Source organism: Chionomys nivalis, chromosome 6 (assembly GCF_950005125.1).
Source record: "Chionomys nivalis chromosome 6, mChiNiv1.1, whole genome shotgun sequence".
NCBI lineage: Eukaryota > Metazoa > Chordata > Mammalia > Rodentia > Cricetidae > Chionomys > Chionomys nivalis.
The window spans coordinates 76,528,194-76,600,282 of NC_080091.1; the positions used below are offsets into that span (position 1 = coordinate 76,528,194).

The window sequence follows — 72,089 nt, forward strand, 5'->3', positions numbered from 1 at the left end:
GCAACGTGTCTAGAATTTGAGCAATCACACAAATAACGTTTAAGAGGACATTGTCACCACCAAGTTCACCCATCTGGTGCTATAAAGTACTTTTTATAAAAGAAGTAAGTTGGAATTAAATATTAGGAGACATATTGTCTCCATATCTCCTTATATTTAAACTTCAGTAACAAAACCCAGTGACGCTGCCGAGGTTGATGCTTTGAGGTGCGAAGATGCTCAAGGTTCCACACCACAGAGAAGAATCTCCGCCATCACTCAGCATCTTCTAAGGGTATTTACTTGATGTTTCTGGCAGTTTACTGCAACCTTTGCGTTATCAGTAGTTCTGGTGTGAACGCTTTCTCCTAACTCCATGCCCTTATCGCTGAGTTAGGCTCCTCCTGGATTGGTAATTATGTGTCTACCACGTCAGCTCCAGAACCTCAGGATGACTTGGTTGGGAAAGAGCTCTCGCTGCTCCTCCCGGATTCTACCACTTTCAAAAACAAAGTAAACAATTTTATTTCACCTTGTTAATTTCTTTACCATGTTGTTCCTTTACATGGAAGAGATTTATTTAAAAGTGCAATTTTAGTGTGTGTGTGTATGTATGTGTTTGTGTGTGAATGTGTGTATGTGTGTGTATTTGTGTGTGTATGTGTGAATGTGTATGCATTTGTGTGTGGGGTGTGTGTGTGTGTGTTTGTGTGTGAATGCGTGTATATGTCTGTATGTGTGTGTGTTTGTGTGTGTGTGTGTTTCTGTGTCTGTGTGTAGGTATAGGCATATGCCATGTGTGTTCAAGTGTCCTCAGAGGCCAGAAGCCATCACAGCTCTATCTGGGAGCTGAAGTTATCAGCCATGGATGCTGTGTCCTCAGACGTTGAGTCATTTGGGAGACCAGCAGTCCTCTCAGCCACTAGGTAGGTGTCCCTCCCTTCTCAAAGCATGATTTTATAAAAGCAGACTCTAAGCCCTTTTGAGCTGTGCTCGCTGCCCATCCAAGAATGCAGACATGCCCGTTACTCCTGAGTGTGGACAGCTATGTAGGGGAAGTGTCTTGTTTCCCCAAAGATTTTCTAGCTTTGCCAGCATTTCACCACCAGAGGATACGTGTCTGACTTGGAGGCAGAAAGGGATATGTTAAGAGATGGGAGAGCTGGGTTAAGTTAGGTGCTTAGAGGTCGTCAGCTATGGCTCTGACCTTTCTCTTTCCATTACAGAGGATAAAATAGTGCGTGTTGATGGGGAAGCCCAGACAGGGACCAGAAACGAACCTCCCACTCTCTCTCTTCTCCTGTGATGCTGTGGAGTAGACTTGCAGCTGCAGGAGGAATACGGGCAAGAAGGGGGCTGGTGGGCAGAGGAACGGAAGGTGAGCACACAGAGGACATGGTGAGGACATGAAGGAAGGAGGGCAGAAGCCCCTGGGGGTACCGGCATAGTCTCATTTCAACATACCAAATGTCTCCAATTAAAGTCTGGAACCTAAGACCATGCGAGAAACACTCTCAAACATGACAGCGATTTCTTTAATAGCAGGACAGGAAAGGAGAAAGAGAGCAGCTAAGACAGAAAATGCGGAAGACAGCGAGGAGGTGGAGGCCACAGCTCGCCTGCCTCTAATCATCCTGCACAGGGCAGGAAAAGCGCTGTCCACAGAGTGTGGACTTCCAGTGGAATCCAAACTCCTGACATCAGACACGGTGCCAGGAGCCACCTGTGTGAAATAAAACCTTTCCCCTCAATAGGGAAGAAAACTCTGTTTTTCTCTGCGGTCTCTCAGCTCTGGCTTGTCTAGGCTCTCTTTCAGTTCCTTTACTGGAAGAGGCTACATTATGGGGAGGGAGAGGAACTCCCCACAGGGCCCTGGTGCACCGATCCCAGCCCATGCCCCTGGTTGGCAGGAGCACACACATGCACAGCCACTTCCTTCATCCGAAAGCTGGGGAGAAGATGGTCGAGGCTGAAGAGCCATGCAATCACAACATTCCTCCAGCTTCAGGAGGTGAGGGTTATACTTCATGAAGCACACTGCTATGTTTGACAATCTGCTTGTAAAATAACCTCAAGCTTAGACCTCGTTTCATTCCAGGTATGAGAAGAAACCTCTGGTAAATGAAAATGTAATCAATGAGGAGAAAATAAAAACATGAATTTTGGTGTGGCTTTAGATTTGAGGAAGAGTGCTTAAGATAAAACAAACAAAAAAAACCCCAAAAGCCATCTTTAAAAAAAAAAAAGATAGAGCCGGGCGGTGGTGGCGCACGCCTTTAATCCCAGCACTCGGGAGGCAGAGGCAGGCGGATCTCTGTGAGTTCGAGACCAGCCTGGTCTACAAGAGCTAGCTCCAGGACAGGCTCCAAAACCACAGAGAAACCCTGTCTCGAAAAAACCAAAAAAAAAAAAAATAAAAAAAAAAAAAAAAATAAAAAAAAAAAAAAGATAGCCATGTTTGATTAGATAAATATTTCAAAACCTTCTGTTTACAAAAACACGTAGCTAAAATCTAGATATGGTGGTGCGTGCCTGGAATCCCAGCTCTGTGGAGGTGGAGGGGCTAGAATCATAAGTTTTAAACCATTCTTGGCTGCATAGTTAGCTGGAGGCTAGCCTGGGCTACCGACCCTGTCACCACAAAACGCAAGCAAACAACAGCATTCAGCGTTACTGAAGGTAACTCTTGGGCCGGGGATTTGCTTTGCTCTCTGAATTCAGGCAAAAGCAGTCATTCGATAATGTCAGCCACGGATCTTACACTCTTACCTTACAGCCAGCCAAGCATCTGCTCCCTGCCTCCAGCTCAGTCTCGGAATCTCTCACCCCTGAGTTCTGAGGTTCACCCCGACAGTCCATGTTTTAACAATGTCACCAGTGCCCAGGGTGTAGCAAGGATGCATTTCTGTATGGATTATGATTGTAATGAAGATGAAGAGAGGAGAGGCCACGGAATAGCTGTGATAATAGGATGCCCCTGGATCGCTTTACTCTGAATACATTTATTGGTTTATAAAGCATTATAAACATTTGATGAAAATAGTCATTTTTATAAGAATAGAGAACCAGGACAAGTGGAACACACTCACATTATATCTGCTGCCCCCTCCTCTGTTCGAGGTAAGAGAAATGGCAGGCATAGCCGCACATCCCCTGGGAAAGGATTCCTTCGAGCCTCTCGATGTTTTTAATAAAACGACATTAGCTAATGAAAGCCTCATAACCTTTGTCATGCTACATAATCCTGATACAAAATGTGAATAGTACAAAGTTCATTATATATAATATAAAGTTTTAATATATTACATTTGTTCTACATAACAGACTATAAATATGTGTCCATAGCATGTTCTACAGCCATTGTTCCCAGCTTTTCACACTATGGTACAGATGGAAAGGACAGCTTCTTTTCTGAAAAACGCCAAGCACAAGGGCAAAAGCCAGTAGACATAGCTTTCTATGTTAAAACTCTAAGTCATACAGTAGATGTTGCTATAACCTTGGCTGTAAGGTAATCTTGAAATCTGGCTAGTGCTTATTTATCCGGAGAGTGAACAAGCCAGTTCAGCGTTTCTGCCAGAAAGAGGCCACAAAGCTAAAATCCTGGGGTGTGAGAGTGGAGTGGGGTGGGAAGGAGAACAAGTGGCTACATCCTGCCTGAGCCTTTACCACCACAACTTGACATAGAACCCTCGGCCCTTGGCCCCAGACACTGCCACCAGGGCAGACATGTGGGTGTCCATCCAGCAGAACCCTGAGTCTCAAACCTCTCCCGAACGTCCTCTCTTTTGGTGTTCCGAATCAAGGCACAGCCTGGGAGATGAGGAGCAAGCTGCATCATTTCCTTCCTGGGGCCAGGCCAGGAGACACGTAAGAGTCCGGAAGGAACTCTCATTAGGAGGAGGAAACAGCACAGGGAACTCACTTGTAGCCCAACTGCAGAGAGCACGCAACCTTCTAAAACCAGAAACCTTGCCGGTCGCCTTTGCGTTTCCTGACAGCCCACATGTCTGCCTCCGCCAGAGCCAGCACAATGCATCTGCAGGCTCCAGCCGCTCTCCAGGCAAGCTTGCGCCTTCCTTCCTACCAGTCCACAGCCCACACTTAACACTTGGCTCGGAGCCCACATCCTCAACGAAGCCGTTTAGGTAGACTCAGTCTTTAGGCGTCTCACCCATCTTCAACACACGAAGCCCTACCATTGCCCATTCCACACAATTTCACAGAGGTGTCCGTTGCCCCGGTATGGCTACTTCTTGGAGCATAGAGCCACTGTTTGAATGTCTTTGTTTCAGCTGATTGTGAGACCCACAGCAGGGCACATTATACACAATTTAAAATGAATGGGAAAGAAAGTACAGTCAACACATTCTTGGGTCATGGGCCATCTTCTCCGGAGATGCCCCGAGGAACTAGCTCCTTGCAGTCTGAGGTCCTTCTTCTGAAACGGAAATCAAATGCGGCTACTTCCGGGTGGTAGAAAGAACAGCACTTGAAAATCTAAGCAGCACCTCTCACGTGATTCCCGGGAGTTGGGGAGCAGGGTGAGAGCGCCTCCTTTTAAACGGGAGGTGAGCACAACGTGGTCCCAGAGTCGGCATGGTCTGCGGCCTCCATCAGCTTTAAAAGTTCCGCCTCCTCGCTGGAGTACACAGCAGTGTCGGCGTCATCTGAGTGGTACCCAGACTGGTAGCCACTGGTCTGGTTGGAGCCTTCCGAGGCCACAGACTCCCTGCTTTTGCTGGGCATCATCCCTCTGTGGAAGAAATGGCAACCAGATGGGTTGAGAAGGAGATGGCCCCTTGGCTCTTCACCCTCACCCCGTCCCCAGCTCCAAGGAGGTGGGATCTCCTCCAGAGACACCAGCCCCTATCTCTCCTTGCCCTAATCAGGCTCACTCAGACAAGGCCTACACTCAGGTACTAGCCTGAGTTAGTAGTGGCAGATAAGTCCTCTCCTTCAGGTCCAAGTCTTTCAAGCCCAAGAGGAGATAAAAGGCAGTTCTGCAGAAATATGCAGAGCCCCCAACCAGTGGAACATTTTACAGCCTTGATGATTGACAAGTTTGTGTACAATGATTGGAGCCAAGGGGTCTCTTTCATGATAATGAAGAAAATTAGGATGGTCTAAAAGTTCATTTGTGGTTTTCCTGTTCGGTCATTTAGGGGACTACATGGCTTATGAAAGATGTTAATAAATTTGTAGAGGGAAAAAAAACCTGGAAGACTGTGTGCAGGCAAGCCAGACATGTCAAAAACTGCTTTTTACTCATCAAAACCACATTCTTTGGACAAATTGGGGATTCAGTCACTCAGCAGCGACTGGAGAATGTTTTCAATGACACAGTAATCATGTCAAAACTAACAAATGTAGGCTGTGTGGACTGAAAAGCTCAGGGTTTGCCCTTTCGGGGGCCGTAGTCCCATTATTCATAATAAAAACCACAGAGAAAAGAGTTTATTTATTCTGTGTTAAGATATGGTTTAAAGTAGGTTCTCAAAGAGCTAGAAATACATTTTCCCCGCTTTCAATCCACTCCTCCCTTTCCAGACCAAAACCCATTCGTGTTTCAAACAATGGCATGATGTTGGCCACTTAATAGTTCTGGATAAATATAGTTTGAGTCAAAGAAAGAAGCATACAATTGGCGCTCACGGTTGCTCACTGGACTTTACAGGAAACAGCAAAATTTACTGTCATCATTGTTAGTGTTGACAAGCATAACTCAAAAACACCTGGGGGTTCCCATCTCTCACAGCCGTTCCATCATAAGTGGAGCACATCTTTTGTATTCCTACCTAGCATGAACCTCCCGGCAAATAAATAACTATTATCCCATTATTCTTTTAACTACAGAATTTCATAAATTTTTATGTTGAAATCAGGAATACTTATTCAAAGCAACTACACGCTGCTGCTGAGCCATGAGAGATGAATGACTCAAGATCACATTTAATACTTTCCCACAATTGAGAAGGATTCAAACGATAATATTTAAATACACTAAATCAGTAACTTTGTATTTATTTACATATCTTCTTTCTTAATTACAGATCAAGTTAATTAGGAACATGTTTGACAGTTCTTCAGACTGCAAACTTGTAACTCTTCATGATCATGGCGTCTGCTGATGTCATTGCTGTTTGGCCAGGGCCACATACACCACCGATCACAGTCGATATGCTGACCTATATCACACGCTCAGGCGCTCCAGAGCCTTCAAAAGTTGGGTCATTAGAAACTGACCAAACCCTCTAACTCACTTCAGATTCTTTTCTCAGACCTATCAATTTCATTGTTGGGTTTATTTCAGTTCTTTATCAAATTGCTTATTTGGGATATTAATGTCATCAACCTTCAAAGGCACCGAAAAGTGAAACTTTGTCTACACTGAATGTCTTTATTAGGACCTTTCAAAAATTCCTGTTGAAAAGATCTTTCTTATTTGGCTGAGTCTTACCCAAAAGATGGAGATAATTTATTCCTGTCTTCCAGAGTTTTCAGCTCTTCTGATGCCAGGACCATGCCACTGTCTGTCTGACTGTCCTTTTTAGGAGACAATGAGAGGACAGTGAGTACGCACAGGGCCAGCTCCCTTAAACCCATTTCCAATCCACCTAGCAGATAATACAATTCAGTGTCCCGCCAAGGAGGGTAAGGGCATGGCAGCCAGAGACTGTGAAAGTCACAAGGGAAGCAAATGCTCCCAGGAAGTAGATTTAAGCCAGGGAGACACAACCGAGGACACTGGGGTCTCCTGCTCTCTGCACAGCACTGTGGGCTCTTGAGTGAAACCGGGCACACAGTTAGACTATCTTGACCCTTGGTCCAGGTGCCTTTCCTAGGGCGGAACCAAAGACCCATCTCTGTAATGACCCCATGGCACATACCCTCAAGGAGAACCTTCATGAGGTTCCAAGACTCAAGCGCTTGGGCTAATATTTATCTAGCTAGCATTTCACCCTGAGAATTTATTTCTACAACTGTTTATAGAAGATGGACTTACATCTGGGATTACTTTTACTTCTGGTTCTTCCAGCGGGATATCTTCAAATGTTTTCACACTCACTGGCCGACTCTTTCGCTTGCTGTTCTGCAGATACTGACTGCAAGAGAACAAACATTTATCTGCGTTGGAGTGGTCGGTATATTTGGCCGCGGATGCCTCAAGTGATACCTACGTCCATTATCTTTCAACCACAAGTTTAATAGCAACCTTCAAAACAGCCTTTGGGGGAGGGGGGGAAAGAAAAAGAAAAACAAAGTCTTCCTTTGCTAGCACACACAGAAGGTTTAATTTCCTGTGGAAGTCCATTTAAAAGTAAAATATAACTGAAAAGGGTAAGGGAGACCCTGTGCCTTTGACTCATGCTTCTGAGGCCCGGGGCTGAACTCAGGTCAATGGAAGCTGACTCAATAGCAGCTGCCTTCTGAAGGACCCTGCCTGCTTGGACGGGATTCCTCCAGTGAGCTCCGGATAGAGAGCTATGGGCTTTCTATTTTTCTAGCCCATAGAGAAGGTGTCCCCCACAGTATTGACAGTCTGGGCAGAGGAAACACCTTTGGTTTCTCTAAAGGATACTGTGCTAGGCAGTGATCTCAAGTCAACTTCTTCCTTCACCGTGAAATACGGATCTAGGGCAGAGAGGGAGGTGGGCTGTGTCTTACTCAGCCATGCTTCAGAGTCTTAAGACACTGCCTAATTTTGAGTCTAACACTGACTGTAGAAATGGGAGCGTGGCTCTGTTGCTCCATCTTAAACAGGCATAGGTAATAGCTATTCTTTCTAGCTTGCAAGGTCGTCGGGAAGGTGAACGGCAAAGCAAATGTCAAGTTTGGTGTTCTGAGGACGCACAAACTCTATCTTTGATTTTCCTCTTTTGGATTCCAAAGACCTTCAAAGAGTGAGACTTGACAGACAGCGCATCACTTGTCCCTGGACGTTGCTCTTCCTTGCCACTTGCCACTGGGGGAGTCCAAAATATCCTATCCAAACCTCTTAGAGCCCAAAGGGACATAAGAGAAGGCCCATGGAGACAATAAGGATATTCTTCACTCCTGTTCCACGTCAAGTGGGCGCTGGCACAGGGCATTGTCAGGTCAGAGTTGAAGACTAGAAGCTGAGTGCCTCTTCTCTTCTCCAAGAGGTTGTTTCCTCCCCACACAGAGGACAGAATGAGGTTCCCAGTGACACCCTCCCTCAGGAGACTTCACAGGAAAGAGGACATGCAATTCAGGGGACGAGCAAAGCCCATTTCCTGCTGACTCTGATCCTTCCTTGAAAGTCGTGACTGTCAGTGAAGGCTGGGATCATGACTCTCCGCTCAGTCAGGAAGACCTTTGGGGTTCTACCGCAGGTCAGGAATTGAGCTGAATGCTCTTCAGACATCGCCTCACGGCGTCTTCATGGTAACCTCTCTCAAATCCACTGGTCCAAAATCACACAACTAGAATCTCAGACTACAGTTGTGAGGGCTACTGAAAATTTTAAACATGGGATTGGCATGACCAGATAGGCTTTTTAGAGAGTTGGCTGTGATTAAGGAGGAGAAGGCCAGAGACAGTAATACAGCCAGTGAGGAGACTTCACACTTATCTAGCGGGAAGGCAGGGAATCTGATTAAAGAAGGGGAATGCGCAGGAGGTTTGAAGCAGTGCCTGCATTCCACACAACCCAGCAGAGTGAGGAGGCGTGGATAGCACATAGCCACCTCCAGAGACTCAGATCCTTGACTTCTGATTTCAAAATGGTATGGCCCTTCGCAAATGACAAAGCATTTTCCAAGGTCTCCTTGCATCTGCTCCCCACCGTCTCCCAAACAGATCTCTCGTTATTTCCCATTGGAGATGGAGAAGACAAGGCTCAATGAGAAAATGACGGAGGAAGGGTAGAACCAGGACTCCCACTCGCCTTTGCAGGCTCCAAAGCCCACATGGGGTTGTTTCTTCTCATCCCATGGGTAGCAGGATGGAGAAGAAGGAAGAGAGCCACAGACATCTTCCTCGGGTCTTTATTAAGCACCTACTATGGTCACAGCCTTGCTCTGGCTCCCACGTGTGCACGGATCCTGTGACGAGTGGGTGGGTTGAGTCAGTAAGGAGCGTTACATAGATGGAAGGTAGAGAAAGAAGAGCCCCGTTTCCAGCAGTGATGACCAAACCAAGATGAAGCTAGGCAGCTAGCAGCCTCTCTCAGGGATCAACTCACGTTGGATGTTTAATTTACCACTCGCAATTAATCAGAGTGAGAAGAAGAGTGTGGACCGAAGCCTTGCTCTGGGGGAGAGGACTGCAAAGACATCTCTGCTAAACTGTTGGGAATGGGAGGCAGAACTCCCAGGGAAAATGACAAAGCAGCCACAGATGGTCCACACGCTGCCCTCCAGGAGAGACGAGACCGGCAAATATGGGTTTTCTTAGGGGAAGCCTACGCACTCGGGGCCACAGAGGATCCATGGGGAAAACTGGAGACAAAGCTAAGTCTAGACATAAGTGGCCCTCCCTGCCCCCACCCCTCTGCCTCTTCTCCACAGAACTGTTGAGAAAATATTTTAAAAATAGTTTAAAGGGGCAACAGATCAAGAGATCAGTGATGCTCGTGCCCAGCTCTATTTATAACGCAATGGAGTTGAAACGTATAAGGAGAAAGCAAAGCTAGAAAGACTCAGAGTTTCTGCTTGCCTGGAAGCAGGAGAATAGATAGAACATGCCTGGGGAGGTGCCTTAGCCTCAGCACATTGTCCCAGAGAAGCTGAACCAGGCAAGACTCCTGCACTATTGAGGGCAGTGTGCTCCCACCTCTAATCCACATTGCCTTCATTCACATCACTGTAAGGTGACAGAGGGCTTTGGTGTTTATAAAAAGAAAAATACGAAAAACCCTGTCTCGAAAAACCAAAAAAAAAAAAAAAAAAAAGAAAAAAAAAGAAAAATAGTGGAGTTGAGAGAGGATGTAAACAAAAAGCTTCCAATTTCTGTTTTATTTTTCAGTTTGTGGATAGCTAAAAGAGAACCTAGTCTGGGAAGCCTCCTTCAAAACTCAGAGACAGAATATCTGAGCCAAGCCTTGCTGGGCTAAAAAGCATGGTGTCGCATTCGTCCCCACTCCTGGGGATAAATGTTAGCGAGTCCTCTTTTAGCCCCAGCTTTATGTTGGCACGCTTATCTCCCAAATACAGCTCCATCTCCTGCTTAGCACCACATTCCAGGAACCCAGCAAGCCAAATGGCCCAGCTCTGAACTCTCCTCTGTCTTGTCACAGGACATGACAGGACAGTGAGCCATCAGATGGCTCTTGGACTGAGGAGAAGGCAAGACAGTGTGGCAGGAACAATGGTCAAGGCAGAATGGACTAGGACTTTGCATCCATGCGAGTTTCTCTTCATGACTCTTCTCTCTGAGAACCTCTCCTTGGAAGGAGGGAAAATGGCCCTCCAGCTGGAATCAGAAGAGATAGATTCATCTCTGGGGCAGGTTGGCAAGCCGCTCTCTTAACAGCTGTCCTTTATGAAGTCCGTCCCTTCAAGTGCCAGGCACGTAGAAATACCTTATCGCCATGACAGTGTGCCATTCACTCCAAGTGGCCATTCGCAAACAACAGTGGCCCTGCCTTCCTTCACACAGAGACTGGGCTGGGGGAGGGGCGCACGATATGGGGCTTCTTACAGGGCTACTAAAAGGCAGACCCAGGCATCGCGCCTGGTTCTACCAAGTTCTCATGTCTACATCTTTAATCATGATATTTTTGCACTGCTTCATGTAGTAGAGCTAAGACCTGTACCTAGACGATACTTGCTGTCTGGTCTAAATCTAGAGTTCTCGCATAGACAGAAATCTGATAATATGCAGGAAAAAAATTCTTCAGGGAATACTGATTGCTCTTGTTATAAAAGCAATGGTAGCATGTTGGTTGATATCTAACTCCCCCTCCTCCCTTCTCCCACTCAGGATTCCTCAGGGCCAAACATCATCCCTAGGCCTCCTTAATCTCTTTGCAGCATGGCCACTGGACCAGTGCCTCCCACGGGAGACAGCTGCCCAATTCCTTCTACAGCTCGGACTCACTCAGGAAGACAAGCAACACCCATGTTTTCAGGGGGTCTGCTCGTAAAAGCACAATAATACCCAAAGCAAAGTCAAGTTTGTCTTGGGCTTAGGGAAGGCGATGCTAAGGTCGTATTGTGGGAAGCCTCACCAGCATTTCCCTCATGCACAGGTATTACCTGAGACCACCAAAAGCTGCCTGCAGAACCCTGCACAGACCAAGACTGGACTGCATGGCATTTGTTTTGAATAAACTTAGGCACCCCAGTAGGTAAATAGAATGCTGAAACTCAGACTGGGGACAAACTTCTCTAGAGTGCAGCCCTTCTCTAGGACACAGCCTGTGGTGTGCCGTCTCCTCACCAGAGAGCCCTCGGTATGTTTCAGATTTGCACAGAATCCTTCCTTCCTGAGTCTTTTCTAAGCCATTTAATTCACCTTAATAAAAGTGTACACGGGGACAATTTTAATACAGATGTCTCCTTACCGTGGCTCTCTCTCTCTCTCTCTCTCTCTTTTTTCCTGGAGATTAACAAACTGTGGTATTTTAGCTATTTGCTCCCACAAGGCTTAGAATTCTTAACGGTAGAGTTGTGCCAGCAATATGGGCCGCAGATGGGAGGCCGTTCAACTCTCCAGACCTCCTTTGGAGAGCACGGCCCTTGTGAATGTCAGAACTCCAGTTAGCTAGAAGTAGTGAGTGACAGACTTCCGCCCCCACCTCCTGAGCTGCCCTCGAAGCCCCCCTGAGGGGGTGCTGGCCATATACCTGATTCCTGCTGTGTTGTCATAATGGAATTTGGGGTCGCACACTTCCTCTTCCTCCATACAGGAAACAGGTGAGGTGGGCAGGGAGAGTCCAGAGTCCTCTTCCATGCTCAGTGTCTCTGACATTGGAAGAACAATGTAGTCTTTGCCATCCTGAAACAATAAACACAGCATGCTATTGTTATGGCTGCTATCCTTCAAGGGCCTTTTCATGGGAAACAAAGGGCAGGGGGGCGTCTTGGCTGTGTATGCTGCTTTCATATCTGAACCCAAGACTTCAAGACTGTATTGGAAAAGGGTTGACAGAAACAAAAGGCCACTTGAAAGGGGTGTGTGGAAGAAGGTTACTAAAGGGACTAAGGAAAAACCGGATTAGTGAAGGGACGAGAGGCCATGGCTGCCATGAAGACAAAGCCAGCAATGGCTGTGGAGGAGACGGGCGAGCAAGGAGCCTAGGAATCAATTCTCCACAAAGACCTCCGCAGGAGTCGGACCTTCAAAGTGAACAGCCTCAAGTCGAGCCTCTACATCCCGAGGCAATGGAAAATTCAAAGGCAGGAAAGAGAAAGGCCTAGGACAGCAGGGGCAGAGGAATTCCCGGCAGTGCAATCTGCTGTTATTTCTCAAGAGGCAGAAAAGACAAGGTGATCCAATACATTGAAAGGTTTGAAAGGTTTCTTTGGTGGAAATAGATGTGGCCCTCAAGTGTTCAGAAGGAAAAAGGAAGCAACTGGCTCCCACTGGAATAGGGGACACCAAGCAGCAACAAACTCTTTAACAACAACAAAAAAAGGGGCGCAATCCCATTGTGGAACTTCCGCGACAGCCTGACATTTCACCAAGAGGGGCCAGAGTCGTGGCTTGGCATAATTTGCATGATTGTTTTGTTTGGGCCTCGCCTGCAGAATTTACTAAAAATGACTTGAAATTCCTTCCATTTCTGATAATCAGTAAGTCAATTGGATTCTGGTTTTGTTTGTTTGTTTGTTTTATTTTTGAGGGAGTCTTGCTATGCTGTCCAAGCAGGCCTCAAACGTGTGATTCTCTTGTTCCAGCCTTACGAATTCTGGGATTACAGACATGCACTATCACACTCAGCAGACTTTTTTTTTAGAAGAACATTTGAAAACATAACACAAAAATAAGTAGGTGGGGACCAGCAAGATGACTCAAAGGGTAATGGCATCTTCAGCCAAGCCTTAGGACTGGAGTTCAAACTCCTCGACCCACATGATAGAGGAAGAGAATAGTTCCTGCAACTTATGAATAGCCTAGAGTTGCCTATTCTCAAGCTATGAATTAGGGTCCTATCACTCTAAAGAGCAATTATTACTTTAAGGAAGCATTACTGCTCAAAACTGGAAGGCAGAGGCTCCTTTTTCAGTGACCCAGTGCCTCGTGAATGTTCAGGCAGTAGACTGTTAGAACACAGACCCTCGACCTGAAGGCTCTTTGTAGAAGCTTCTGGAGCAGAGGGTTACAAACCTGCTGAGCATTCGCTTGCAGGAGATTTCCCAAATGTTCCACCAACTCTGAAAACGAGGGTCTCTGATTGGGGTCCTCATGCCAGCAGTCCAACATGGTCTGGTACCTAGACAGACAAGACACTGGTTTCATTAAAGCATGTCATTTTTCCAAGAACTAAATGTCAAAATAATAATCAAATGGGAAGCGTTTGTAAAGAGCCTATCAAGAGCTGAGATACTAACTAGAGATATGAAACTATAGGAGACACAGATGTCAGCACTCACATGTCCAACTGTCTATAAAAGGGTCTTCTTTAACACACATCTCTATCAACCTTCAATAAAAGTTCTCTGGTATAGATAATACAGTAACGTGATGACGGTGCTTGACGTAACCAAGGAAGGCATCAGAGAAAGGGCCGAACACAAACTAGGCCATGACGTCGATGCTCACAATGGAAGGCCTTCTAGCCTTCTTAGCAGGAAGAATTGGTGTGAAAAGAAAGAAGGGTGCTTTCCAGAGTCTTACATTTCTGGGGTGGTGTAGTCAGGAGCTCGCATTCTAGTTCCCTCTTTCAGTCTCCTACAGAAGTCTTCATCAATCTTGACCCCAGGATATGGGGAAGCACCTAGAATAAGACAGGAAAGGAGCACTGTGAGCTCTGCATTCGTCGTATAAAGCCTTAAGCCTGATTCTTGCACGTTCTTATGGCCTAGAGAGATTTTTTGTGTGTTTGTTTGTTTTATTCTTGATTTTACCATCTAAATCTTCTAAGAAATTCTATTTGACAAAAGGTAAAATACAGAGGAGAAAAGGACTTATTGGGCTCGTCCGTTATTATCACCTCCTCTGCTCCTGAACCCCTACCCAGAAGATGGTCAAAGAGAAGTGACTCACCTAAGGAAAATATTTCCCAGAGCAAAACACCGAAAGACCACACATCACTCTGAATCGTGTATACTCTGTCAAAAATCGTTTCTGGGGCCATCCACTTCAAAGGGAGTCGGGCCTAAATGGGTGATAGCAAGACATCAGAACCCAAGTTAGCAGATTTCTAAGGAAAACACTTTCTTCACTTCCCAACACAGATCCACAAAGTTTGAATTGTGCGCTCGAATGGACCACCAGGTTCATCTTTAGATACTTACATCTCCCTTCCTGACATAATCCGGGTCTTTATAAATATCCCGGGCCAGGCCAAAGTCACAGATCTTCACCACATTCTTCTCTGAGAGGAGAATATTCCGCGCTGCCAGGTCCCGGTGGATGCACTGTGAAAAGAACAGGATTGTGCTAAGTCTCCACACAGCTAATCTCTTCTACATCTGTTGTGACCTCATGCTGAAAAAAATCCAACATCAGAGAACCATCTGATTAGCAAGAAGTGAGGTAGAGTTTTAGAGCAACCGGTCAGGAAAGGGGCCCGTATGTTTCACTGAGACACATCTGCTTATTCCATAAACAGTCCTGTCCTTTGGCGTTAGATGATCTGGTTACAGTCTGATGATGGACACGATTTAAAAATGTGTCTCGGATCACATCCACACATCCTTTCTCTTGGCAGCCTCTGTGCCTTGAACTGGGTTATTCTAAGGGGATCCCAGAATAGATTTGCTTTGAATGGCTGTGTGGAAAGGAGAAGTGAGGATTCTCATTGGTTGGGTGCGCTTGGTTGGCTGAAGCTGGACTGGATCCGGAGGCAGTACACAGTGGTACTCATCCTGCTTCAAAGTGTTTGATATGACAGAAAAGGTCAAGCCCGGCAAGGCTGGCCAGCACGAGTGGACTGGACTCTGTAGAAAGTTCCCCAGAGCTCAGCTTTAAGCCTCGGGATTTGCAGTTCCTACACCAGTCTCTCATTTCTGTCTTCCAACTTGATCTGATTTTCAGTTATTAAGTGGCCCTGTCACTCTGTGCTCACAGCCCTCAAGCAAGCACCTAAGCACCAACTGAGAGGGAAGAAGAGCCTCAAAGAACTTTAGACATGAATGAAAGGCTTGCGTGAGAGACCCAATCAGCACAGGAGTGACCGTGGGAGCTGGGAACCACTGCCTCTCCCCTTGCACCCCAGGTCAATAAGGGCAGTCTCCCTTGCACCAGAATACTCAGGAGAGCATTGTCTAGAGTGAGACAGCAAAACTGGAAAGGTCACATAACAGATGGCATCTCTACTTGCTCTCAACCAAAGAGCTTCCTTTTTCAGATCTATCTATCTATATATATATATATATATATATATATATATATATATATATATATATATATATCAAACCAACAAAACCACCTTGTGGTTACAAGAGAAAAGAAAGGATTCTGGCTCCCCACTCACCAATCACTATATCAACTCTTCCTTCTAGTTGACAAAAGAAATTACTTGGCTCAAGAGTGAGTTCTGGCCTTTACAAAAATAATAACCCTTGAAAAAGACTCAAAGTCCTTTGGGATGATCCTGTAGGACCCTGGTTCTCTCCCTTCTTGTTGAGAAATAGAGTGCAAGAAATATTCAGCAGAACTATCTAAGATTCCGAGGTTCTAGATGCTGCCAAGAAACTTTAAACTTCAGTGGGGCGAGGGGCAAGGGACCTTATAACTATAAAGAAAACAAATGAATTATTAAGGCCTTCTGTTCCCTCGGGAACCTGCAGCAAATACACTTCACCAACAGAGCTTTTCCTGAATATAATGTGAACCTTTCTTACCAATGTGAGACTACACATCGCCCCCTTCCCAAGGTCACCAGTGACTTCCCCCAACCTCCCTCCCACCTCAGTGCTGTTTACAACCTTTGGAATGTTTGTCCCTTGTCACGTCCCACCCCAGCCTTTGTTTGGCCTACTTTCTAATTTTAGCTGTTTTAATCGTCCACATCTGAAGCCTGGCCTTCCTGGCTTCGAATTATACAAATAACAAATAACTTTTTGATGGATGGTGGTGAATGTAAAATAAATTAAAAATAGACCCCACTACACCAAGATACCTACAGGACTCCACTCCCCGCCTCTTCTAGGTGCACAGATCATATCCTTAGTAAAGAGTCCCTCCTTTAGCTTGCATAACGTTGAAGTACATGCGTGTTAGCACATATATTCTGCAAGCCTCTTCCCGCCTTACTTCATCTCACAGCATCTGTTCCTAACCTTCCTCTTGTGCTGCTTGGTTATTGGTTGTTTCCAGCTACAAGTGTTGGAAACCTCAGGAAGAGCTGTCTTGGTTGATTCACTACGGTGGCACTTAGAAGTCTATCTAGTCAGCTAGGAGGTGTTGGTGTTCTAACCTCAGCACTTGGGGGGCAGAGGCAGGTGGATCTCTATGAGTTCCAGCCAGCCTGGTTACTAGAGGAAATTCCAGGACAGCCAGTGCTACACAGAGAAACACTTTCTTGAAAAAAATCAAAACAAAACAAACCACCATACCCCAAAAAAGATTAAAAACAAAACCTGACACAGTAATTGGTCCACGAATATTACTGATATGAATGAATTTCATCAAAGCTCTAGCCACCTTTTATTCACAGAAAAAGGGCCTCCCTAGAGAAACACATTTAAGAATCCTAAAAGTGATGTGTGACTTTCCAACCCGAGCAAGCCCTGTCTCATTCAGCCTGTGATCTGAACACAAAGCTTACTGTCCCCTTGACCTGTCTTACCTTCCTTGATGCCAGGAACTCCATGCCCTTAGCCACTTGGAAGCTGTAGCAGATGAGATGCTCCAAGGTCAGGAAGTCCTTGTACAAATCTTCAGAAGCTGTGAGAAGAGGCAAGAAGACACAGCTGAGTGTTCCCATTAGTCAGTAGCCCTGCCATCTCAAGACTCGAGAGTCAGTTTCAGGAGACAGAAGCAGAAGACCTGCCCATTTGCGAAACCCCAGATTATTAGCCTTCATTATACTCCTTGGGGAAAAGAATGCTTTCTCCATTTTGGTCAAACTGAGTCACTAAATCGAGAAGGGAGAAGAGAGATGAAATCGGTTCAGACAACAAGAAGAGAAAAAGGACCTTTTGAAGTCTGCTATCTCAAGCTGTTGTTTTCCCATGAAATCAGAGGGGGAAACAATAGCTCCTATGAAGAAACTCTAAAAATAAAACAACAATATTGAGGGTCATCAAATCTTTTTTTCTCCGGGCTTTTGTCTCCTGGGACAAGGACCAAAGTTCAAACTGCAGTCCACAACAGATAACTAAAAATAACAGAAAGAGATTTATTTCTCTCACTTTCAAACTTAAGACGTGCAGCAAGCATATTAAGTCTGTCCTGGAAAGGAGACTTTCCTCCACGGGGAGAGAAGTGAGTGACCACAGGCGTGGAAGAAAGATGGATTTACATAAGCTGGTAGCGTTTATTACAGCGCAACCGATACACATAAACACTGAGGCACTCCTGGATATTTTGAAATGCTCTCCTAACTTATCAGATAAGATATGGCTACCGTCTCTTTCCTGGACACAAGACCAGAGTAAACACAAACTCAATTGCCATAACAGACTTGTTAGTATTGAGAAAGCTGAGACTTCTTATGCTAATGGCTAGGAACAGTGAAACTCTCTTCGTTCTCCAGATAAAGAAATAGAAGCGAAGTCCTGGCCTGCAATTCCAAGCCATTTACACCTCAGCCCTCCACCCCTAGCTCCTTGCATTTCCAGCTTACTGGCTACCAACTGTGAGCAAGAGGGTGCCCAACCCACTTACTGGTAGACCTCATGAGGAGAGGCCTAGCAACTTCCCCATGCCCTCTAGCCCAAGTCCTAACCACCAGCTGCCTATACAATTTCCAAGAGAAAGAAATTGGATCCAGTTCTATCAGTCAGCCTGTGGCAGGGGAAACAGAAGGGGGGGGTTGTCTACACTCACACCCCAAGATCACCAAGCATCGGGCATCCTGCTCCTTCTGATGAAGGCAGACCTACAGTGTGTCCTGGCGCTGAGTGAAGTAGCGGAAAGGCTGAGATCCAGCTCCACACATAAATACCACTAAAGCGTCATTGGGATCACAACCAAGTGAGGCAAGACTAAGGCATGTGACGGGAGATTGAGAAGCTAGCTGGGGTGGAGTGAAAGCGATGGCCATGTCCTCACGCATCTTGGAGAAGGTCGGGAAGAGATGCCGAAAGGGCCTCTGTGTGCTGCTAACGCATGCTACCTATTGGATCTGAGCCACTTAGGGCAACGAAGTCTAGCCAGACACCAAAAAGCTCCCTTCCCCTTTCCAAACACGGCACTGCACCTCTACTGCCAATAAATTCTTATCCAGTATTGGACCAGAGTGTTGATTTGATTGCTAGCGATAACTTAGCCCACTGAGTTACCTAGACTTCTCAGGATAACCCTGCTTTCACTCCCAGTAGAGTTCACTGTCTGTTTGGGGCTTCCATACTTTTGTTAAGCTTGATTGGACGCTACCTAGGAATTTAGATTTCTTTCGTACGTGAAGCTTTCCCCCGTGGCTGAATATCTTGTCACCAACCCTTTCTACAAGAGTGTGTTTTAGGGACAGGCTGCAAGGGCAGGTACCTTCTTCTTCCTCCACATCACTGAGGGATTTCTCCTCGACAAATCCCGAGCTGGCCGAGCTCTGGCTGCTGGTGATGCTGTCCAAGCGACGCTTCAGATTCACAGAGAGCTCCCCGACATAGTCTTTCCCCGGGCGGAACCGGGCGCCTTTGCTCTGGAAAAGAAGGGACTGTGAAAATTCCTCAAATACAAGATGGGTCTCTCATGCATGGCAAGGTCACACACAGTTGAGACTATTGAAAGCAAAAAAGAGAGACAAGTCTAGGATCCTACGGAGATAAAACGCAGGGCAAGTTTTAACAGCGTCCCTTCTCTAACGCCATGCTCCTTCTCTTTGGGGTCAAGTGGTAAGTGCTACATTTCCAAACATACTCAGACACAGTCATTAGTGCCCCCTTGACAGGGGGACGCACCCTCCATGGCGCCAAATATGGCTAAGGTGACAGACTATCATCCAGAGTCAATGTTCCCTCTGTCCTACCCTTTCTTTAATCAAATCTAGCACCATCATAATGGGTCGGGAGATTAAAGTCCTAAAAATAAAATATGAGAAGCACACAATCCCCTTAAGTGGATGCTAAGATAACTAGGGAAACATGCAAAGAATTTCAACAAAAAGACACATGTGAAGCCTCTTTGAGTTTTGCTCTGCTTTTCATGCCCAGGTAGACGGGACATACATGTGTGGCCATGCTCAGGTAGACGGCAACATACCTTATAAGGAACAAATTCATTTCTCTTGCCCCGTAAGTAAGTCGATAGGTTTCCAAACTTGCAGAATTCCACAATCACCATGAGAGGCCCTGCAAATGATACCGCCAGTTACGACAGGAAAATGAACTTCACGAACACGTCCCGCTAAGAACTTAACATACTGATAAGCCCAAAACTGCCCTGGAAGAAGTCTTATATGGAAACTCTCTCATGGGAACAGAGTGGCAGAAATCAGCTGACCCCAATCCCTCCTGTTGTAACTTTTCTTTTTCAAGCTGATTCTACAGGCAAAATCAAAACATCAGCAATCAGCTGAGATGACATTATAGTGGGAGAAAAGGGAGCTGACTCGAGGTTCTTTTCTCTCGAGGTCTGGGGTGTTCATCTTGCCCATCGAACACTCACTGTCTAAGTAGCAAACGTCTCCCTGTGAGGAGAACATTCTTTTTTTTTTCTTTGAGGAGAACATTCTTCAATTCAAAGGATGCTGCAGAATCCTTCGATTAGAGAGTCCACTGAATCTCTCTGGAGCCTAGCACATCTGGGACTGTGCAAGGGACTGCTCCCTGGAACACCACCAGCGCTGTTAGTCCCACGCAGGTGGGCAGAACCACAGCAGTTACTCACCTCCTGGCTTGGTGCAGGCACCTAGAAGGTTGACCACATTGAGATGGTGGCCAATGTGGATGAGGATCTTGAGTTCAGACATGAGGGCTCGGTGCTCGCTGTGTGTTGCTCCTTCTATGAGTTTAGAATAAAGACAGACACTGTTAGGTGTGGTTGTTGCCACAGGATGACAGATGCACTTAGCTGTGCGACTGGCAGAGCCCAGTTACAGCTAACGGGGCAACTGTCAAGTGCAAACTCTGTTTTCTAATTAGGAAGCAAGGCTTTACTTTAAGCAAACCCTGAGTGATTGATATTTAAAGAAATCTAAGGCAAGGTTTCTTGTAAAGTTAGGAACATATCTGCAACAGAATCACATTTAGATTCTCTTTCTGTACAAACTGGAATTTTCTATTTCAGCTTTAGTAGGCTGCTTAGGGCCAGATCAATTCAATGCCTCCTCCTAGGGAAGCACATTAAATATTCTCAGATCTAGGGACCAGTGAGTTGGCTGGGTGGGTAAAGGCCCTTGCCACTGATCCTAACGACCTGAGTTCAAACACTGGGACCTACACGGTGGAAGGAAAGAACTGACTCTTACAATTTGTCCTCTGACAATGCATATATATTCTCTCTCTCTCTCTCTCTCTCTCTCTCTCTCTCTCTCTCTCTCTCTCTCTCCTCCTCTCTCTCTCTCTCTTTCCCTTCTCCCTTATCTACACACACACACATAAATGAATGTGTTAAATCGACTCAGGTCCATGCTGATATTCCAAAACTGATCTGCACCAAATAAATAAGTTAACAGGACCAGCACACAGCAAAGACATTTGTTCATGGGTGTAATGGGGCTAGGACGCATTTGGTGCTGTACAGACTGCTACACTCCTCTCTCACCCATACACATGGGTTCCATCTCAGGGCCTGATGACCCATCTCTACACACACACACACACACACACACACACACACGCACGCACGCACGCACGCACACATATGCACGCACACATACCCTTAGGCTCTAGATAAAAAATTCAAATGGAGGAAGGGTTCTTTGAAAGGCACAAGACCTTTTAGCAAAGGGCAAGCATCTCCCTCCACCGAAACAATCACAAATTGAGCAAAGGCTCCCCTCCCCTCATCAGAATGTCCAGGCTGCAGGTCCTTTACTGTGAAAAGATGCTGGTGTCTAAAAGAACACCCACACCCTATTCTGTCTGAACAGCCACTCTTACTTTGCAGCGCACCTTCAGAAAGTTCTTTGGAATGTTATAATTCTAAAAGAACATGATGGTTTTGCATTATACTATTTTTTACTGATTATAAAGGGTTTATAATCAGTTTGCATCATAATACTTTGAGGAACAATTTTAACAGAACCAGATAGCTTTCCCTCATATAACCAGGACCACTAAACAGAATTGTGTAAGTTGATCATTGCTCCCCAGTCATGTGCCCTTGCATCAGGCTCCAAAGGAGGAACCTATCTCTAATCTGTGCAAAGGCACTATCAGTCAGGGGCTTTCTGTCCCACCTATCCACAGAGCCAGCGATGCAAGCCTCATACCATGCTTAATGAAGGACGAAATAAAGAGAACCACATCACAATGTCATTTTGCTTTTTACCTTTCAACATTTTGACAGCCACTGTTTTGCAGGTCGCTGTCTTGTCAATTCCAAAGGCGTCTGCCTCAATCACTTGGCCAAAGGCACCACGGCCGAGAGGCTTCCCTGGAACCGATGATAATGGCAATTACAGAATTTGGTTGTCTCGACACACTACCAGAGGGTTATGTGAAGATTCTGATTGGTTAAAGGGATGTTGTATTCCATTTAGACCCACATTCTGCTTTATTCCCTCATTCTGGCTTTGCCCTGCACCTTCCAAAGTGCCCTGCTTTGGATGGTTATACAGGCTCCTCACTACCAAAAGGCTATAAGGGTGATTACCCAAAATCAGGAGATACAATTAATATTTACAAATACGAATACATCATCTGAATAATCTAGACAGATCATTGCCTTAAAGGAGAGTTAGGTGGGCTGGTAAAACCAATGTCAAGTTAATAGCAGTTGACAGCTCACCTAGTTTCAGCCGGTCCCTGGGGAATTCCCATTTGCTGGCATCGTAAGGCAAGCGTTCACAGCGCTCATCCAAGGGCAGCTCATCTGGATCCATGACAATGGACAAGTAGCCCGTCTTCAGTTCCCCTTCACTGGCCTGGAAAGCATAAACCCTCCCAGTTACACAGTCCTGTTGTTTGCTTGTTGTTTGGTGTACTTGTTGCTGTTTAATAGGGGACCCATTCAGAGTGTCTCATTCCCCAATAAAACTCCCAAAGTTTGAGAGAAGTCCTATTATAATCCTGCTTTTTAGTTCCTCTTTAGTTTCCAAAATGAGTTCAGAATAAAGTTTCTAAATCTTAATTACAGTGGACAGCCCAAACCCCTGACCCCTCTAGTGGCTTCCATCAATTAATGTCCATGACTCAGTCAAAGAAAATGGACAAGAATGTTATTGTGCTGAAGTGAAAATGTGCCCACTGAGCCACTAACAATGGGAAGAAGCGGCTGAAAGAAGACCAGTCAGGTTCCATTAATCACAAAACCAATATGCAAGGGGCAGGAGGGACATCGTGTTGTTACCCGCTTAACGGTCCGCAGAACAATGACAAGAAGCAGCCAGAAGAACATGGCAATCACTGCAGTGCCCACAAGAATGATGACTTCCAGGTTGGTCTTTTCCTGGGCACCTGGAAGACACAGGCAAGTGTGTTCACTAACTGGGAACCCACAGCCTTTGGTAGAAGGCGCCAAGCGTGACATGAGACCTCAGGCTCATCCGCTTTCAAGACTCAGAGGGACCAACAACCACAGACTCCATCAGTTTGACAGAGTCTGCCACACTCTTAAAGGACAACAGCAGCATACCAGTCAGGGAAGCATCCAGCAATAAGATTCCCAAACAACGAACCATAGGTGTAAGTGTCTTCAGAGATGCGTACAGGATGTGTTTTGTGAGAGACCTCTTTTGAGAAAAAAAAAAGTTCTTTCTATTGGTGGGCAATAGCATCTGATTTTGTGCTGATATGTCCTCCCTTGTGTGGCGTGATTTAGGAAACTACACAAGGAAAGAAGGGAAGCTCTTTGCCCAGGCAGCAACTTGTGACCACACACCTACTATGAACTTGTTGCTTTAAATATGTCACCCTCCTTCACTGTTTCAGTAAGTTTTCAGTTTTCAGCTTGAAGAAAGAAGATTTGAAAAATTGAGCTACTTGTCTGAGAGACACAGGAAGTCGGTGGGTTGTTCAAGGGTTATACCCGGTCTGTGCAAAATAGAGCTGACGAATACTTCATGCTGTCCCTGTGTGGCAGAAGCCTGAAAGAGGAGAAGAAAGGAGAGAGAGAGAGAGAGAGAGAGAGAGAGAGAGAGAGAGAGAGAGAGAGAGAGAGAGAGAGAGCCCACTGGCTGTGAAAGGAGAGAGGAAAGACAGAGCTAAGCAGGACAAGGAAAGTCGAGGGCTCCTCTCCAGGGTGTGTTCCAAGTGGAGAATTACAGGCAGAAGGCTCTCAGCACCAAGTGATTAGGAGGGAGGAGATTAAGATACAATTATCACTTGAGGTCTGTCTCTCCACTCATATGGTTTAGTGTGAGTTGAAAGAAGCCCCGAGCTGTGGGGGATGACCCAGAAGCCAGAAGACAAGCAGTTCATTAGCTGGCAAAATAGGAGTTACCAATTGGGAGACAAGCTCTGAGTGTGTCTGTAAGAGGATTCGGTTTCTCTGCTATTCCCAGAGAAGCAATTCTCCCTCTATCTGAATGTAAAGATCTAAAAGCTTACCCACATATACAGAAAAAAGGCCAAATGTTCAACTGCCTCTATCAGTTTATGTATGAATATTCTCATAGGAACATCTGAGAGCTGAACATGGTGCTATCGTCCCCAGGTAAGTCTCCACGATACCCATGCCACTGTGCCCACTTAGGCTGGGTAACCTAATATAGAAGGCTAATGGAGGGAGGTAGAATACCAGAGAGAGCTGAAAGGAGCATCCTCCCTGGATCGGCACTAAGACATGATGCGTTTGGAAGGGACAGAACCACCATGCCCTCTGGCATCTTCACTAGCCGTTAAAGTTTACGGAATCCTGACATTCTTACAGATGTGAGAGCACGCTAGCAGTTCCAGATGCAATATTCAATGACGTGAGTTGATTGATTAAAGGAACCCACATCTGCACCGTGAGACATTAGAGATCTGCCAAACCCATCTCTAACCTCCCTCAGTCACCCCCTGCACACCACGCCTTCAGTCACACAATAGCCTTGTTCTCTTAGTGGTTACAAAAGAAGATCAAAAAATTAATCAGTCATGTTCTTCCTAAGTTGAAATAGTCTATCATAGATTGCTGACTAAAAATAGGTGGATTTAACATCAATCCAGCACTCGTGCGCGCGCACACACACACACACACACACACAGAGAGAGAGAGAGAGAGAGAGAGAGAGAGAAGAGGGAAAGAGGTTTCCTTTCATTTTTCAATAATAACCCTCAATGTACCATGTTACAAAAGCAATCATTTTTTGTTTATGAGCGAATCCTGGCTTGGTTCTAGCGAAAATTCTGAACCTGTGTCACTAATTGAATAGCAATGTCAACACCAAATCTATTTTTTTCCCAAGTAGATATTGGAATGTCATTTCTGTAAGTTAACTTGGTCATTAAAATAAAGTGATAACCAGGGACAGGAAGATACTCGTTGCTCCTGGCTAAACATTTTCTCACAGTGAGAAGCATGCGGACAGGAAATACGCTACAGGCTGACGCACGCCACTAACTTTGCTTTCTGGTTAAAAGAACACATGCCCATTGACGACAGATTATGAAGAACAGGTGGAGAATCCCTAACGCAGAACTCCCAGAGGACCATGATCTGAAACTTTCTGAGTGCTCATCCCTTCCCTCAAGTGACAAGCCACAGGCAAAGGGCAGGTGCACTGAAAATATTGCATGAAATTACCTTTAGATTATGTGTATAGGTTTATATAATGCCTAAATAATTTTTATGTTTAGATGTAGATCTTTTCCTTAAAATACCTACTAAACTTGTGACAATATTCTAAACCCTGGACTACGTCTATTCCCCAGTAATTGAGATCTGAGACACTTGACCATCCTGAAGAGCCACCCACATGCCATGGTCCCATGACGTCTCTCTGACCTTCTATGATGAAGAGTGTCTCCGCTCTGGCACAGCCAAGAACATTGCAGGCCTGGCAGGTGTAGAGGCCTTCATCCTCCTTCCTCACCCTTCGGATGGTGAGGTTCTGGTTCCCATCTTTCAGTACAATGCCTACAATTGGAAGGAAATGTTTGCTTTATTTCTGAGGATGCGATCTGTGCTTTATCCAAGAAAATGTTTAGAAGACTTGCTGCCCTTCATCGTGGGCTAGGATCCAACTCTAAAGAGGTGGATGGCTCATTTCAGAGCCAGATAGCTCCTGTACCTAAATACTGCTTTGTGTGTTCATGTAGGAGAGGAGGCATGCATAGAAGTCAGAGGTCAATGTTGGGTGTCTTCTTTATTCTTTTCCACTTCATTCTTTTGAGACAGAATCTCTCTCTGAATCTGGAGCTCAATGATCCAGCTAGACAGGCAGCCAAATGGCTACAAGGGTGCACGTGTCCTCCACCCCCCCCAACACACCCTGCCCCTTAGTACTGATATTACAGAAGGATGCTGAATCTAGCTTTCCACATGGGTTCTAGGGATGTGAGCACAGGTCCTCAATCTTGTTGGAAAGCATTTCACTGACTGAGCTGTCTCATAAATATGCTTTCTGTCTACTTTGAAATAAACCAAGAAATGACAGCGGTCTTACATAGCATCCTTGAAAAAAAATAAAAACTACCACTAAAGAAATAGACAAGTTTCACATACCTGAATCTTCCACGAGTGTCTCATTGTCTTTAAACCACGTAATGTGTGGCGTAGGGTTTCCAGATGCTAGGCACGCAACTTCAATGGTTTCACCAATCATTGTCGTCTGATTTTCCAGATTTCCCAGGATCATGGGTGCCATGCGCTCTATACACATAAAAAGAAAGCTATAGAGCCCACAGTTCCAACTGTGCAAACAGCTTTGGTGTCCTGTCACTACTGGACAGTCTAAACTTAAGAAGCAGTAGCCCATTGATGAAGTGGACTGAAACCACGCAGACACGAGAATTGCTGGTGGATGCGTTGGGTGAACGAAGGAGGGACAGTTCTGACAGACCATGGCAGCCTTTCCGTGTCCATATTAGCGACCCTACATACAAGTCACAAAATAAAGATTCGGGACTCTTTGAAGATGGCTTTTTTCAGGTTATAGTATTTCCCCCCTCTAATCACACAAGGCTTCCCCAAAGGGTAACTCCTTCTCAGCAAAGTGGTCGCCACTAAAAGTACAGTTTCATCATGTTTTCCCTTGGGAAGGGCAAAGATTCAGCAGAAGTACATGGGGGGTGACTTATATTTTTTGGATAACTTTATATCATTTCTAATATTTACTATCCATCATATACAATGAGGGCCAGGGCATTCGCCTTATTTTTAGGTGAGGTGATCACATTTCAGGGGTTTAAGCGTCTCACCCAAATCCCTATAAATAAGCCAGTGGTTGTGCTATTAACAGAATGTGGTGAGCCTGAAAGTCGGTGTGATTCCCACTAAAGCACAAACAAGCCAAACACAAAACCCCATGGGCATTTGTCTACATGCACAGCATAATACCAGCTTTACCCTCTTGCAGGTCATCTATCAGCTGCGGAAAGATCTTGTCCAAACCAAATGGGCATCGAAAGAATTATGTTGACAGAATCCACTTTAACTTAGCAACCTGCGACTGTCTCTGCAATGCATTATGTCAGAGTTTCAACAAAGGTGCTGGGCTCTGGTCTGTTTCTAAGAACAGATTTCGGGGAAACAGCAGGAGCATCCTTATAGAGCCACACCCACTCACTGTGATCTTGCTCTTCCTGCATGGCTAAGCCAGGATCCTCCTTCACATCTCTTTCTAAACTCTTCTACCTCTGGACCAGCTACTAATGTTCACATCATACAGCTGGTCCTATGTGCGGTGTGATTTCCAGGGTCTTGGGTATGGCTTGGCTCAAAAGCATCTGTCTTTCTGTTCCCGTGTCTTCAGAACAGAAAATCTTACACAGGTGTCTATTTCTAAATTAAGCCAAAACACTCAAAAAATGTTATTCATGTAAAATTTTGGTGTAGATAAGTTAACCTAGGAAGTTTCTCTTCCTTGTTCTATAAAACAGAAAAGATACACATCACAAAAACCTTGAAGGGCACACAGCTGGTCCTATATGTGGTGTGATTTCCAGGGTTTGGGGTATGACTTGGCTCAAAAGCATCTGTCTTTCTGTTCCCGTGTCTTCAGAACAGAAAATCTTACACAGGTGTCTATTTCTAAATTAAGCCAAAACACTCAAAAATGTTATTCATGTAAAATTTTGGTGTAGATAAGTTAACCTAGGAAGTTGCTCTTCCATGTTCTATAAAACAGAAAAGATACACATCACAAAAACCTTGAAGGGCACAGCAAAGAAAGGAGGAAATGAAGGGAAAGGAAGAGACACTCCCTAACTTCACCAGATCTCCTTAGAGATAGAATAGAGATTTCCCAGGTTTTGTGCAAAGTACAAGTTTAGACAGGACATAGAAAACATCCCCATGGGGAATGTGAAAGGCTTGCTAATCACAAGTTTATCTCTCTGAACTTCACCTACCCTAGACCACATGAGATACCACAGAAATACAGGCAAAGAGTGTATCACCCTTTCAAGAACGTTCCAGATCTTAAACTCATCCCTCGCCTCACTGTTTGTGAAGCAGGTATCACACTGAGCATCTAGTATATGCCACTGTGTTCAATGGCTAGAGTTACAATCTAGTGTATACCACTGTGTTCTATGGCTAACATTACAACAACAAACAAGCAGAGACCAATTTTTGTCCTTCTGATTTGGAGCTCTCACAATGGTATGACCACCTAGTGTTTGCCTATGGTCTCATCCTGTCCTTCTAGGTCCACACTATGAGCTTCTGGCATGCTCTTTGCTCATGGTATTACACAAACATTCTGATTTTAATCATTGAATGCCCAAAGATGCCATAGGAAGTTTCCTAGTCTGAACTAATCTCTTGCAGATACTGGTAGTGACTTCATCAAAGGCTAGAAAGAGCCAAGCTGTCTTCTAATTTTAATGCATCACCTCACCATTATTAGCTTTGTTCTGCTTCTGGGAGTGAGCCTGTCCACTACAAAAGTTCCCAGAATCTGGCACTCTCAACACAACACCCGAACACATTGTGTTTAAGGCATTGCAACTCATCGTCCAGAAATGCCTACATACCTAGAATGACTAGCTGTTTGACTAGGCAATGTCTTTTCTTGGTCTTTCTGTCTTGAGCAGAGCAGACATAGTCTCCTTGGTCCTGCAGGGATACATTCTGGAATGCTACAATCAAGATGTCACTTGTGCTATTAGAAAACATGGTGGCATTCATTTTCCAAAGAGCATCCAAGTTCTTGCAAACTGGCGTGAGTGGTTCGCCCATGTGGATGGATGTTGTCTGTGAGCCAAGCTTGTACCATGTGAGGTTCTCAAATGTATTTCTATCTGCAGTGCACCACAGAGACACATTCTCCTGCTCGGTTGGCTGGGAAGCAGGTTGCACAGTAATTTCTGGACCCTCTGAAATGCAAAGCCATAGTTAGAGGATGGTGACTTAAGTTGGTACATGACATCACTGTCTTCTCGCTGCTGTGAAGAACTTAGGGACAGGTCTTGCACTGCCCAGCCATTTCTACAAACAAGACCCAAACAAGACAATCAGTACCCAAAGTTTATTCACTGGAAATGAGAATTAACTTTCCCCAAGTTTTTACTGCACTCCACTTTGAGTTCTGGATATGGTTTCCAAGTTGAAAAAATAAAAACCCAAGGTAAAGCATTTAATCATCACGTAGAAACTTTAACGATGCCTTCTTATTAACACACGGCAGTAAAACTACATTTATTACGACTAATTATCTCACACTAAAATATTTATGCCAGCACAATCAGCTCAAGTTTACCCACAAAACCAGGCTACATAGACAAAACCAGGATCATTGGAAGGCAGAGGACAGTGCTCTCACGCCGTCCCACTCCCTCCAGAAGGCTCAGCCTCACTGCTGTTTTCTAACAAACCCACAGATAACATCACGAACTCCAGTGAATCATGAGTCACACTGACTGGGGAGCAAGACAAGTTCCACACAACATCGTGCTAGAGACTTAAAGCACATGGAAGCATTCCACTCTCAGGCCAGAGAAGGCGCGTGAACTCTGATGCAAGCCCGGAGGCCACCTGAGCAGTCTTAACGTCTGTCTCCTTCAAGTCCTAACTACACACCATGCTCCTCACACAAGCCTCAAGGACAACAGAGGGCCCCACAGCACAGCACCCACTTCCCGAGGGACTCCACTCAGCCCACTGCCCTCCAAAGGGTCTACTCACTGATCACATGGAAGGAGATCACTCTCTCTCCTCGCCCAGCTCTGTTGACGGCTTCACATTTGTACAGTGCTGACACATTGGCGGCTTGGATGACCAGAGTACTGACAGTCTGTGGACATATGAGTCCCAAGCCATGAATAACGCGGGCTGCATATGCACACACACACACCCGGAGCCCGGATCTGTCAGCCCCCAGCCGCTAAGACCGGCCTTTGTCTTTCATGCTGCACACTGCCCACCTTCCGAGGTAAGCAGCTCTAACTAGGCAGTTGCACACAGGATGCAGACGTGCTTTGGAAACCCTCAAGGATTCACTTTAATGCGTGTTATGCACACCTTTCATTTTTCCCGTGTACAGAATCAGAATTACTTTTCAATGGGTGTGTACACTGGATGGCATTGTGTGCTTTGTTTCTCTTCAATAAACTGTGGGTAAGCTACGAGTACTATGTTCTTTTTTCTTCTTTTTTAAAATTAGTAGGTATCAGTTGTACAAAGTAACAGGCTTCATCATGGCATTTTTGTACGGTACAAAATATACTATATTTGCTCCCAATTACTTTCTCTGCCCCCATTCTCAGTACAAATGATCCCTTTCCTCTTCCCAATAGTACTCTGGTACTAGTACTTTGTGTCTTTTTTATCTTGATTTATATGAGAGAAAAAATATTTGTACTTCTAAGTCTGACTTATTTTGCTAATGTGATGATCCCCGTCTTTCTGCAAATGGCATAATTTGTTCTGTGGTTTGTGTGTGTGTGTGTAGGTGTGTGTGTGTGTGTGTGTAAAACTCACACCTTCTTTATCTACCAGGCTGATTCTATAACTTGCCTATTGTAGATGGTATCACACAGACTATTTGATTAATAACCCACAACACACCTTTGCATGCTATTATACCACCTCCTATTCAAAGTGAGAACTAGAAAGAAAGATAATCAAAACCAGGAAGTTCAAACTCACTTTGTTTTTCCCTTCGATTAGGGCATACTGGTTTTTGGTGACTTCGATCTTATTTCCGCCCTGGAAATCCTTCACGTGTCTCCATTCTTTACAAGTGTATGAGTTTGTTTGGCTGCATGAGGGAGAAAGTATGGCGTGTCAGGATTTGGCTTCTCTTTTATTTGAATCAATAGTACCGGAAAGGGTCAGACCTTGGTTATCATGTTCTCAGGGATAACTTTCGATACAGGCTAACCCTTCACAGGGCTTGACGCCAATTAAAAATAGATGCCACCAACAGTGGAAAGGCCCAAGGTGGCTGGCCGACTGAGGATACAGGAGGGAAGCAGCTATTTTGGGATCAAGTCCCCATTCACAAATCGGATCGACGATTCAGGTCTCCATTCATAAATCTGATCAACAGGACAATTCACGTTAATTCAGTTCAGAGGAAGGTAAGGAAACTTGGAAGCCAATGGGCTCCTGACAGCCATCTCTCTGGGGCTCGGGCTTTTGTTTAGGAAATGGCCAGCAGCTGAGGAAGAAACTAGTGCTTGCTCTTTCAAAAACAACAACAGGAAGGAGAATGCTTGGGGTGGTAGGTCGAAGGTGCTGGCTGTTGATTTCCCTAAGGATGTCTGTACTTGTGGGAGAACTTGATAAGCTGGGCCTAAAGCTCTTGAGGCCTGGGCTAGGTTTATCGCCGCCTCCCTTCCATCAGTACTTCCTCTGAGAGATGGACCTTCCCACAGATAAGGAGGAGTAACATGGTACCCCCAGCTCACAGAGAGAAGAAGATTCAAAGACAGGCAATTAGCAAACAAAGCAAACACCATTCATTGGGAGAGGCCGACATCAGGGCTAGCTAAGAAGAAAGCTGACTCACACAGGGGGATGCCCCGAGCCAAGGTGTCTATTAAAACTCAAGACCCAGAGGAAAACGGGAGGAGAATCCAAGTACCATTTTAAGGGTGATGTCCTGGGAGATAGCCTTGTAGATTTAGATGGAATCATGGCATAGATTGGCCAGAAGGGAATGCAAGATGGCAAGTAAAATGGAGCACATGGCTCTGCTCACCTGGGCTTGTAGGAGCACTCTTCTTCTAGCTGCCAGTACCAGTGGATGTGGTGCAGGGGAGGGTTGGCATACACTGTACACGTCAGAGTCTGCATGGTACCATACTGGTAGAAATCCGTGGGAGAGATCAAGGCTTTCTCTCCGATCTGGGGTGGGACTGGACACAGAAAAGACAACCCGTGAACTGCCTGATTGCTATGAGGAACAAGGAGAGGACTTCAGCGTCCAGCTCTGCCCTTTGTACTCAGATGATTTCGCCTCTGCCTGTTTTCCAAAGGAACATCTACGCTTGGAGACAGAGAACCTGAATTCTTATGCTATCATAAAACTAACCGCTGATAAGCTGAGTGAGTTCAGGCAGGCTCCCCACACCCATGCCGCACTCACTCGCTCTACATGAACGATATTACTTTCCATGTCCTCCAGCCTAGCAAGAATGTGGTGAGGTTACAAGAGAGAAAACCACCAGGGTAACGTCTCTTGTGCACCACGTCTTGCTGAGGTGATTTCCATTGACTGCCAGTCTTCATAACCATGACTCTGGATCTCATTCCACACGTGAGAAGAAATGAGGTAAACATTGAAAGACTTGCCCAAGGGCATCAGTTAATCAATGGCAAAATCCAGGACAAAGGTAGATGTGCTGGCTTCTGAAAGGAAGCCAGACTTCACGTCTGTGTTTACTGCACACAGCAAGGGACACGCTAAGGTTCGTTGCGTGTGTGACCTCATGAAGCAAGCGATTGGGTTGCGCTCCGTCTGTCTCTTTGTCTTTGCGGTCTGATTATTTTCTTCTTGTTGTATTTATCACTTTTTGTCTTCCTCCCCTCTCATGAATCCCCTCTGCCCATGCTTCTAAGCAACCATCCCAGAACCTGCTTTCTTTTAAATACTCCCTAAAGAAAAAAGAGAAATGAAGCCATGCCTGGCAGACACCCAGAGGCGGATCGAGACACGTGGGAAGTGCGTTACTGTTGTGAGACAATATCTTGACGTTTTAATGTCCGGTGCCAGTAGGGAACACAAAGAATGACCCTAGGAGCATTTCTCCAACTGTGCTTGAAGCAAAATATTAATGTTTCCTGAGGGAGGAAGAGTGCCCTAGTCACATAAGCTAGTCACCCTCAGGACGCTCCCTCTTCCACTGGAGAAGGCCATATTCGTGAGCATAGTGATGATTCTAAGAAGCCCTATAAGAAAAAAGCAAGTCGGCAGATAGCATGGTACCTTGTGCACTCACCCGGCCATAGTACCTTCCTGTCCCCAGACCCAAATACTTAATTATAGCGTTCACTTTAGGAAAGTAAAGATAGAATCATCCTTAAATCAAAAGCTTATAATCTTTTCTGGACAGACTCAAAGTGTGTCCTCTGAGCAGACAGCAGGCCAGCCAATGATGCTGCATCCTCCACAGGTTTCCTGTGTGGATGCTGCCACGTATTGGGAGCTAAAGCTTCAAACGAAAGCATCACACAAAACACAAGGAGAGTCTCCCAAATGCCCGCTCAGTGTGTCGTTTTGTGGGCAGGAGCAATGGGAGCTCACAAAGCTTAGGGTCTAGAGGGTACCATCAACTTTGACCTTGCATGCGGTCACCAACAGCACATTCACGTGACTCATCAAGGAGGCGTGGCCAGGGCATGCCATGCCACATCTCAATCCAATCCACTTCCCGGGGTCGTTTTTTCATTTTTCATGCATTGGCCCAGTTCCTGATGTGGATGATGCAATAGGACACAAGCAATGATGCCTGTGAGATGTAGAAAGACCCATCCTCTCCCTTCCTAGTCAACTGTGGGCAGAGGAGGCACCAAAGGGACTCACCATTCACGACCAGAGAAACCACGTGACTCTGTTTCTCCATTGAAATGGGGTTGGTGAGCACGATCGTGTAGTTTCCCGCATCTCGTTCACTCACTTCCATGATTGTGAGTTCGTCGCCCACTATCATTGTGTAATTGGACTCAATGGGTCTTCCGTTTCTGTACCTATGGAAGAGAGTCCCCAGAATTACTACAACATAGGGATTTTATTTCGAGCAGACCAATGTTAGGCTTTGATTTGCTGTTGTTACCATTTGATATCAGGAGCCGGGTAACTAAGATGCTTGACAGGGATTCGGACTTGGCTGCCCACTGTGACTTCCACCACAGATTCCATACTGCTATCAAAAGCAATAAAAGGTTTTGCTAGAAGAAAATAAAAGCAACAGTTCTCATAAATGCCAAGTTACTGTAAGTACCCTCTTAGTTTGAATTTTTAATCAAGTGAAAATTAGATATCAAGGTACATGGATATACTGCCATTCTGAGAGTCCAACACTGTCTTTCCTATAGCCCTTGTCAGAATTCTCTCCTCACCCATGCTCTCTCATGAACCTTGAGCATCCATTCCTTCACACAACCTCCTCTAAATCCCCCAGTGAGCATCAGACACACCTTATCCCCTGCTCCTGTGACACCCTCTCCCCACACTCTATGAGTTGACCATCCCAGCACTCACTCCTTATATCTCCTCTCTTTACCTGTCCCTTCTTCTATCTAGTCTCAGATTCAAAACATCTACCATACATACAAATTTTCCACCTCCGCCCTGACTTCTCTGGGTTCCAGGTCTCCACATCAAACATCTCCCCCGGAATGTTTAATGGGCATCTCCAAAGGAACTCAATCTATTCTCCGAATCCCATCCTACCCAGTCCTCTTCACTTAGAAACGCTTCATTGCTTATGGTAAAGGACAAGCCATCCTTTTGTGCTGAAAGCTCAAGTCATTATCACCACCAACGAATCATCCAGCACGTCACGCTGACTATATCTTAGGAATAGATCCAGGATCTCATCTCTTCTTCCTCCACAGATACCCTAGCCCGAGTCCTATACCATCTCTCATCTGGATTTGAACAGCCTCCTAAGTATCTCACCCCCCTTCTGCCTTCACTTCCTTTAAAGGATGTAATGAGAGATCACTTGCCTAGCACCTGCAAGCCCCTGATGTCACAAACAAACTATTCCCAGTAAGCTGCAAAGTAACCCTGCAAAAGCATAAGCGAGAGCTCTAGTATCACAAAAGATCTAAACTGAGACAGCTATGTAGATATGAGGGCACAATCAAAAATTTGGGTGATTTACCTAAAACCACAGAGAAAGCAACTGAATCTGGGTTTCCCCAGTTGGAGAAGTGCATGCTCCTTCAAGTAAGCCCTTAACCTTCCTTGCAGTAGACTGAAATCTTTGACAACATTTGACCATCATTCATACTAACGCTCTACGTACAATAATAATCGCAGCAACCACTCTAATGAGCAATGCCTAGTGAGCACGTATCATGGGTCATTTCAAAGTTGAGGTTTTGAATCCAAGTCCTGACTCCAAAGCTAAGCTGTTGACTTTTAGGTCTTGTGCCCTCGTTAACAAGGACATAAAAGTAACCTAGATTGATGTAAGTCATCTGACTCTCCCAGGTACAGTGTATTAGCAAGAAAACGGTCGCTTACTATGAACTTGGACAAATGTGCTGTTTTTCTTGGTCATCCGCCCACTTGATGCTATACAGATATACAGCCCTTGGTCATTCCTGGTCACACTATCTATTATCAAGGTGCTCAAAAATTTCTTCGAATCAGTCCCAGGAAGGGGTTTCACATCCCTGTTTATAATCTTGTTATGGTGATGCTGAAATACAAAGAGATTTTAGTAAAAGTTCACAGCCCAGTAGAACACTAACTATCCAGTAGCTCCTAGAGAGCCGCAGAATCCAGTCCTGACCCTTGGTGGACCCTAATACTGAGGATTTAAACACCACATCAACATATATTTTGGGATTCAGGAGAAATGAGTGGAAGTTGATATACACGGAACTAAGTGAGGATTTTGAAGCCTTCTTTACCTAATGAGAATGAGATGTGTGTCAAGTGTAGATACAAATAGAGCTGTCTAAAGAGAAATGGAACTCAGCTCACCTCTTAAAGGGACAAACAGATCGAGGACTTTAGAGAACAGAGAAATACCGTAATGTCAAAAGATTAATAACTTAGTGGAGACCAATTTGCACAGCCCAGCTACAAAAGGGTGGGTTGGGATTCCTAGTAAGGTGTCTTTTCATGGTTGCTATGTATTCTGCCAAGCTCCTTATATTAAAGTCTGGGTTCATTAGTGCGTGTGTGTGTGTGTGTGTGTGTGTGTGAGAGAGAGAGAGAGAGAGAGAGAGAGAGAGAGAGAGAGCACATGCACACATGCACATGTGTTTTAAAGCTTTTATAATTTATCTGACCAGAAGGGACCCTATATCTCTTAAGCAAACTTCATTAGGGCTTATAATCAAAGTATTCAGAGATCTGGCTTTGGGCAGTTTGTGTTACCTTCAAAGAAGGGACCTGCCAGTTGAAATGAAGTGCCACGTTGAGCTCAGTTCTTGCTGTACAATTTAAGACAAGCTTCTCTCCCGCAGATAGCTCGATTCTATGAGGAGGGCTCAGCGTCACATCATAAATCCTATATCCTGGAGCAAGGAAATGATAAAAACAGAAAGTGAGATGGAAAAGACATCGAGGTCTCGGCACACATCTTTAAAGTAGTGCGAGTGAGTGACATCACTTCTCTTTGGGGGACTCGCTGCTGCTGGATGGCTTTTAGGAAGAGGGTTTATGGTGACTCACAAATCACTATCTCCAGCATTTTTGCCAATGGAACCTGATGAATAATAAAGTCTAGGTCAATGGGGCCCACTTGAGTAAGTTGTTGAACTTTCCATTAAATAGATACAATTAAAAGAACTGGTGGAGAGCAGTGATCTGAATATTGCATTTTTCATAAAATGAGCTTTGGTGGTGATAATTTTTATTCTTGGCCTGGCAGGAAAGGAGGAATACCCCCTGCCCCCCTGCTGCAATGGTTTGTCTGGTAGGGAAGGGCATTTGTAAGGAGTTGACCAGCACCATACCCTGAGCTAACATCTTCTTCCACATCCCCTGCCCATCGCCCTACACCTTCCTCTCCAGGATCTTCACATAGAAACCACTCTTTATTAATTGGTACTAATGGAACAGAAGGAAAATGCCCACTTACCTACAACCACAACTATGTACACGATAGACTGATAGGTTTCATCATTGATCTTTGCCTCGCAGAAGACCATGCCGGCGTAGCCGATCATATAACTGGGGATAGTAAAACCTGTCTCACTGTCCCAGGTGATTGTGTTTCCGTCCGGGACAAACCTCCTTTCTGGATATCTCTGCATAGCAACAAAGAAACGACGAACATTTACCCAGTGCTGTCCAAACTTGATGACCCCTGAAGGATCCATCTTACTTTCAAGAGGGTAAGTTGGTTTTGTTTATGGTGCAGTTGACCCGCTCTACAGGATCTTTGCAGTTCACTGTTGACATACATTGGAAGCAGGAAGGGCATCGGCAAAGAGGCTTACAACTGTGGAAACGGAGGAAGTGACTGAAAAGGAGGCAACTCACTGCACAGAGCGACACGTTGAGGTTTGAAATCGACCCTCGGCATGGAACCACCACGGATTTGTTTTTGTTGTCGGTGATGTACACGATGTCATGCTGGTCACTGACAGAGGCGATGAATGGTGATCTGTAATCTGGAAGAAAAGTGAATTCTCCCAGTGAATTATTAGCAGGACAGTTGGAATTCCTGGGTCCATGAACCCTAACTGAATGACTGAATGATTGCCATTGACAACTGGCATGAGCAAAGATGCCCGTATCTTTGACTAGAGTCTGTGTGTAGATATCTGGCTCCAAAGCTATGGTCAAGGAAGGGGAGAGAGAAACATATACACACAGACACACATGCAGAGACAGAGACAGACAGACAGACAGACAGACAGACAGACAGAGAAAGAGAAAGAGAGAGAGAGAGACAGAGAGAGAGAGAAAGAGAGAGAGGAAAATCTAAATGTAAACTCCAACAATGATCTTAACTTCTCCACATGGAGCATAATAAGTAGAATCTATTTTAGAAATTCCATGCTTTAATAAATTATTATAATTTTTATAAAATAAACATTTTAAATTTAAATCCATACAATGAAACTATGAGTTTTATGATGCTAAAAATTCATTTCTTTCAGCAAGCAAATAATATAAATGACCTGAAAAGAAACTGGAATCTTTAAGCTAAGAGAAAAGAGAAATTCCAGCGATTCAAAAGAATGATTTCTATAATACCTACAGACTGAGAGCTCCGAAGAGTCACCATGCGCCAATGTTTAATAGCCACTGCATTTAGCTCAAGACTTAGAACTTATGAATATCTCTGACAATGAATATTTGGGAGACCACAATGCCAAAAGATTAAGCCAAAAGCTAGAGTGACTTGCTATCCTTCAGAGAGTATTCACACAGTGTCATTACATGGCTGGGAATTTTCTCCATCCCCCAGAGACAGGGGACCTGGCCTGGCGTCATCACTTCAAATCTCAGAGATAACATCTCAGTTCCTACCTCCCACACATCTGGTCAACCCTTTTCAGAGGCGAAGAAAGAGTTAATGAAACCAAAGGGCAGAAGAGTAGCTAAGTCCTTCCAACAGCAAAGGTCTGATTTCCTCTCCAGCTGGAGAGCACAGACATGTAGCTTTGCCACCCCCCCCCCCCCGCATGTCATAGCCATTATGGTATGAGGCCAAGGCCAACCTTCTGGCTCCATCCACCACTAGGTGGGTCAGAGGACGGAGGAAGTAAAGTGGGGATTAGAGGGGGACATTAAGGACCTGTCCATAGGGAATAATACATTCAGTGCTTTCTTTCCTGTTGTTAAACTTCATCACCAAACTCTTGGATAACCCAACACAGAGGCGGGAGCAGAATTTCACTGTGTATCCAATGGCACTGAGAACACAGACAATCAGTGCTAGAGACCACCACTTGTTGTTATTTCCTGCCCCCCCCCCACCATGCACATGTTAACAAACTATGACTTGCTTCATTCAGGGCAAGCCTGAAGAATCTAAACTAATCTCTTGACTTAAGGCTAAAGTTATTTGGTGGCTCAATTCTATTTCAGTAGCCCTAAAGGGGAAATAAACAAAGGGACACTAAACAACCACACATCCTCTCAAAATAAAATATTTACTGTAACCCACGAAATGACTTTTTGCATGTCTCCAGGTTTCCTGACTCGGGGAGAAGGAAGTAACGAGATATTGTGGGAGAGGCTCATCTTGTAGCGTTTCCAGACAGGCCGAGAGCAGGAAATCCTTGCAGTCTTCTGAGAGAGCCACATCTCCCAAGACTGTCAGATCAAAAGGAGCCAGACATTACCCCAAGGTCCAAGCCTTGTCTCCCTCAGCTCTGTGGAGTGAGGAGCAGGGCACAGAACTCCATTTTAGACTTTCCTCACCCTAGGCTAAAAGAATACCCAACCACTGAGCATTCCCAGGGCACCCTGGGTCATTGGGCTATGGTCTTCCATAGACTGTCCCTATTGCAAGGGTGCTACCCTGATGAAGAGCCTTCCTGTCTGGTAATAGTGGCTTCTAAAAATAAATTTCAAAGTCATTTTCACCTGTCTCAAATCCTCCGGGATGGGAGGTTGCATACAGATGAGCAAAGAAAATCCTTTGAAGATTCATCCTTCTCTGCAAGAAACACAGCGCAGGATGCCCATGCCAAACACAACGCAACCCAGGCTTGGAAAGATGGCCCAGCAGTTAGGTGCCCTGGCTGCTCCTGTGGAAGATTTGCATTCAGTTCCCAGCACCCATGGTGGCTCACAGCCATCTGTAACTCCAGTTCCAGTGGAGTCCAATGCCCTCTTCTGACTTCCACAGACAGCAGGCACCCACACAGTACACATACATACACGCACAACTCTCATTCACAAAAAAATAAAAAAACAGGTACTATATAATGCAACCTTTAAATTCCTGAGAAGTGCATGATATTATAGGCATCTCATAAGTGAAGACAGGTTTTCCACAAGAAAAGGTGGTGTGCCATTTTTAAAATATAAAAGAGATCATAGTTTATGCTCTAAACATTGAATACATATTACATTGTAGTTTTCCTTATAAAGATGTTAAGTCACACAACTTGCTCACAGAGCTAAACTAACCCTTTGATGTGAGGCAAAAGCTAAGTTAATCCTTTGACATAAAATGAGGGCTTTTATAAATCAATCCCAAATCATTAGGTGAAGTATACAAAAAAAAAAAAAAGGCCCACACGGCTATTCATCCTCTCAAAATAAAACACATGCTCTAACTATGAAGTGACTTCCCTATGACTTTCCTTGCATCTCCCTGGAGCTGAGTCTAAAAGCCAAGTCCTCTCAGATCACACAAGCAAAAACAAGAAATGCAGTACTCGAGGGTTCTTTTGAGGGGGTGTTGGGCTTTGCACATGGGTGTGTGAATTTTTTTTTCTATAAAATGTGAGTCTGGAAAGGAAAGATCTTATGGGGGAGGGGAAAGGAAAACAGCCGCCAGAGTCCTCGGCTATTGCGCTATGCATTCCTACAGAAAGCTCCTCCCTGTTACAGATAACCTATCTCACCACAGAAACCTTGCCGTAATTCACCGCCCATCTCCCTCCATCACTAAGATCCCAGGGGCTCAAACAGCTGAAGGCATTTTATGAGTCCCTATAGCCCACGGTGGCTCACAGAGAACCTCAGAGCACCACAGAAAAGGGACCTAACTGGAGAAGAGAAACGCAGCTCAGACCAAAGCCCAGACTGTCAGAGAGTCCTTTCTCAGAGGAAGCCTGGGAGAGAAGCTTTTATATTCCTTCTTGGCAAGCAGCCTTTCCAAGAAGCCTCCTTTTGGATTCAACTTTTCTTGGACCTCTTGTGTTGTAGACCTGGTGAGTGGATGTGGAAAGTACGTTTCGACCCACTGCTTACCTTGAACGTAGACGTAAATGACAGAGGCCATGTCGACGTCCCGGTAGAAGCACTTGTAGGCTCCGGTATCGTTTCCAATCACTTTTGGAACTGTGAGTGTCTTGCAGAAGACACTGTCGCTGCACTCAGTCACCAACACCCTTTCCCCAGAACCAGGCTGGTTGTTGGGCCAAAGCCAATCCAGGTCCCTCTCTCCCCTGAGAAAAATATCCCAGGAAAGTATTAATGTGACACTCTGTGGCACGAGGTTATGATGAGAGAACGGGAGGTTTGGTTCTCACATGCATATAAATGCTCAGCAGACACTTTCAAGCTGACAGACTCCGATTACAGATAGTCTGCATGGACATGCTACCGAAGACTACACACTCCGTCTCAGAAGTCACCCACAGGGTCATGTGTTTTCTGTTAGTTGACACATTCATTCTTTCAGTAAAAGCATATATGGTTGCTGAGCACCATTAAGGACAAAAACCGATGCTTTAAGGGACCAGGCATATGATGCTCAGTACTAGAACACTTGCCCAGTGCACAAGAAGAAATAAGTCAATTCCTTTCCGGGTCCTCACTCTAATCAGGGGAAAAGACAATGAGAGAGCGCAAGTGCTTGTATCAAGGGTGGTGATTTAGGGCTTGAAGAAAAGTATGAAAGAAGCAAAGACCAGGGAGGAACTTGGCCAAGCTGGCCCTACGCACATCAGGAGGTACCGCATTTCAAGCAGAATAGGAAGTGCGAAGGACAGGGACCAGTGCACATCTGCAGTGTTGGGGACACAGCAGGGAAGCCAGAGTCATCATGGAGGTATGGGAGCGAGGGAGCAAAGAACACACAGAGAGAAGAGACTCGTGGTAACTCGCAAGGGTCACATTAGATAGACAATACTTTTATTGCTTTGTAGTCGGTATGAATAAAACAGTGTGACCCACTGAGCCTTTGTTCAACGAGCTTGAAACTCTCACGATGTCACCTGTTCACGCCAGGGTTTGCCAAGAACATAAGAAGTGTTTCTGCCATTTCCAAAGGGAGGTGGGAACCTTTGCAGATCTTAAGTAACCTTTGTGTCTGAGAATAGGTAGAGGGAAATCTCTGGAAATGCCATGATTTATCGACGATAAACAGCTCCTGCTACTGTTTCTGTTTCTGTTTTACCCCCAAAGGCTGGGTATTGCTGGTGACTTTGCAGACCATAGATAAGAGGCCTGGGCCACATGCAACAATCTAAAACAGACCTGAGTTATTCTGTGGATTACTTGGGATTCTTCGGATATGAAGCCATGGCCACAAGCTGCGAGGGCTCTTTGTGGCACCAAGCACTCTTCTTAGATGCCCGGATCTATCACCATCTCCACCAAAACCAGACAGCTCTGCAGAGACCTCCAGGTCTCTCATGACCACATCTACCTACACCTCCTCTAGGTTTCCTTTCTTGCCTCTTGGTTGAAACACAAATTTCAAAGGCCTCTTGTCAAAGAGTGCTGTTGCCCTGCTTATCCAGATGAACAGCATGGCTTCTTGCTGGCAAGCAGAAAAGAGGCCCCGAACATCAAGTCAGAGTATGAGGCTCATGTTTTCAACAGGACATATGGTCAGGAGTAGTATTGGCTAGAGACTAAATTGCTGCTATAGACAGAATTTCATTTGTAGAATACAGTGCTTATAAAGGGCTAAAAAGATGTCCAAAAGCCATTCTAACTGACATGAACAAGGCTCAAAGTTCAACTCTATTTCATAACAATATGTCCTTAACTTGACTGATTTATCAATAGTCATAAATGTCACATGTCAGTTTGGCATACATTTACATGTGTGCACGTTTGTGTATATGTGTGTGCGTGTTGCATTTGTGTAAAAATGCTTGTACGTGTTGAAAAGACCCAGGAAAATAGTACAAAATTTGAAAAGACCTTTCTCATTGTTTCATTATTACATGAGTTCTTAGAAGTCTCATGACTTATAAACAATTACAACAATACTATTATAATTCTTCAGTAATGGAAATTGTTGTGACCTCAGTAAACAATGCATCCTTTCACACAGGAAATCTGAATCTAAAGTGGATCCTTACCTGCAAGTAATCTGAAGGGTTCTATTTGCCAAGATTGTAAGTACGTCCTTTTGTGTGCTGAGCTTCGGCGGATGGAGGGAATCACCCGGCAAAACTAGAAACAAATTAGATAAGAGTCGGACCCAATAGGAAACACCTTCCATAAACAATGCACACTCCAAGTTTTAAATGGCCTCTTCAGCAATTCATTGTATAAAAGTGAATTTGCTGCATGCCCCCATTCCCAGTAAAAGTTCACAAGCTCTGTCATAACAGGAAGAATGGGCAGATGGTCACAAACCAACACAACAGTTCTGCAGTGCACGGCGCTAGGGTGGAGTTCCTGTTTTTCCCTCCCTGCCAACTTCAAGGTCTTACAAAAGGATATGGGACATTGAAACCCGGTGAACCCCCATCTGATGATCTCAGGCCCTTGGGAAAGGGACCCGCTGACATTTCTTGTAAAGCATAGGATATACACATCTGACTAAATTGCTGATAAATGCAAACTCCCCAGAGAGATCTCTATACAGCTCATCCCCATACCCACCCCAGAAGGACAGGAGCCACTGTGACCTTGTCCCATTGTCTTTTATCATTCTGTGTAGCAGATTTCCTTTGGTGACTGAGCTGCAAACGCTGAGGTAGCAGCTCCTAGAGACAGCATATTTAGACGAAGGAAAATAAACTGAGAAAGAGAAACGTTTCTCAAGTTCATGTATACATGCATATTAATATAATTTTTCTCTGAGCAAAACTATAAATAGTGTAGCTCTAATGAGCTACAATGGGGGGGAGGGGTGGGCTCTCAACTCATTAATTAAAGCTCTGAGCTCATCCCAACACAAGGCTCCAGACACAAGATACATGCTACCTACAGATGAAAATGCAGAAAGACATCATGAGAGATACACATCTCTGCAGGTTATCCACAGCAAGATAACTAGTTTTCAGCCACCTAAATGTAAAGTGTCATCAGGCACGTTAAAAGCATGATTAAAAGCAAAGTTGCCCACCACGCCAAGGGACATCACAATCTTCCAGCTCTCAGCATGAAAAGCAACTGACCTGCTTCGCCTGGTGGTGCACACCTGGAAGGCCAGCTTTCAGAGGAACGAAAGAAGAGGGTCGTAAGTTTGAGGCCAGCCTGGGCCACATAAAGGAAAAAATAACTAATTAATACCAGGCGGCCATCCAGGCTTTCTAATTCACACCAACCAAGAGCAGATGACTCTTAGGGCCTCAGCTGGCATTGACATTGTTGGGCAAATAAGAGACCGTGAACAAATACGAGGCCGTGTGAATAGAGAGAGCACGGGCAAATAGCCAGGGCGAGTAGCCGGTGCCATGACGCCGTGGCCGCTATGTGGATACAGGCGGTCAACCGACAGCCCGGGTTCTAGCACACCTACACAGTTGTGCAAAACAATCTATGGCCAAAGCACCCCGAACACACCCAACCTAATCAGATGTACACACGTTGCGGACAGAGCTTTACATGGATTGATTGATGACATATTTTCAAACACTGGAAATGAAGTGACATGAATAAATCTCAGAAGGTAGTTGACATTGTTAATGACCTGCATTTGGGCAATAGTTCTGAATGTTATGCAGTGTTTGGATGTTCCTAGATCTGCGAACGTGCATTTTAAATGATGTTTAACATGACTGTGTCGCTGGTGCTCTGTGGACCACCCTGAGGCAACTGCAGAACTGGGTAGTCCCATTCAACCCACCCGTGTTACACTTTTCAGCACTAAAGATGTCATCACCCTTCACCTAGGCAAGCAATTAAAATGTTCATAAACCAGTCTTCCAATGATGGAACACTACTTTGTTTGAGAAGCAGAAAACAAAAACAGTTTATTTGGTAAATAGATTTTAAACGTGACTGAGAAACCTTAGCCCCAAAACAATAACTGAATACAGGTCTCATGATGAGCAAATGAAAAAGAACCCATTCGTTGGGCAGATGCGTGAGGGAAAACGTGTAGTAAATACCTAGTCATTCAATAATATGTATCCACCCACCTCTGCAGTAAGTGACTTCTATTCTTCCACGCTGGGAAGCAAACCCAGACCCTGAGCGTTATACCATGATCTACATGCCCCAGCCATGAGAGCCTCTTGACTGTCGCTATGGTAAAGCGCAGCCAGAGATTATCTTAGACTGTGGGCATGTTAGCTATGTTCATCTTTAAAAGACATCCCATTCATAAGAAGCCAAAGGCAACACCACGCTATTCTAGGGATCTATCCACAATCAAAGCTAGTCAACAGGGTTATCGATAATAATTGGAGAGTTACATCAATGACTAATATCCCGCCCCCATCGGAGCTCACTCATTTTCATTGGCAAGTTTGGGTTCTCTCCCTTAGAAAGTTCATTCTGACTGGAAGAGGTACATATGCGACTGCACAATAAAAGCCCTTTTATGTTCGAATTCCATAACCAGCATTAATTAATTTGTGCACTGTTATCCTTCCCGCTCGACAACGAGAAGGAAAAACAACAGCAGCTCTGTCTCTGGAATTCGATGGCACCAATTATAGTCCAATCCAATTAAGCAAGTCACACACTCCAAAAGGGCAGTCTCCGTTTTATTCAGGGAGCCAGGCTGCTGTTAAACTGCTGCACTAGGAACACCCCAGGCTTCAAAGCAGCTCACTTCTTTGTGGGACGCAGAGCCAGCACATACTCCAGACTGTCTTTCTCTTCCCAGAAAGGGGGAGAGTAGGGGGTTTGTCAGGGACAAATGAGCACCCATGACAGAGCCGGCCTGATGAACTGAGTCATTATGAAGAAAATTCAATAACTGTGGCCAGATGATCTTGGTACTGTACATCAGCGCCAGTATTTTTAAGGCATGCAATTCTCTTCTGATACAAGGGATGTTTTTACAGAATTGAGTTTTTAATTTCTGACCCCCTGTTCTCCAATGGGTGAGACTGGGAAAACTGTAGACCGAGGCTACAAGAAGGAAATGAGACAGAAATAGAGGAAGAAGAGTGGGAAGGAAGGGAATGGGAGGGAAGGGAAAAGGAGGGGAGGGAAGGGAATGGATGGGAAGGGAAGTTGTACCAAGAACCCACGAGCATGACTGCTACTAACCTTGAAGCAGAGGGCAAAATTAAGTGACATGAAAAGTGGCGCTATAACTCAGTGTCAAATCCAAGGGATTTCTGAAATTCGGTTTCTGACTATGAGTTTACCCCAGGACCAAACGCTTTGGGGTATTAAGGATAGTTACTTTAAGACACCCGGAGTAACTGTCACAAAAGAGGGGGCCGCCTCTTGTTCCTGCGAGGAAAGTAGTATTCTGCACAAAAGAAAGCGGGGGGGGGGGGGGGAGGAAAGTTTCGCCCTATGAAGAGACCTCGTCTCACTTAGTCAGTGCGCTCAAGTGCGGGAGCTGAAGCCCAGAAAGCAGGGGGCGGGTTCCCGGCTTCACTCCGTGGAGGCTCGGCCGGGCCCGGAGTGCAGAATGCCACGCAGGGCGCCCGGTTTGCGCTCGCTTGCAGGCTTTTCACTGCCTGTTCTTGCCTGTGGGGGCATCTCTTGCCCCTGCTCAGAGCGCCTTCCCACTCCAGCCTCCCCAGCGCCCTAGGCTGTGTCGGCTCTGCACTACAGGTCCCACCAAAGCCCTGGGGAGATTAGAGTTAGGGGCTAGAGCTCTGGAGACCATCGACTGGTTGGGTCGTTCCGGGCCAGTCTTTGAACCTGTTTCCCCGTTGATAAAGAAAGGACACCAAAGGGCAGCTCCCTAGTTCTCTCCGAGTTAGATCCTCTTCTCTCGCATCCCGCTCTCCGCCCGCACCCTGCTTCGCCGCCTTACTTTCAGAGAGTAAGCTCCTTACCCACAGAGGCGGCCTGGGTCTCCACGCAGAGCCACAGAGCGACAGCTAGCAGCGCTTTGCTCTCCATCCTGCACCTCGCGCTGGGCACAGAGCCCACTTCTCAGGCACGGACTCTGTCTCGGTCCCTGGACCCGCAAAGAAGTCACAGAAGCGATACGCGCCCGGCAGCGCAGGACCGGGGAGAGCGCGGGGCAGGGGCGCCCTGGCTCCGGCCACAACCGCAGAGGTATCTGCGGACACTGGCCAGCCAGGTTATCCGGCTGCGGGACGCAGTCTGAGCTTTCTGTTCTGCCAGGTAGCGTCCCGCGCGACCTACACTCTTTTGGGGTCCTGAGGACTCAGGGTAGAGCGCGAGCGCAGGCTAAACACTAGAGCACAGGGGCGGGGCCACTGCTGGGAGGGGCGGGGACTCCCCGCGTCCGGCCACACCCCTCCCTGGATACCAGGTTTGGATTTCCCGGTTTCCCACGCCCACTCCCCCACTAGCCCGGAACTGTGCCCGTCGGCAAGTCGCCCTTGGGAGAAAAACTGGACGCAGCTCGGTTTCTGGTGGAAGTAAAATGTAGCCAGGAACGGGTTTTGAGACACTTGCTGTCCCCAGGAACCTGGGAAACATCACCGAAGCACAAGGCCACTGCGCCCTCGTTAGGCGCCTCCAAGAGCGGAACTCAGTTGGCTACAGTAGCTGAGCATCTCAAGAGACCCAGAATCCGCGGCAGGTTGGAAGCATAGGAACACTGGACCTAGAAGTATTTAGGGCACCAACTTGGCAGTGAGATGGCCAGAACTTGGGAGTTTTGTTTTTATGGTCCTTTGGCCAGCTGCGCCATAGTTTTAGATTTCCCGTCGGATGCCTTAATTAGATAGGTGCGTAACAAGGTTGCCAATGGCCCTACCGTTTTTTTCATCCATCGGGCAACTTCAAATCTGAAGTTACCTGCTTAGTTCTAGAAGACATTTCGGCTGGGGACTCCTGCCTGACTCTGTCCGGAAAAAAAACTGCAGCTCAAGACTTGGGGAGCTGGTGGTAACCAGGACCCCGGGCAGTTGTAGAGCAACGAGCACTGGTCCTTGTTCTGCAGCTACTAGAATACTTTGTTTGGTCCACCCGGTTCCATGACCACGGTCCCCTAGGGTACCTTTGGCAGAGCCTTTTTCAGAGCTGATCCTTCAGTCAAGATACTCTTCAGCGGAAGAGAAACAGGCATTTCTCTGCTGGAGTGTCACCGCGGTACCGAAGGGGCAAGCGGTCTCTGGGAGAACAAACCTACTTTCACCATCTATGTAGACTTCAAGTAGCGATTGTAGAGGAGCTGCGGTTCCTTCATGACCACTTTCATTCCTAGATTTCTTTCCATTCCTTCCACACCTCGGGAGTGACAACAAATACCCTGTAACATCTTTCATTCCCGACTCTAACCAAATGCTTTTATAATGACAGGCTAAGGGACAGTCCTTCAGCAGGATAAAGAGATAAGATTATTATTTCTGTATCTAATCCAAGCTACATTAATGTAACATTAATGCACATTAATGCACAAATACACAATTAATGTAACATGATACTTTTCTTTTTTAAAGAGGGGAGAAACAGTTGCCCCTTTATATGAATGTGCATTAGCCTGAAGTATTGTGCTAGAAGCAGGTGCCAAGCCCAGGAGATTTTGTTGTTGTTGTTGTTGTTTCTTTGTTTCCCATGTTCTCAGAAAAAAAAATGTTTCAGCACACAGTTAATTCTTCATGGTGGAATTATACTAGAAAAACATGAAGATGCTTGGTGTGGGCCTCTTCCTTCGGTGGAGACATGCAAATTCTGTGCACGTTTAGTTTGCTATGTATTGCATTCTTTGTTCACAAATGAAAACTCCATATGAAGGCTGTTTGGAGCCTTCCCTGTTTTCCCTTTGTGGTGCACCCACGGAGAACATTTTCAAGGCTCCAGCCCTTTCTTCTTAACGGTGTTCTGCTGTGTGTGCAGGTGTGCTTTTATCCGAGAACAAGGTAGAACACTGAAGGGAACTTCCCTTCCTGGACAGCAAAGCAAACGAACTAAAACAAACCTCAGAAAATGATCAAGGAATGGCTGTGTCAGCTTTGGGTAAAGTGAAGGTGGATTCTGGCTTGGATAAGGTAGATTTTCTCCGTCACGGTCCCCAAACAAGACTTCTCTTGAAACCTTATTTGCTATTCTGGATACTTCCTCTTCCATGTTTTACTAAAGAAGATAGTGTCTCCTCTAATACAAACCAGAACCCGCAGGTCCAAGGTAATAGCCCCCTTTAGAAGTCTTAGAGGAAATGAGGCATCTTTGATGACTACGGGACCCAAATTTGACAAAACCCTAGTGAAGTCAGTCCACCATATTCCCTCCCTTACACACTGAGGAATGTTTTGTGTCCATTAGAAGAAAAGAAAGGGAGGAACAAGATCTGTTTTAAAAGGAAGAAGGAAAGAAAGGGGGAAACACAGAGGGAAGGATAGGGGAATGGTTCGTTTCTGGAGTTGCTGTGCAAGCATAAAACCCCAAGTTTGAGCTTCCAGACTCATGTTTAAAAAGACAGGTGTGGTGCCAGGCTTGTTATCCCAGTGCCTAGGAAACAGGGATACAAGGAGCCCGGATTCCCCTTCTCATCCCCCACCCCAAGACTAGATGAATCAGCTGATGACCCTCAGGCCAGTGGGAGACACTGTCTCAAAGCAGAAACTCTTGAGAAATGATAGTCAAAGTTTACCTCTGGCAGGATGAGCCACCCCCATCAACACTGTGTCTCCACACATCATGAGTCGGTACACACGTGCGCGTGCACACGCGCGTGCACACGCACACACACAATTGTCCAATAACACTCCCTATTTGGATACACAATAGGAAACGTCATAAGCAGTACCCAGAAAAATCACACTGTACAAATTCCAACATTTAGAAAGTGCTTGCCGCAAAGGTAGGTGGGAGAGAAGAAATATTTGCTCGTTACACATATTTTTCCAAGAAATAACTCCCACGAATGAAATGTGACAAGCTATTTTTTTTTCTTGTGTCTGCTGTGGTTTCAAGCATTGCCATTAGTCAGTTACATATTTGCATGACACTTCCTTATGTTTACTTCGTTTAATTGCTTTCCCATGTTTTCAAGTGCTGGGACTTAAGGGAGCATAGGACTACCTTGCCAGCTGTCGGCTGGGTTTATAGCCCATGGACGCTGCAGCTGTTGCACTCTGCAAGTTCTCGAGCACTGTTTTCTTCTCACTATCAGACTTCTGCTTCTCCCCAAGCTCAGTTCACTCCCTGTGCGGCTTACACTTTTCACTTAAAGCATACATTTTATGTTCGAGGAAACGAAGACTCAGCTACTTGCCTTACAAGTTTCACCAGAGCTCAATTCTACTTGTAATATCTCACAGTGTAATAAGCATTTTAAGGACACGCCATTCCTTTTTGTGAGACAGACAAAAATGTCTCTTCATCACTTGTTACCTGTAAAGGAAAAATGTTGGTACTAGGGACATATGCACCCATGTGCCTACCACCAAATAATTTCCTATAGTTACTTGGAACTTTTTCAAAAACAAAAACGATAAATTAAACATTTTAAGTAACGATGGAGAGCTGGCTCAGCATCCAGGGTGCTTGCTCCTCTTCTACGAGACCCTAGTTTTGTTTTCAGCATCCACACCAGGGAGCTCACAGCCCAGGCGTGACTACAGCTCCAGGGAATTTGTTGCTCTGGTTTCCATGAAAAAACACATACATGCCCCCCCCATATACAAATACAAATAATAAAATAAATGTTTCTTTAACAATGCATATAAAATCCACATAGCACCAGATCAGGATGTAAAAGTAGCCAGCATTTGGACAGACATAGTTCTGAAAGCTGAACTTCACTCTTGCCTCATCCTTAAGACAGTCCACAAGGGTAGTAAGCACTATTAGCGATCATGGGGGGAAAGAAAAATTATTCTCGATGTAAGAACATGCCCCCTCCCTTCTCAATTCTGTGCAGAAGAAAGAAGTGCCACACCAGTTTTCTAACATTAAGTATATATTTTTTAAATAACTGTTTTAGATTGATTTGTTTTTATGTGTGTATTTTGCCTTCACTTACATATGTGGCAGTGTTCTCAGAGGTCAGAAGAGGGTGTCGGATCCCCTAGAACCAGAGTTACAGATGTGAGCTGCCGTGAGGGTGGTGCTGGAAACGGAACCCAGGACTTCTGTAAGGAAAAGTGTCCTTAACAACTGAACCATCTACCCGGCTCCGTCAAGCATCTGTGTGTTTAAAATTAATATCAAAATAAATGCATTTAGGAACAGTCTTTACATGGCAGGCATTTTCTTCATTGATCTTATTTACTGCTCAAACTAACTGAATAGAAAATGCACTGTATAATCTCATAGAATGGGGGAAGGCATTTAGAAGGTTTAAGTCGCTTTCCAATATCCCACCGTTCTAAATTGCTGAATAAGATTTTTAAAATAGATGTTAAGCATTCAAGACCTTTAAGCTCATAGTTTCTTACAGATGACTGACCTCACACAAGGATAAGGCTAAGTGAGTTGAATCGGTGCCTCCAACTTCCTCTTGCCTGCCTGGAAGCTTTTCTGTTGTTGCAATAAAGCACCACGACCAAGGAGACCTACAGAAAAGACTTTGAGTTTACCGTTCCAGAGGGTTGAGAGTCTACTAGGGTGGCCAGGCCTCACGGCAGGAGCAGGAATCTGAGGGCTCACCAGGTCAAACACAAGCAGGAAGCAGAGGGAGAATGAGGTAGTAGGTGAAGCTGTATAATCATCAAGCCCCACCCTGGTAACACTTCCTCCAGCAAAGCTGCACTCCTAACCTCCTCCCTCCACCCACTGTGGACTAAGCATCCAGCTATCTGAGCCTATAGAGGACGTTCATGATCAAACCACTACCTTTCCCTTAAACGATCCGTTTTCCTAGAAAGATGGTGGGCTGAGAGTGACTTAGGGGAGGGACTCTGAGATGCTGGACCCAGAAAGAAAGGCGAGTCATCAGGCTGCCTCCACCAGGGAAACATTCATGTCAGCTCTTCCTCTCCTACTTAGCCTTCAAATCACCAGTCTTCTCCGGTAACAGAAGAGCAATCTCTAGCAAACTTTGTGTATTTTTTTATGCAAAAACAAACAAAACAAGACAAAAACAAAAACAAAAACAACAACCACAACAACAATGTCGTTTGTCCTCCTGGATATCTTTTAATGTCCAGCTGAAATGTGAGACCCAAGTAATGTCTTGCCTTTTCTTTTTTTTTTTCTTCTCTTCTTTTTTATTTCTTCTCTTTCTCTCCCTCTTCTCTTTCTTTCCATTATTCCCTCCTCTCTCCTTCTCTTTTTTCTTTTACACTTTATTATCTTACTTCATATGTGGATCAATCACTCACCTGCATGTACGTCTGTGGACCAAATGGGTTCTTGATGCTCACAGAGGTCAGAAGACATCATCAGATCCCCTGGAACTGGAGTTACAGATGGTTGTAAGGCACCATGTAACTGCCAAGAACTGAACCTAGGCACTCTGGAAGAGCAGTCATTGCTCTTAACAGTTGAACCATCTCTCCAAAGATCTTCCTGAAACTCTCCCATAAAAATCAGCCAGGGAAGTAATTAAATTTAAAAGGATAATTATTAATATATAGTAAAAAATGGTAAAGGGCATAATAATGAATGTTAATAAAATCTACCTTTGTATGTTATAAAACCCATTATGAATGTCTAATTAAACAGAGGTATAAAGATACTATGGAATTTGGGCTAGCAAGATGGCTCCATAAATAAAGGCACTTGCCATTAAGCCTGGCAGCCTGAGTTGGATCCCAGGGATCCACAAGGCAGAAAGAGGGAACTGACTCCTACAAGCTGTCCCTGACCTCCACGTATGTATGGGGGAATGCATGCATGGACACACAACTAAAATACAAAAGTGGGAGAGGTGGCTGGTGCAATGTCTCAGCAGTTAAGAGCACTGTTGCTCACAAGAGGACCCAGGTTCGGTTCCCAGCATCCACAAGCTGGCTCACGACTCCAAGGTCCCCTTCTGATCTCTGTGGGCACCAGACACGCATGTGATGAACTACATACATTTAGACAAAGCACCCATGCATAAAATAAAATAAATAAACCTTAAACATGCTTCTTAGAAAAGTTTTGAAAATAAATAGAATAAGTAAATGTGCAAAAGAAAAAATGAAGATATTGTGGATCTAAAATCATATGTTCCAGCTATATAAAACGTACTTCATATAGTGACCTTTGCATTCATATTTAGAAGATAGTCGTGTATAACCAATCATGTACTGAGTTTCTACTTTATCTTAAACACCTTCATATAGACCATTTTATTAGTCACAGAACCAGGGGATGGCTGTCCCTTTTCTACACACCCAACACTTGTACAATATGTGGTAATGCAGCTATAGGTTTCGGGAAATTTTCTCTCTCAATAGCAGAGATTAGGCCAGGTCCAGTCCACATTCCTCTTGATGCGTTAGTTATTTCTGCTGCCCCTTGATTCTCCTCCGTCTCCTACCACTCACAATCACACGGCTCTGGAGCCCCTCGCAGTTGTCTCTGATGACAACGGCCTGCTGATGGATGTGAAGCTATTCAAAGTCAACCAAGATAAAGAGCCTTTGTAACTAGTAATAAGGGGAGATTGAAATGCCTTTTTATTTTAAGTGAGAAAAACCAGCATTACAGTATTCATATGGACTATATAAAAAGTACGATTTGTATCTCAGGTCTCTGCCATTTGCAGACTGCAACCATTTTCCAGTGCATTACCCATCGTCCTTCTTAAAGCTATCAGGTCTTCAAAGGACTAAACATACCCAGAGATAACGTCTATATTCTAAGCAGCAACCAGTTATTAATCTCTGCCCAGAGTGTCCTCAGCATCCTCCATCTCACCATTACCTGTAAGGACAGGGTTTGCCACATCCATCTTGCTTACATCCCTTCTAAGCCGGCATACACACTCAGAGATGAATTGCACGCTGTGAGTTGAACGTGAAATGTCCCCCCTGAGGCTCGAGTGTTTGAACACTTGGTCCTAAGCTGGTGACACTATTTGGGAACACTGTAGAGCCTGTAGGAGGTGGAGCCTCACCAGAGAAAGTAGATCACTAACTGTGAGCCTTGAGAACTCAGCCCGGCCCCACTTCCTATTCTTTTCTTCCTAACGCAATGTATGCAGCCAGGGTCATGCTCCTGCTGCCATGCCTCCCTTGCTGTGAAGGACTCTATCTCCTAGGCACTGTCAGCCATAATAAACCTTTTCTCTCATAAGTTATGCAGGGGTGTGCAAAAATGTCAGGTAAAGGACATGCAGCAATGTTTAAAGCAACTAAGACCCTCTGTTATCCTGCAATAGTGTTTATGTTTTTACAGAATAAAGATGATGTTCTGCAGGAACGTTGCTTCCCCTGCATTGTTACTCAATGGCGGCAGAAAGTTTTATGTTCCTTGTCTCTAAATTTACTTACTCTCCAGAATTTCCAAAATGTTGGCGCACGGTCCCTCGAGGCACAAATAAAAATTCTCTTTGCGCAGTGTCTCTGAACATTCATTGCTAACGTCTCGCTGCCTTCGTGCACGTGATAAGCCAATCGACTCATCGGGGAATGCCTCTCAGAGAAACGTGCTCAAAGTGAAAAACACGGCTCTGGATGTGGTTGATAATCAGCCAGAAGTAGGTCAGGCTGGGTCTCGGCAGATGAAAAGCCCAGGGAGTCATTTCACGCGTCTGACTCCATAACATAAATAGAAGTTCCAGATGCAGCGTGCACAAGCCTAGTAGGAAAATGCTGCATCAAAAGTTCTGGATGGGAAAAATGGCCTTTGGCATGTACGTTTCACTCCTCCTAACAAAACTGGACTTGCTTCTCCAGAAAGCTTCCTACTGCCTGGGGGAGGTTTCTGAAGGAGAAGAGGTCCTCCTTCAGCCTCTTTTCTCAAATGTCGCTGCCTCTTCTCAGTATTCACACCGCCCAGTGTGTCCTCAGTATTCATCACACTGTCTGTCGGCCTTGGAATTGCACCTTAGTTGAGGTGCGTGTAAGGAAGAGCCCTGGTCAGTTGTCCTCATCAGCTTAGAACATAAAACCCAATACGGACAAGTTCAACAAAACCACTGTATACGGGCTGCCCATGCATGCTTCACATTGCCAGGGCATACATTTCATTTTTTTTTTTTTTTTTGAGATGTATGTACCCATCCAGCCAGTGTCCCTTGCTGGCTTTGACTCTGTAGCTCAACCATAAGGATGGGATTCACCAGATATATCTTGCTCATCCACCTTAGGCTTCACAACTTCTTCAGGGACCACATCCCCGTGTCTTTATCTTCAGTATGCAGATAGCCTGTAAGCGAAGCTGGCCAACTCTGGAGTCCTCCCACAGCTCCAAGTTCTAACCTCCAATCCTTTCTGGACATCCATGTCCAAAGCAAAGTTCTTTGGCTCTTTCCACCTTCACTTTTCCTTCACCCTTCTCCAGCTCGGTGTTTTTCTAGAGCGCCAGGCTTGCTGAGGAAGCGACTTTCCCTACAGAGTGGCCACACCGTCCCCTAACTTACTTTTTGTTCTTGTTTTGAGACAGAGTCTCACTACGTAGTTCTGGCTGTACTGGAACTGGCTCTGTAGACCAGGATGGCCTTGAACTCACAAAGATCCACCTGCCTCTGCCTCCCTAGTGCTGGGATTAAAGGCGTAGGTCACCACATCCAGCCCTAGTTTACTTTTTAACAGCAAGATTCTGGAGATTTATCTACACAAACACCAGAAATTTAGGCTTTAAAAGTAATACTCAGGCACTAGATACACTGTTACTGGTTTTATATTTGCTCATTAGATAGTTGTTGTGTTATTGCTTTTTAAATGTATTCAGTTATTTATGATTTATTGGATGATCTATTTATTAATGTTAATTCAAAGCTTCCCTATTCTGGCTACATGTCAAGAGTTCTTAGGCTGTAGAACTTTTTAAAAACGCCTGTTCCTGGTACCTTCCTACATTTAAATTAAAATCTCCAGGAAGAAAGCTGGCTGGAGAGGTTTGTTTGCTCCTTTGCTTTCTAACGTGACTCTATGACATCACATAAAATTCTCATTCCTGGGATGATCCTTCTAAAACTTGAGTGTAGAAACACAAGCCTTCCAGGATTGTTTTATTCATTGGTGCTAGAAGCTCAGAGAACATTCTAATAAGCATCCAAAAAAAATGTGAGATGTTTTTCAAATGTAACTCTTAAGAACAAAATTATTTATTCTTTGAGTCAGGCAAAATTATTGATTCTTTTAAATAGTGTCCACCCCTGAAAATCTATTTGATTTATTTGAGCCCCGAGTGGATCTGAATGTCCTGCCGGGCTTCAGGACAGCTCTCCAGCAAAACTCACTACAGTCAGATCAGAAAGCATCTTCAAATGCTTTGCATTCCTGCTCAGCATTTGACAGCACAGAATGTTCCCAGTTCCCACTAAAAAAATGTTAAGGAAGTACAAGTTGGAAATCAACAGTCTGGAAACACCAATACATTCTTGATAGAAAATTACAGCTTCCCTCACACAGGAGATAAGACTTCGGTGGTTATAAAAGTAACTCCTCAGCCTTTTTTTCCCCCTGCTATGTTTCTTATTAAATTCTGTTATGACAGAAAGAACTGCTTGAGAGACGGCGTGGGAGGAAGACACTAAAACTGAGTCTTGTGAAAGATAAATCATGGAAATTGGTTTCTCTGATCCACAGGCAGGGCTGAGCACAGTCTAAGATGTGCATGTCCCGCCCTCTCTGGCTTTTAACCTCCAGAGTCAAATGCCAATTAAGTGGGGGCAGTAGGTGGAGGTAGCACTCACAGGTAGTTAAGATCCTCAGGGTCTACGATAAAGACTCCAAACTATCACCCTCTCTAAAATGAGCTTGCATTTAAAAAGATTAAAAGTGTCTATGTTTGCATGTGTATAGACTACACACTAAATATTTACCCATTCCAATCTAACAGTGAAAAAAATATTGACAGCTTAAAGTTTTTGCAAGAATCACTCACTATGTTCAATACATGTAAGAATAGAAGGAAAATCTTAATAAACATGAAACATAATTACTTGTAAAAACCAGGATAGGAGATGAGAAAGTAGAAAGGATTTTGTTTAATTATCTATACTATTTTATATTTTTTGAGTATTTTCATTGATAATTTAAAATGTATTAAACTTGTAAAGATAAACTTTGAATTTTTAAAAAGGCACGAAAAGCCATCCGCTTCTCTCTGGAGGTGTCTTTGTGAGCCTTTCATTTGTACAAGGGGCTGAGGGAGTGTGAAGTCACAAGCTTGCCTGTCCTCTACAGGTGTGTTTGGCCAACCCACTCACAGATCACATGTATCCACAAGTAGCCAATAAAAAAATCATAAACTTTGCTCATAAGCAACACTATGAGGTTTTTTTTCTTTTTGCAATTTTCACTGTAACTAGAAAATTATATTGTTCTCCAGAAGAACTTTCTGGATGACTCACGTCATGTTGCAGTGCTAAAAGGCTAGGCTAGACACAGCATCAAAGGGTCTAGACGTGGTTCTGGTGCATGTTTTTGGTTTTACCATAGATTTAATGGCGCTGACAAAGCACAGCCATGGCCACAAAGAAGTCCCAACTCCCCACGCTCTTTCTTTCTTTCTTTCTTTCTTTCTTTCTTTCTTTCTTTCTTTCTTTCTTTCCTTCCTTCCTTCCTTCCTTCCTTCCTTCTTTTTTTCTTTCTTCTTCCTCCCTCCCTCCCTCCCTCCTTCCCTCCCTGCCTTTCTCTCTCTCTCTCTGTCTCTCTCATGGTGTCTCCCAATGTTACCTTGGCTGCCCTAGAATGCTTAGTGAAGACCCTTCTGTTGCTGCTTCCCAAGTGCTGGGATTAAAGGTATGCATCAGCTCACCTGGCCTTCACTAATGAATTTCTAAAGCCAGAACAGGATGCTTCTGTGGTACAAACTCATTTCTTATATATTTTTTATTTCTCCTCACAAGAGCACTGTGGGGCTCAGAAACTTCAAGCATCCTTGACAGGAAGCTTTGCCCGTAGGCGGGAGAACCGGAACCACAGCCCACATTTTCTTGCATTCACAAGCCCGAGCCTTAAGTGGAAATAAAATGCATGGAGCTTAAGTGGAAATAAAATGCATGGAGCAACTGAGAAATCCGAACACTAACTGGCTCTCTGTCAGAGCTGGTGATATTCCCGTCTACGCCATTCTTTGCAAAACTCTGTCATTCTATAATTCCTCTTGAGATTTCACCCAGCTAGTCAAGATCCATGCCTGCCAATCTCCTTGAGATAAAGGTATCTCTGTCTTGGACTTCTGCCGAAACTAATGTGGTTCAACACCCTTGAGTTCTGCCATTTAATTGAAAGATCTTCTGAGGAAATTGTAGGTGTTCCTGATGTACTCTCTGCCCCCGTTATCCAGTATTTCCCAGAACTTAAACCCTCACTGGCAACCTATCCACTGTTGCAATTCTTTTGCTCACAATCTCTTCAATGGTCCCTATGACTACTTCACTTCTCAAAGTCTTAGCCTCTTCTGAACATCCCATGAGAGGGCCACATCAGCAAGCAAAAGTACTTGCTATGAAAATGACTCACTTGTAGATTCCAAAGCCCATCTTAGCTCCCTATTACTGATTAACAAGTTACTCCCAAGTTCAGTGGCTTTAACCATAAGCACTCATTCTCTTGGCATTTCTGCGGACTGGTAGGATAGAACAGTTAGTTTCCTTGGGTGGCTCTGGTTTAGGGGTCACATGGACTAGGCTGTTGTCAGCAAGCAATGCAGTCATGTGACAGCACAACTGCGTCTGAGCGGGCCTCTAGGGTGACTCACTCACATGGACACCAGCAGGACTCAATCCTCACTGAATGCTGGGAGTGTCCATTGCATTACTCATGACCTCATGACTTGAGAGTTGGCTTCCTAAGAGCAAGTAACCCAACCTATCAAGGTAGAAGCTACAATGCCATTTGTGGTCTAGAATGTCAAGTTATACAATGTCTTGTCCACCACATCCCCATGTTTCTTCACAGGCCAGCGATCTTCAGAGTAGGAGGATACTAAGAGCATGGCAAGGGGCTGAAGCCATTGATGGTCATCTTGCACATTTTCTCATTAGTATATTGTTGTTTTCCACCTCTACATGTTGACCCTGCTCTGAGAGATGTACTCTGAGGTATTTTTTTTTTATTTTATAACTTCTTTATTGACTTTTTGGGAGCTTCATGTTTGCAGCCCAGTTTCCATTTCCCCATCATCCCCTCATCCCTGCTATGCCCCTCCAATAAGGAAACAAATCAAAGTAAGCAAGCAAGCGATGTGGGATCTCCCTCTGTATTCTGTGAATGTTTTATTACCATTGCTTAATAAAGAAACTACTTTGGCCAATGGCTTAGCAGAGTAAAGCCAGGAGGAAAATCTGAACAGAGATATAGAGATATAGAAAGTAGGTGGAGTCAGGGAGAAGCCATGTAGCTGCCCAAGAAGCAAGAGATAACAAACCATGAGCCTCATAGTAAAATATAAAATAATAGAAATGGGTTGATTTAAGATTAAAGAGCTGGCTAGAAATACGCCAGTGTCATCTGCCAAACAGTGTTGTAATTAATATAGCTTTTGTGTGATTATTTGGATCTGGGCAGCTGGGAAATGAACACACAGTCCCTGATTACAAGCTAGTGAACAAAAGCAAAAGAAGACAAACCAAAACCGAAAGACAAAAATACAACACCAGAAAAATCTCTTTGCTCCTCCTTCTTTCCTGCTTCTCCAACACCTTTTTGTTTATCCTGGTAGCAATGGAGGCTTCAGTGTGCCGTATAGCATTCCTCTTTTTCCCATCAGTTTTACTGGCAAATGTTTATTGCAGTGAGTCACTGGTCTGGTTCAAGGCCTCTGGTTTCTGGTACACCACCATGACAGGATCCTCACCGTCACTCCTGTGGGTTATCCTGTGGCTACCACGAGTCTTGGAGATCCTGCAGGTATTGTTCCACAGGACCAGTCCCTTCACCTGCTCCAGCAGGTCCTCAGTGGGGTAGATGCTAGGGTGGGTCAGCCCAACGTCCCACTATGGGCCTGGATAATAGCCAAGTTGGTAAGACCAGGACCCTGAGGTCACCCACCTAGGGCGAGTGGGTGGAGTTATGGCCTCAGGGTTGGTTCATACTGGCCTGTGGTGAGGGATGAGGGCCATCTTTCCAATGTGCATATTCTGAGGTATTTTGTTCTTTGGGGCCATTTTAAAGAGTTCTATTTTTGTAAGCTTCACTTTCCAATTGCTCTTTATTAATATTTAGACGTATAATGAAGTTTTATGTCTTTGTCATCTGTGCTTTTGATAAACTCAAATATAGATTCTACTTGGGTGTTTTTGTAGGTTAGTTAAGATTTTTCTATAAAGATAATCATGTCAGGAATTAAAAAAAAAAACTTATCCCCTTCCAATCAATGTGTGTTTGAGCTATTGATTTGTTGATTGTTTACTAGTCTGGAGACGGTGCAACCTGGGGGAATGGAGCCAAAAAATGAGTCAGGCTAAGGTCTCATGCAATAGCCAACTTTATTCAGAGCATCAGACGATATATACTGTGAGGGTTGAGAGTCACGTGAGTAAAGTGTCCAATCACAAGGACAAGCCACAGGCGGCAAAAACATGCTTTCCCATAGAGACATTTAAACAAATGTCAATATCCAGTTGTGATGGAAATCTGAAATAAACTCACTCCTGTCAGATGCACTTGGGAGGGGCATGAGAGCATAATCCAAGAATAATTTTGTGTTTTGAAGAAACTGAGGACAAAAGACTATTGTTTACCTAGCGTTTCCCTCCCAGCACTCAGAATTCGCTTCACACTCTCCATGTGGACTGTCTTTCAACAGCGGCCTATGCTCTTTCTCTAACATGGCGTTGAAGAGACGTGATAGGAATGTCGAGCCTTGAAAGGAGGCACACGGCCTCTCTTTATGAAGTGTGCAGTTGGAGGTCTTCATAGATACTTTCTATTAGACTAGAAAGTTCACTCCTAGCCCTAATTAATCAAGAGTCATGAATTCTAAATTTTACCAAATGCCTTTTCTCAATATATTAAAATAATCATAAACACTGACTGCTTTTTTTACTGTTGTATCATATTACTATTCTATCATATTAATATTTTTCATATTAATTTATAATATTATATCATTAATATTTTAACCACCCCAACCTTACATTCCTGTTCTAAGTCACACTTAGTTTTGATATGCTTTGTTTTCTACATACAAATATATTTTATCTGCCAATATTTTATAAAGAGTATATTTTAAATCTGTGTTTCTGTGTCTATATACATATATATATATATGTATGTGTATATGTACTGTATGTATGTATATGTGTATATATGTATTACAGGACGTCATAATTTGTTTTCCTTCTATTACTGTGATAAAAGACCAGGAACATAAGCAGCTTGGGGAGGAGAGGGGTTTTTGGCTTGCAGGTTACAGTCCATCATCAGGGAAAGCCAGGGCAGGAACTCCAGATGGGACACTCCAGGCAGGAACTGAAGCAGAGAGCGTGAAGAATCCTTCTTTCTGGCTTGACTCCCACAGCTTGTTCAGCTTGCTTTGTCTTTACCACCCAGGACCACCTACCTAGGGATGGCACTGCACCCGACGGGCTGGGCACTCCCACATCTATCACTAATCACAGAAGTGCCCTGCAGACAATAGGATGCAGGCATGTTGGCAACTGAGGTTCTTATTTCCAAGTAACCAAGCTTGGGTCAAACTGGCAAAAAAACAGCCAGGACAAACAACACGGGTGTCTGAACATTTATGTGTGTGCATGAAAGTGCTCATGTGTCACAGAACACGTGGAGGTCACACAAAGACTTTGATTTTGTTTGGGACAGGACTTCTTGTTGCTTGTCACTGCGGATGCCAGGCTATGGCCCACAGTCCTCTGGGGTGAGTTTGTCTCAGTCTCCCATAGCACCACTGTAGGGACACCCTGGGGCTCCAGATGCATGCCTCTCCTGGGTTTTGAGGACCAGACCTCAAATCTTCCTGCTTTCACAGCAAGAGCTTTACCCGCTGAGCTACATTCTAGCCCTTATTAGGAATTTCACATCCATTTCAAGAGGAGGGTCTCTCTCTCTCTCTCTCTCTCTCTCTCTCTCTCTCTCTCTCTCTCTCTTTTATAGTTTTCTGGCTCTGTTTCTGTTATCATGGTACTGGCAGCCTCATACAATCAGATGGAGAGCACCCCATTTCTCTGTGTTCTGATTCATATATGTTTACAGAGAAATTATACTCTTGCCTTGCATCTTCTTCAAAATCATTTTGGATGGAGAAAAGAATATATGTGAATGTAGGTGACATAAGATGGACCTAAATTGATAATTACCCAGGAGAAGCCATAGGCATGCAAAAATTATCATTGTTTTCTCTGTTCTTAAGATCTGAAATTTTCAATTTTAAAGTGTATTATTTAAAAACAAGCAAGCAAACAAACCAACCAGTAGCCTTTCCACGGCATCTCTCATGCTCTAGAGGAGCAAGAAATCCCAAGTTTTCCTCAAGGACAGAAGCAGAAGGTCAGACACTCAGAATTCAGAAGTCTGTTTTTTATGGGGAGCCTAGCTTTTGATCAGTACAGGAAATGGCCATAAAGAGATTTTATAAAAGTTTGATTGACACGCTGGCCAGGATGGCACTGGGTGATGACTCTGTAAATCTCTGAATGTGAGCCCTGCCATAAGTGGGCTCTGGTGCTGGCTTTTCTTTCCAGGCAAATATAAATTGCCTTCTAGATAAATTAGAGAATCCTATAATGTGCTGGACCTTAAAAAACTGAGACTTTACAAATTACTGTGAGTCCTTATGTACAATAATATTCCCATCAACCTAAACAAAAAGTTCAAAAGCCTTTTTGAAAACCATACATTAGCATCCAAATATGTATTAAAGGGGAGTTAGGACCCTTACCCCCAGCATTCAGTAGGCAGAGCCCAGAGAGCTAAAGGTTCAGGGTGAACATAGCCTATCTAATCAGTTCAAGCCAGCTTGAGATAACCTGTCTCCAAAACCAAGGGCCAGAGATGGATCTTACTGGTAGCATGTTTGCCTAGGATGGTCAAGGTCAAAGATCCAACTCCCAACCTCAGAGAAGCAGGGAAAGAAGAAATTAAGGTAAGTTGATTGTAGCTTTACTTCAAGGGTAGAATTTAAAATGATCTTAATTTCTTGACCTTTTCTTTAGCAGGTTTGGCATTATCTGCCATGTGATGCGACCGTTGTCAGATTTCAGTGTACATGAGAACCACTGGCAGGCTTTGGAAAACACGACTTGTTTAGTTGAGTAAAACTGGTATGTATGGCTCCACCCTGGAGGAGACACGTTATTACACATATGTTAAAAGCCTTACCATGTGCACTACCAAGAAAGAGTCTGAATGGGCTCTCAGAAGCCCATTCTATGATGTTTTAATATTGCATCTTTTGGTCATGACGAATGTACCCATAGGGTGGGAGAGGATGTCAGTGGAGAGGCCATGTAGGGGTGGTCAAGAGTATAGGAAAGTCTTTTATCTCACACTGATTCATCATTAAATGCATGCAAATAAAGACAGTCCAACTTCATCTTCTGCTGGATCCCGGGAATCTGTATGTCACTGTGTAGAACATTTGGTGGTACCTGGGGAGTGGTTATGATGTCACTCCTGCAACCTGAAGACATCTCTTGTCATACGCTGCTCCGAATTTCAGAAATGTCAAGACTTCTCAAAATCAAAACCCTGAAACCAATCCAGATCGAATAGTACTTACCCCATAAACTACACTGACTCGAAATTCTGGGTTATTTATTACAGTTGGCTTTGTTTTTGGCACTTACTATATGCCAGGACCTCTGCCAGCCTCTAAGGATACGCACTGTGTCATTGTCCTGGCCATTGTGGTTTTATAGTCTAATGTCCTAGTTTAAGTCTGTTTTGGAAATTTTTAAAACTTAGTTTCAGTTCCAATCTAAACTCTTCCACTTGCGAAACAGTTCATTTTAACTCCTTAGAAATAAATTGGCAGCCTTCACCTTGAAATAATCAAACATTGCAGGGTGTGTGTTGTTTGTTTGATTGATGGTCTGTAACATGACCCAGATCATCTCGAGTTCCTATCAGAAGGTACCTGTGAACCATCCCTTTCATCCCCACCCCACCCCAGTATAACAGTCGAAGAAAGCAAGCCCCCTCAAAAAACGAGGTGACTTTTCCAAACTGATAGTAAGTACCAACCCATTTGTAGGGGTCTTGATATGGTGCTTCTCTCATTGCTTCAGGCTTTATGACTTTAATTCCAAGATTAAGGGAAATTATGAACCTTCATATTGGAGGACTTTGCAAAATTCAATGGAGTTTCATTAGTAAGTTAGATTATTGATTTTTGTGAATTTTGTGAAAATCAGCAAGAAAAAAGCTGAAGGGCTGTGGGATGATGAAGAAGTAACTTCCTATAGGCACTCAACATCACTGTCTTAGAACAGTGAGTCTTCTCAGCAAGTCTGCGGGCTGTGCGCAGTGGCCAATCCCGTTTTAAGCTTGAGAAAACTAGGGCACAAGAAGTTTGTTTAGAAGACATGGGTTCTACGTTCACTCACGCAATGAACTCGATATAATTGATCTCCCAGGCGCAGCCAAGTTCTGAGAGGAGGCAGATTTAAGTCAGTAATGTTTTACAGCTCTTAGTTATGTAAGACTGCGGAGTCCTTCAGAGAACCCAGTCATTTCTAGAAGGCTTGGTGAATTTCACTGCATAGTTGTACATAGAAGGATATTTACAATTCTTCCACGCCTGTTAAAAATTTACTTAGCAACTGTGGTCTCTGTATCAAGACAAATATTAGATAAACATTGTTCTTTCAGCAACTGGATTCGTGAGTGGGTCACAAAACTTCATTTTTGTGGAATGTAACCAAGCAAGGTACACACGCACAGCCAGGCACGTACACACACACACACACACACGTGCGCGCACTCCTTCAAAGTCATGGATAAACAAATACCACTGCATACCCCAGGGAATTATTTTTAACTATTTTTGTTCAAACTGGTTTCACTTGGCAAATTGTAACTCCGTACAGGTGGCACCTATTCTCTGGGAAGTGTTTCCTTTTCCCACAACTGAGAAACTGGCACCACGTACCTCATTGCCCTTCTCAACATCTGTTTCTACTTACGTGCCAGCTAAGGCCACCTGACCTGTGAAAGGAAACAAAACAAAAGTTCATGGTCACTGCCTACCAAACGTCACGTTCTGCTCTGCCCAGGCCCTGGAAACACAGCTTGAGAAACTCGTCTGGGACACCACGCACTGGTCCACCATTGGAAAGAAGCGCCCTTATTGGACTGTTGGTGTTAATGAGAAAAGAGGGCGCAGCATTAGAATCTAGAGAAATTAATTCTTAGAGCAACTAATCACTCATTTCGTACCCAAAGCTTTCCAGAGGTTTGTAAGGTTAGGAAACCAGAGAAGGTTCTAGAAAGTAAATATGCAAAGCTGCATACCCGGTGTACAGGGAAAGCTGAGCGTGCCACAGACTCACTTTAAAAAGAGCAGTAAACAAAAGTTGGGGAGACAGGACCCCCTCAACCCTGGTGAGAGTTAAAGAAGAAAAACTGATCTCGCAGCAGATAAACTTTCCTTTCCATTGTTCATTAGGATAAAGGCCATCAACTCATCATTCTACCAAGAGCCAGGGAGAAAACAGCCCTTACCTACAATGCCTTCGGCTTCTTTGTTTTCCCCACAACCAAGTTACATTTACGAGATGCAGTTAAGGCTAGAGAAAAGTCCCCTTTTCTTTTGACCTTCGGTTTCCCTTCCTGAAACTTTTGCTGGAGTTGAAAAAATGGGCACTAAAAATGTTATGATGTAAAAGCAGGCGTGCACAAATAGGCATCTGCAAAGACGCCTACCACAGGGAGACTCACAGCAAAACAAGAAAACTGAAACTTTTAAAACTGGACGCAGTCGTACTATCTACCAATAGAGAGGAGTTAAACACAGAGAAGGTAAGCCAGCAAGCAATACTGTCTTGGATGAGCCCAGTTAGTTAAGGTGCAAAGGACATCAGTACCAATGACGCAGCTCAGGCAGAAGCCATTTCCAAGAGGCAACATGAGAAGGTGTTGATGATGCTGGGGTGTGAGAGACTGGCAGTTGGCTCTCAGTTCTTATTGTGGTATTTTCCATGCTGGTGGAAAGTTTTAATTCATATTACATTGATAACTTAAGAACACAGTACAGGTTGGATGTATCCGTATGTACAGTTTTTACATGGGAAGGGGTGTTGGAATCTCGGTTTTATTGGCAGTCCCAAAGACACAAAAGGAATCTATTATCAAAAAAGTCCATAATAAATAAATGCAGAACGGTCATTGTACACCGAGTATTTTCATTTATTGTTGTTTAGCTTTTGTCTCACAGCAGACCAACTTTTTCTCGAGCAAGAGATGGATGGATATTTTGACTTTTCATGCTAACAAATGGTTCGAAGTTTCGGAATCTTCAACTTATAGACAGAAGCAGCCACACGACCCATGGCAGTGTTTAAAAAACCTGCTGGGCATTGTGGTGTGTGCCTTTAACCTCAGCACTCAAGAGGTAGAGGAAGAGGGATCTCTATGAGTTCAAAGCCAGCCTTGTCTACATATCAAGTTCCAAGCCAGCCAGGTAGCCACTGTGAGACCCCATAAAACAACAAAACTATTAGGGTCAAGGGGTTGCTGTGAGGCAGTGCTCCCTTTTGGTGACCTTTCATGACTGTGGGGCTCTGAGCAGGTCAGCTGGTGGCCATGAGATGTGTGTTTGAGACCTGGAGGTGACGGAGTACAGGCCATTCTCCTGACATACCAACTCAGAGAAAGTTTGTTGGCCCAGCCCTCTGTCTTCCCCTTGGCTGAAAAAAATCAGGAAAAGTGGTTTGAACCCTGTATTTTCTTTGCTCTTTTCAAGGTCCACATGTTTCCTGACCTTTGTCAGTCAAGGGCAGTCACCTGCACATGAGTTTGACTGACAGTCACATCCTGCTCATCTCCATGGCACTGGACCATGGCTGTGGCTCACTGAGCTGCCTAGGTCACCACTGTTGTCTTCATGTCATTTTCTCAAGATACCGTCTGATTATATTGCTATTTTTTTTAACTTAGCAGGGAAGGAATTCTTTGAAATAAAAAAGTTGGAGGAGCCTACTAGCTAACTCACTTGTCAGACTAAGTCTGGGGAAATAAATTGGACTTGCCTGATTTCCTTGAGATTCTTGTTGGGGGAGGGGATAGTAGCTACATCCTTAAGACTGATAGGTAAAATGTTTGCTCAATATTAACCTTTCAGTATCTGCTTTCCGTCTGGGCAAGGATATGGAAATACAGGAGTCTCCAGCACTGAGTCTAGTCACATCCTGGAGAAAGCAAATGTGTGTCACAGTTGACACAACCCTAAATCATGTTCTGGTGGAAAGAGGGCTGACACAAGAGTCAGAAAATCGACTTTTAAGGCCAATTCTGTCACTAATGTGTCCTGAGTCTTCGTTAGCAAATTAATGATATTCTCTAAAGTCTCATCAGGCAGGGCTTTGGTCCTGTCGCTCCATGGCAAGCCAGGAACAGCAGTTCTGCTCTCTCCGGAGATCTACAGCTTGTCAGTCCACACATGGATCCTTGAAGAGGGTCACCTCCCTTATACATGAGCCAAAAGCAATTAGGTCTTCAGTCTTTTGTGCTATCCTATAGGGGAAAAAATCTATTTTCAGAATTTATATTATAAACTGAAAAACTGGTTCCCCTACCATAGCACCCTAAGAACCTTAGTGTAGAAAAATGTATAAATGTAAGAAAATGATAGATAGATAGATAGATAGATAGATAGATAGATAGATAGATAGATAGATAGATAGATAATATCTATGTGGTTGCTAGGGAGGAGGGTGGATGGATGAATGGGGTTAATGGTCTCTAGAGACAGACTACATTGGTTTAAATTAGATTATAAACACTTCAATCTTTTTGACTGTATCATCTCAAATGAATCATTTCGCCTATTTGTGACTGTGTTCATTTAATACCAGAATTCTAGTAATAATATTCACAATATGGTTACCATTGTTAAACCCAATATTTCATGAAGCTCTTAACATGATGCTGGGCATATAGTAAGTATTCCATAAATGTTAATGTGACTGTGTTATTATCTAGGAAATAGTGTACACGTTATGAACTCACTGCAACCACCGGTCACTCCCAGGTCACACATGCACACCTAGTGTCCTGGCTAGTTTTTATGTCACCTTGACACAAGCTGAAGTCATCAGAAAGGAGGGAACTTCCACTGAGAAAATACCTCCATACGATTCAGCTGTAGAGAATTTTCTTAATTAGTGATGATGTGAGAGGCCCAGCCCACAGTGGGTGGTGCTATTCATGGCCTGGTGGTCCTAAGTTCCTGTCCTGACTTCCTTTGAAGATGAATAGTGATGTGGAAGTGTCAGTCAAACATGCCTTTTACTCCCGCAACTTGCTCTTTGGTCATGGTGCTCCACTGCAGCAAAAGACACCTCAACTAAGACTCAGAGAACACTGCTAGTGATGTAATATGTTTTCTATTTTGTTGTAAGGGGCCACTTGTTTGTTTCCCGGCCACCCAGACTCCCAAAATAACCACGTAGAAACTGTATTAATTAAATCACTACTTGGCCCATTAATTCTAGCTTCTTATTGGCTAACTCTAACATATTAACTTAGCCCATCTCCATTAATCTGTGTATCACCACATGGCAGTGGCTTACCAGGTAAAGTTTCAGCATCTGTCTCCAGAAGGGCTACATGGCTTCTCCCTTACTCCGCCTCCTTTCCTCCCAACATTCAGTTTAGTTTTCCCCACCTAGCTCTGCTCTGCTATAGGCTCAAGACAGTTTCTTTATTAACCAATGGTATTCACAGCATACAGAGGGGAATCCCACATCACTATTACACACACACACACTCACACATCTCTTTCTTTCTCTCTCTCTCTCTCTCTCTCTCTCTCTCATACACACACACATACACAACTTTGGTGGTTACTACTTCCAATAGAGAGTGGGTTTATGAAATATATTGTTGAGATACTTTTTTTGCTGTTTTTTCTTAACAATAAACCTTACCTTCCAGATACTTAATTCCTATCACTTTTTAAATTTATCCTTATCTCATTACATCATATTACATCACAACTGGAGTTTCCCCTCCTGCTTCTCCCAATCCCACCTCCTGCCTTCCCCCTCTCTCAGATTCCCCTCCTCCTCTGTTTCCCCTCATAAAAGAGCAGGCATCCCAGGGATATCAACCTAACATGGCATAACAAGTTACAATAAGACGAGGCACATGCCCTCATATCAAGGCTGGGCATGGCAACCCAGTAGGAACTAGGCTACCACTCTAGCTCCTCAGTCCTTCCTTCCTTCTCTTCATCAGGGTTCCCCAAGTTCTGCCTAACATTTGACTGTAGCTCTGTGCATCTGCTTCCATCAGTTGCTGAACGAAACCACTCTGATGAGAATTGGATTAGGCTCTGGTCTTGAGTACAGCAGAATCATTAGGAAACATTTCATTGGTTGGCCACCCCCAGAAATTCTGTGCCGTCATTACTCCAGCACATCTTGCAGGCAGGATAAACTATAGGTTGAAGGTTTGGTGGCCGTGTTGATGTCACAGTGGTTCTACTGGAAGCCTTGCTTGGTTACAGAAGATGGTGGTTCAGGCTCAGTATCTCCCATTACTAGGAATCTTCACTAGGTTCACCCTTGTAGATTCTAGGGAGTTTTGATTGCTTCTTTCTGGGAAGGGAAAATAGAATAGATCTTGCAGGTGGGCTAGGGACAGGTGGGGATGGGAACAGGAGGGACCAGGCACTGGAGATTGGGAGACATTTGAGACACTGGAATCGGGAGGCATTTGGGGGATGAAATTCCTATTATTATCTACAAACATTTAAGTGGTTTCAGAATTTTCAATGGATATCCCTTAATGTGCCTTTTTTTGTGTGTGACTGTTTCTGTGAGATGGGTTCTCATTTGGCTAAGCCATAAGAATGTGCACTAACTAATAAATGCTATAAACACAGCATGAAACAACATTATCCATTTGTACTCCCGTCAGCAAGTCGTGAGTTTGTCTGCTTCTCTGCACGTTATTCATACTGAATAGTTAGTTATGTTTTTAAATCTGCCCATCCTATGAGGAAATTAAAAACATTTAATTATAATTTAGAATTTCCAAGTTATTCATGATTCTGACCAGGCTTTTTGCAAACCTTTATGGTATTGTACCCCACCTACCACCACCCCACATCACAAATATTTTTCTGAAACTGTTAGACGAATATGAAAAATGCACCTCACAATATCTAGCTGATAATATAGTCATCATCCTGGGCCCTCTCTTCCTTGGGTTAGTATCACAGAAATGGGAAGAAAGAGGAGAGTGGCATCTTTATCTTCTTTCTTTCTCTTGTGTTCCTTCAGTCACTGGACTCAGAAATCCAAAATTTGAAATTGAGACTCTTTTAATAATATTGTTCTATAAGCAAGCCAATGACTACATGGGTGTAAATCAAATAAAATTCAAACATTCCTGTCTTAGCAAATGTCCATCGAGGTCTCCAATCAAAACTCCCTACTAATAGGAACATGAGTGAAGGACAGAGACCCGACATGCTCCAAGTCTCTGGGGGAAGCAATCTACTAAAACACCTATTAAAACTGCAACTACACTATGGGCCCTAGAATTCCACTCCTTGGAATCTGATAATAGAGATGACAGCACTGACATGATACATCACATGAATGAGGTCATAAGTCACTCTTCAATGTCAATCTCTTGGGATCCCAGTAAAATGGAGATTTGTTTGTTTGTTTTATAATAACCATATCCTCTGGGCTTTGGGGCCATTATCTGCCCCAGTCCTCAGTTCTCAATACTAACAAGAATCCTTCCCGATATCAGTACTCCCTCAGCTTCATGCATCATCTTCTAGACTGTAGACATTGACATGGTTCGGGGTTTTTTTTTTATGTTAATAGCATGGCTGTGTTTTTTACGCCTTTATACTTATATGAACATATTTCTAAGTGAGCTATTACTGCTATGTTTTACAAACCTTTTTAAAAGAGCATCACAGAGTTAAGGGGTTCCTTTCAGCGGCCATATGATATCCTACATAGCTCACTTATTAAATGTTATCAATGATTTAATCTTTAATCAACCTAATTGAAGGATTGTTTCATCATTATTCGTGTTTCCTGAGCACAAGAGAAATTTTTAAAACGTTGACTTGGGGCAAGATAATATCTCAAGAACTCTGTTTCGCGTGGTCGCTCACCAGACTACATTCACCCCAAACAGAATCACAGACTCAAGCCTCAGCCCAGTGTGAAGAGGAGGAAGCCTCCAAAGCATTGTTTTCCTTCCCCAAAGACTAGATAAGATGGTGGATAGCAGAAAAAACTGTAAATTGGGGAGTCAAAGATTCACTCTCCTAAGAGCAGAAACAGTGACAGGAAGACTGGACCACCAAGTGGGAGAGAGAAACACCTCCCACCAAGAAAACCAGGAAACAGAAGCACAGGAAATCCTTTCAGGAGAGCTTTGAAGCAGGCATGCTCAACCTCTCCCCTCCCCAGCCACTGGCAAGCTTCCACCTTCAGTAGGGATCTGTAAGAACCTCAGAACTGGGCAAAAAACTTTCATATCTTAAAAGAGGATGGAGATGAGAGACAGGATGGGCTATCACCCAGCTCAGTTCCCTTCTCGAGATGAAATTAAATAGGGAAGTTGGGAGTTCTTCCCAAAGCCTATTGGTACCATGCATATTGCCACCATGACTTTTCTTGACCCATCCGGACCTCCAGTAAAATACTGGCTTTGGTGTATTTCCCATTTCTCAATGAAACTGTTCTTATGCTATTTTATAAACATTCTTCATCTGTTACATTTTATAAACATGTATCACAGATATGTTTTTCTTGCTTATTCACAGGACTTCTGATTTTGCTATAGTGCTGTATCAGCAGAGATTTTGAAATTTTATGTCATTAAATCAAAGTTTTTCCTTTATGTCTTCTGGGAGTCAGCCCTGCTTAAGGAAGTGTGCATAAATGTTCCTCTAGATTATCTTTAATAGTACAAAGAGGTTATAACGTCACCACTTTCATATATTCAGATTTTTAATAAACCTGAAGTCAATTCTGCATGTGGTATAAGTCAAATATGATCTAGTTTTCTTGGCTAGATTTGGCTCCTGCCTCCATCACTTATCAGCTGTTTAACTTTAGCTCAGGGTCCCAACCTTGCTGTGTCCCAGGATTTTCATCTGCTAATGAGGATGATAATAATTAATGTCTATCTAAGGGGTTGTTGTGATAATTGAGTGGATGCATAAGAAGCTCCTGGGATACTACTATCTGGTGGGTAGCAAGGGCTCATTAACGCCAACTAAGCCAGTGGAACAGTACAGACGTGATTTGTTAAACATTTTCCTCAGTCAAAATGCAGAATTTAGTAGTATAAAGTTT

At 44.3% G+C, this 72,089-nt stretch overlaps 1 protein-coding gene across 1 annotated transcript; it reads right to left on the minus strand.

Annotated features, from left to right (window-relative positions):
- Nucleotides 1-2,966: 2,966 nt before the first annotated feature.
- Nucleotides 2,967-46,771, minus strand: Kdr (kinase insert domain receptor). Its single transcript, XM_057772373.1, has 30 exons — nucleotides 46,447-46,771; nucleotides 42,607-42,700; nucleotides 40,541-40,737; nucleotides 37,145-37,275; nucleotides 36,741-36,909; nucleotides 36,035-36,174; nucleotides 35,171-35,348; nucleotides 33,750-33,864; nucleotides 33,500-33,663; nucleotides 31,676-31,832; nucleotides 30,619-30,730; nucleotides 29,656-29,764; nucleotides 28,506-28,847; nucleotides 26,032-26,178; nucleotides 25,312-25,443; nucleotides 22,732-22,838; nucleotides 22,171-22,306; nucleotides 21,712-21,816; nucleotides 20,107-20,220; nucleotides 19,480-19,568; nucleotides 18,766-18,919; nucleotides 16,904-17,001; nucleotides 14,406-14,528; nucleotides 14,155-14,266; nucleotides 13,786-13,885; nucleotides 13,276-13,381; nucleotides 11,792-11,943; nucleotides 6,986-7,085; nucleotides 6,440-6,525; nucleotides 2,967-4,735 (listed from the first exon to the last, which is right to left on the minus strand). Exons 1-30 carry the CDS (start codon nucleotides 46,511-46,513, stop codon nucleotides 4,540-4,542), a joined length of 4,032 nt encoding a protein of 1,343 aa, XP_057628356.1. The 5' UTR covers nucleotides 46,514-46,771; the 3' UTR covers nucleotides 2,967-4,539.
- Nucleotides 46,772-72,089: the final 25,318 nt, after the last annotated feature.

Excerpts from the sequence above, each read along its gene's own strand:
- Kdr (XM_057772373.1), bottom strand. The coding sequence starts at position 46,513 with ATGGAGAGCAAAGCGCTGCTAGCTGTCGCTCTGTGGCTCTGCGTGGAG. Across the intron at positions 42,701-46,446 it reads GACCCAGGCCGCCTCTGTGG|TTTTGCCGGGTGATTCCCTC; the intron begins GTAAGGAGCTTA and ends ATTTGTTTCTAG. Across the intron at positions 17,002-18,765 it reads TGATGTGGAGGAAGAAGAAG|CTTCTGAAGATTTGTACAAG; the intron begins GTACCTGCCCTT and ends CTCTTCTCACAG.